This window comes from Tamandua tetradactyla, chromosome 26 (genome assembly GCF_023851605.1).
Source record: "Tamandua tetradactyla isolate mTamTet1 chromosome 26, mTamTet1.pri, whole genome shotgun sequence".
NCBI lineage: Eukaryota > Metazoa > Chordata > Mammalia > Pilosa > Myrmecophagidae > Tamandua > Tamandua tetradactyla.
The window spans coordinates 342,646-414,734 of NC_135352.1; the positions used below are offsets into that span (position 1 = coordinate 342,646).

General features: G+C 38.8%; 1 long non-coding RNA gene and 2 pseudogenes across 2 annotated transcripts; 2 read left to right on the forward strand and 1 right to left on the reverse strand.

Moving 5' to 3' along the window:
* Positions 1-445: 445 nt before the first annotated feature.
* LOC143669553 (uncharacterized) lies at positions 446-48,342 on the reverse strand. 2 transcript variants are annotated; one of them, XR_013168944.1, is made up of 3 exons: positions 48,194-48,342; positions 3,810-3,955; positions 446-1,480 (listed from the first exon to the last, which is right to left on the reverse strand). It is a non-coding gene; the product is annotated as an uncharacterized LOC143669553 (long non-coding RNA). The 2 variants fall into 2 exon arrangements; XR_013168943.1 differs by lacking the exon at positions 48,194-48,342 and adding an exon at positions 20,259-20,577.
* A 97-nt stretch (positions 48,343-48,439) lies between these two features.
* LOC143669552 (nuclear pore complex protein Nup153 pseudogene) lies at positions 48,440-51,054 on the forward strand (annotated as a pseudogene).
* Positions 50,700-52,073, forward strand: LOC143669591 (nuclear pore complex protein Nup153 pseudogene; annotated as a pseudogene).
* Positions 52,074-72,089: the final 20,016 nt, after the last annotated feature.

The window sequence follows — 72,089 nt, forward strand, 5'->3', positions numbered from 1 at the left end:
TATAACTCTGAGATGGGAAAGAGAATTAATATGGCAGGAGTAAGGACCATGGCATTTTGAAAATGTCCTCCCGTAACTAACTTGTGCTTTTAGGATCTCCTCAAGCCTTATCTCACATATACCATTCCCATGTTATGATGGAGTGCTGCTCTTTATGTTATGGCTTGGTAGGTCAGACAACACCCAGATCATGATAGGCACCTCAGGTCTCATTGTAAGTTGATGACCATGTTAAGCATACAGTCCTTACTAAGGCCCAGTGACAGGCTGAAACTGTTTCTCAAAAGTAGAGTAGTTATTTACAGGAAATAAATCATATAGCCTATATATGACATTCCTTCTGTTGGAAATTAAAAATCACATTGCCTTAATAATATCCCAAAATTATGAACAACAATAGATTATGTAGGCTATCAAGCCCTAGGCAATATATACAATTGTGTACTTTAAACAAACATAACCCAGGAATACTTTTTTGTAGTTCTAATGCACATTTTATTTACTTATAAATTTTCTCAAGTAGATTTCATTGTTAGTCCTATACCAATGATATTTATATTTCAAAAATGATTTGTTCACTATGCTTACCATTGCAAACTTAATATTAGAAAAATTTATGAACTGGGGCATTATTTCAGAGCAAGCATGGCTTTTTCTGCAACATTTCCTTATTACCTACAATTTCTAATCTCCATGCCCAATAAAGAGTATTCTAAACCAATGCCACTCTCCTCCATCTTTCTGCAGCAAATCTTCCCTCATAACTACCTTTGTTGGTTAGGCCTTGAGAACAGGAAATGGTGAGACAGAAAGAATCAATCCTGATTTGTTTAACATGTGCTATTGTTTATATATATATATATATAGTGTATGCATGAGCAAGCACCAGGAATCGAACCTGCGACTCTGGAATGGCAGGCAAGAATTCTGCCACTGAGCTATCATTGTTCTTCCCTAGTTTATATTTTTTAAATGCAATTTTTGTGGTATATATTTTATATTCACATGGTATGTGTGCTGGTTTGAAGCTATTATGTAACCCAGAATAAAAAAATGTTTTAATCCTGATCCAATCTTATGAGGGCAGACATTTCTATTAATCCTGATTCAATACTTTAGAGCAGAAAGTTTTTATTAGATTATATCCACGGAGACATGACATGTCCAATTTTGCACGTCGCCATTTGATTAGATACAGATGTGAGTCTGCCCATTCATCGTCAGTCTTGAGCACTTCCTGGAGTACTTTAAAAGGAGGAAAATCATAGATACCACAGAGCAGATGAGATGCTTGGAGAAAAGTTGCCTCAGAGCTAAAAGAACCAATGAGACCCAGATGTTTGGAGGGAGATGCAGGGCCAAGCTGATGTCATGATGTGTCTTCCCGCATGAAACTAAGCAAGCCAAAACACGTGTGTTCTGAAGGAACTGAGCGAAGGACCACTGATGCCAATTGAGAAACCCATGCAGGAAACAGAGGCTGAAAGCAATGGAACACATAAGTAATAGATCAGCTGTTACCAGCAATGTGCCTTCCCAGCTGAGGTGTTCTGGATGGCATTAGCCTATCTTGAGTGAAGTAACCTCTTACTCAACTTCCTCTGTAAAATCCATTCCATTTCTGGTATATTACATTCCAACAGCTTAACAAACTAAAACACTATACAATCATGCAAAGTGTACAACAGGTGGTTCACAATATTAATGTAGATCTGTGCATTCCTCAAAATTCATTACTCCATAAGAAAATAAAAGTAAAAATAACATTCAAAACAAGCAATACCTGATATCCTCTATTGTTTATTTATTTGGTGTTTATTGCTCATTTTTTCTTGTCTGCCCATACACTGGATAAAGGGATTGTCAGTCACTGGGTTTTCATAATCACATGATCACATATTAAAATTCTATAGTTATACAATCATCTTCAGAAATCAAAGCTATTTTATTATACTTCAACACTTTCAGGGATTTCCCTCTAGCAACTCAAATCCATGAAAAACTGTAAAGGGATAACTATACACTGCATAAGAATGACTTCTGGGACAATATTCTCAGTCTTATTTGAAATCTCCAAGCCACTGAGACTTTATTTAGTCTTATTTCTCCTCCCCCTCTCGGTCAAGAAAGATTTCACACCCTCATGAAGCTGAGGCCAAGCTGATCTCCCAGACTGTTGTCTCACATTGCTAGGGAGATTTACACCATTGGGAGATTTACACCTCATTTAAGGGTGAAGACAGTCAGTTAACCTGTGGTTTTGGCTTTAAGAGAAAGGCCACAAATGAGGATCTCTGGGGTGAACATTGAGCATAAAGTAGGTTTTTTCTTGTCCTTTGCAAAAATAAGTTTCATAAGTCAAAAATAATTTTCCCCAAGATCAAGGGAATGTCCCATTAATTTGGCAGTCCCCAGAGACTGTAAGAATATTTGGTCCTCCTCAGGTGGATGAACTTTAATATTTCCATGTTTTTTCTCAGTCACTCAAGGGGAATTTGTAAATATATATTTTAAATTTTTTATTGTGAAATATAGGATATACAAAAAAGCAACAAATTTCCAAGTACATTGAAACAAGTAGGTATAGAAGATATTTCATAATTTAGTATGGGTCACATTTCCACAATTTTAGGTTTTACCAACTAGTTGCTCCAGGATACTGGAGAGTAAAAGAAATACCAGTATAATGATTCCACAGTCATTCTCAGTTATTCAATCCTGTTTTCTCTGTTATAACTCCTCCTTCTCATTTGGTCCTCTTCCCAAATTAAGGGGTATTTAGGAAATGCCCATTCCAATGTTTTCATGTTGGGAAGGGCTGTTGACAACATGGGATAGTTGGATGCAACTTGTTGACCTTCTCAGAAAGAATGGCCACTCTGAGATGAAAGAAGTGTCTGACCTAGGAACTCCTTTGAAGTTTGTAGGACTCTGGAAAGTAGTCACCGTGTATGAAGCATTTATAGATTTTCAGATAGAGCCTCAGATGTTCTTTAGCATTGACAGAAATAGTTTTGGCTGGGATGTGACAAACCATGGTAAGCAGCAATATCTAGCTAAGGCTTGCATTAGATTAGCCTCCAGAATAGCCTCTTCATTCTTTTGATCACCCTCATCCACTGATATAGTATTTTGTTGTAATTATTTTCCCCCTTTTCATCAAGAAGGTATTGTTGATCCAATAGTTCCAGGGCCAGGCTTATCCTGGGATTCATGTCCTTTGTTGCCAGGCAGAATTTCACCCCTGGATGTTTTGTCTCGTGTGGGGGGAGGGTAAAATTTTTACTTGTAGAGTTCAATGTAAAGAGAGAGTGGCCACAGCTGAGCAACAAAAGAGGCCATCTAGAAGAAACTCTCTGGCACAACTATAGTTAGGCTTATGTTCTCTGCTACATAAATAAGTTTCAGAAGAACAAGGCTCAAGACCAAGCACATCACTTTTTGACTTGGTGGTCCCTATTATTTGAGATAGAATCAGGTATTTCCCTGATAATAAAACTTTAATAGTTCCATATTTTTTCTCCCATCCTTCAAGGGACTTTCCCAATGCTTTTAAATTATCTGCTCAATACAGTCTTGGATACATACAGGTATTACATTAAGGTCTACAGAATTACAAACCCTTATTCCCATTCTGATCTCCATGTCTTTGGGTTCTTTAAATGATCTATCCAGATAGGTTGAGTTAGATTATGTGTTACAGAAAATTTAGATTTTGCACAAGAGAAACATCTCTAACTTTGATCTCATACAGTAAGTGAAGTTCTAAAATATGACAGTGTCCTACTTAACCCCGTATTCTGACTTACCTCAGTCCCTATCAAATTGGCTTTTTTCTTATCTCTAGTTGAACACTGATGTCTTTTTTTTTGATTCCTTAATAACTGCTCTATGTGGCAATGCTGACTTTCAAAGATGCAGAACTCCTACTCTGGGTCCCAGGTGTCACACACTCCTAGTAGAAAATAAAAGGAAAGTTATTCAAAATTTAGAAATAGGAGGTAACTTCTTAAACTTTACACCCAAAGCACAAGCAACCAAAACTCCAGGCAAATAACAGTGTGCTGGTTTAAAAGGATGTATGCTTCCTAGAAAAGCCATGATTTAATCAAAATCCCATTCATAAAGGTAGAATAATCCCTATTCAATACTGTATATTTGAAACTGTAATCAGATCGTCTCCCTGGATTGTGTGATTTAATCAAGAGTGGTTGTTTAACTGGATTAGGTGATGACATGTCTCCACCCATTTGGGTGGGTCTTGATTGATTTACTGGATTGCTTTTCCTATAAAAGAGGAAACATTTTGGAGAATAAGAGATTTAGGGAGAGCAGAGAATGCTGCAACATGAAGCAGAGCCCACCAGCCAGCCACAATTGGAGATGAAGAAGGAAAACGCCTCCTAGGGAGCTTCACAAAACCAGAAGCCAGGAGAGAAAGTTAACAGATGATGCTGTGTTCACCATGTGCCCTTCCAGCCAAGAGAGAAGCCCTGACTATGTTTGCTATGTGCCTTCTCACTTGAGAGAGAAAATCTGAACTTCATCAGCCTTCTTGAACCAATGTATCTTTCCCTGGATGGGTGTCTTAGATTGAACATTTCTATAGACTTGCTATAATTGGGACATTTTCTCAGCCTGAACTATAAACCAGCAACTCATGAAATTCCCCCCTTTTAAAAGCCATTCCGCTTCTGGTATATTGCATTCCAGCAGCTAGCAAACTAGAACAACCAGGTCATATATATAGAGCACAATATCTCAAAATGTAAAAATACTAATTTTAGCTCTGGACTAGATGTAACTGATATAAAAGCCCACAATCTATGCCCCGATTTCTCATCAGTATTTTCTAATAGAGACCATATGATATTTGTCCTTTTGTTTCTGGCATATTTTGCTTCACATAGCCCCCCAGTTCATTCACATGGTTGCATGCCTCACAACTATGTTCCTTTCTGTAGATGCCCAAAATTTGATCTTATGTATTTACCACTGTTCTCCATTCTACTTCTCAGTCAATGTAATTTCCATCTATTGGGCATCATGTATTATGTACACTGCCAACAATCCATCTCCAAAATTATCCTCATTTAGTTGTACAATCATCAACACTCTCAAGTTTTGAAAAATTTTCAGTGATACAAAGAGAAAAACACACATTCACCTAACAGAAAATAAAAACCTCCCCTATATCTTGCCCTTCACCCCTACTTATCTACCCCTGGTCTTGCTGTTGTACTGTTGATGTCTTTCTGTGAAATGTAGAACATAGCATGCAATAATAGTTTTCCAACTGCATCTATTTTTACTCTTTGTACCATATTCAATCCTTTCAAGCAGTTCATGCAAGAATTTATTTATATTTGTAGTGTTAATTAGTGGGTTACAAGGCACTATAAAACCTCTTTCAATCATGTTTACCTTCAATATGGTGGCTGTGCTTGCAGGCCCACTAATGAACTGCTTTCACTTCTATCTATTCCCTTACATTTAAGTTCAACCTCACTAGCTAACGATTCATCCATCCCTAGTTCCTATGTAGCTCTACATCCCTTATAATCCTTAAAAGGATTATATACAATAATCCTCTGAGTTTACCTTTACCATGGTCATAATAAAAAAATCATACAGTATCTAGCCTTTAGTGTCTGACTTATTTCACTCAGCTTTAGTCCTGAAAGTTCATCCACGTTGCCATATGTTTCAGGACCTCATTTCATCTTACTTGGCTTGTTTCCATCTTTTTGCTATTGTGAATTATGCTTCCATGAACAACAGTATTCAAATATTTGTCTTTGTCATTGTTTTCATCTCTTCTGGGTGTATACCAGGTAGTGGTATTGCAAAGCCATTGGGCAACTTGATGTTTAATTTTCTAAGGGTCCACCAAACTGTCTTCCATATTGTCTGTGCAATTATACATTCCCATCAGCAATGTATAAGTGTTCCAATGTCTCCACATCTTCTCCAACATTTGTAGTTCTTTCTTTCTTTACTACCAGCTATTCCTATAGGTGTGAGGTGGAATCATATTGTAGTTTGGATCTGCATTTCCCTTATAGCTGACAAAAATGAGAATCTCTCCACATGCATTATAGCATCTGTATTTTCTTTTTGGAAAACATGTCAACTCATATCCTTAGCTTATTTTATAATTGGTGTTCTAGTTTGCTAGCTGCCAGAATGCAATATATCAGAAATGGAACAGCTTTTAAAAAGGGGAACTTAATAAGTTGCTAGTTTACAGTTTCAAGGCCATGAAAATGTCCCAATTAAAACAAGTCTATAGAAATATCCAATCTAAGGCATCCAGGGAAAGATACCTTGGTTCAAGAAGGCTGATGAAGTTCACGGTTTCACTCTCAAGTGAGAAGGCACATGGTGAACACAGTCAGGGTTCCTCTCTCATCTGGAAGGGTACATGATGAGCTAGCATCACCTGCTAGCTTCTCCTGGCTTTCTGTTTCATGAAGCTCCCTGGGAGACATTTTCCTTCTTCATCTCCAAAGGTCGCTGGCTGGTGGACTCTGCTTCTCATGGCTATGTCATTCTGCTCTGCTCTCTCTGAATTCACTGTCATTCTCCAAAATGTTTCCTCTTTTATAGGACTCCAGAAACTTATCAAGATCCACCCAAATGGGTGGAGTCATGTCATCACCTAATCCAGCTTAATAACCGCTCTTGATTAAATCACCTCTCCAAGGAGTTGATCTGATTAGTTTCAAACATACAGTATTGAATAGAGAATATTCTGCCTTTATGAAATGGGATTTAGATTAAAATATGACTTTTCTAGGGGACATACATCCTTTCAAACCAGCACAATTGAGTTGTTTGCTTTGTTGAATTGTATGATTTCTTTATGTATGCAGGATATCAAATCATTACAGAATTCCTGATTCCAAATATTTTGCTCCATGGTGTTGGCAGCCTCTTGATCTTTTAGGCAAAGACTTTTGAGGTACAAAAGCATTTGATTTTGATGTTCCCATTTGCATTTTTTTCTTTCTTTGCACTTTGAGTGTAAAGCTTAGGAAGCTATCTCCTATTACAAGGTCTTGAAGATGTTTCCACGTATTTTCTTCTAGGAGTTTTATGGTGCTGGCTCTTATATCTTTCATTCACTTATGTCTTTCATCCACTTTGAGTTAAGTTTTTCTTTCTCCTTTTTTTTTTTTTTTCATAGGCAGGCACTGGGAATTGAATCTGGTCCTCTGGCATGGCAGGCAAGAATTCTGTCACTGAGCCACCATCACACCACCCTGAACTAACTTTTCTAAAGGGTGTAAAGTAAGGTTGTCCTTCATTCTTTTGACTACTGATATCAAGTTATTCTACACCAATTTATTGAAAATAATATTCTGTCTCAGTTAAGTGGATTTGGGTAAACTGTTCAAGAGTAGCTAACCATAGATTTGGTGGTCTTTTTCTACACTCTCAATTATTTTCCATTTGCCAGTACTTCTATCTTTGTGCCAGTACCATGCTGATTTGACCCTTGTGTCTTGATAGTAAACATTAAAATCAGGAAGTGTTACTCCTCCTACTTCATTCTTTTTTGCGGGACTTTTAGCTGATGAAGATCTCTTTCCCTTCAATTAGCTTTTCCAAGTCTTCAAAATAGGTTGTTGGAATTCTTGTTATTTCATTGAAGCTGTAGATCAATTTTGGTAGAATCGACATCTTAACTACATTTAACCTTCCAATCTATCGATAGTGAATGTCTTTCAACCGATTTAAATCCTTTCTAATTTCTTTTAGAATATTAGGTAGTTTTATGTATACAGATCTTTTCAATATAGGGATAAGTTTATTCCTAGGTGCTTGATTATTTTAGTTGCTATTTAGAATGAAATTTTTTCCTTTATTGTCTCCTCAGGTCAAGACTTGTGTATAGAAACATCTGATTTTTGCACATTAATATTGCATCTTGCCACTTTTCTGAATTTGTTTACTAGCTCAAGAAGCATTGTCATAGATTTCTCAGAATTTTCCAAATATTAGCATCCTGTCATCTGAAAATAATGAAAGGTTTGCTTCTTCCTTTCTCACTTGGGTGGCTTTTATTTATTTTTCCTGCCTAATTGCTCTAAATAGAACTTCTAGTATAATGTTGAATAATGGTGCAGTGGGCATCTTTGTCTCATTCCCAATCTTAGGAAGAAGGATTTCAGTCTTTTATCTTTGATTATGATTCTGCTATGGGTTTTTTATATGTGCCCTTTATCTTACTGAGGAAGTTTCATTTGATTCCTAACTTTTGAAATGTTTTTATCAAAAAAAGATGGTGAATTCTGTCCAGTGATTCTTCAGCATCAATCTAGATGATTAAGTAAGTATTCCCTTTCAATTTATTGATATGCTGTTTTACATTAATTGATTTTCTTGTGTTGACCCAAACTCACATTCTGGTATAATTCTCACTTGATTGTGGTGTATAATTCTTTAAATGTGTCATTGGATTCAATTTGCTAATATTTGCTAAGTATATTGCATCTCTATTCTTTATGGAGATTGGCCTCTTATTTTCCTTTCTGATAGAATCTTTAAACAATTTTGGTATTAGAGTGATGTTATCTTCATTGTTTTGGAAGAGTTTGAGCAGGATTTGTTTTTGTTCTTTTTGGAATATTTGATAAAATTCCTCTGTGAAGCCTTTTGGCCTTGGGGTTTTCTTTGTAAGATTTTTGCTGACTGATTTAATCTCATTAATTATGCCCTTCATTTGTTGAGATCTATTTTTTTCTCAATCACTGTAACTTGTTCATGTGCATCAAGGAATTTAACCATTTCCTCTAAGTTGTCTAATTTGTTGGCTATTTGTTCATAGTATCCTCATGATTTTTATTTTACTTCTTCAGGGCCCATTGTAAGAGCCCTACATCATTTCTGATTTTGTTTATTTGCATCCTTTTGTTTTCTTTGTCAGCCTAGCTAAGGGCCTATTGATTTTATTGATTTTGTCAAAGGACCAATTTTTGGTTTCACGACTTCTTTGTATTCTGTTTTTTTCTCTCCAATTCATTTAATTCTTCTTCAATCTTTGTTACCTCTATTCCTCTATTTGTTTGGTGGTTGGGTTGCTGTTCTTTCTCTAGTTCCTCCAGTTGAGCAATTATATTCTTAAATTCCCTTTTTCTTTTTAAAAATGGGCATTTAGTGAAAACAATTTCCCTCTCAGCACTACCTTTGCTGTGTCCCATATGTTCTGATCTTGTTGTATTCTATTTACATTCATCTCCAGGTACTTGTCAATTTCTCTAGTATTTTTTTCTTTGGCCCACTAGTTATTTAAATGTGCATTATTTAATCTCATGTATTTGTGAAAGTTCTGCTTCTTTAGTGGTTATTGATTTCCTGCTTCACTCCACTTTAATCAGAGGAATAATTTCAATCTTTCTAAATTTTTAAACACCTGTTTTGTGTCAGTATATTATCTATCATAGAGAAGATTCCTGTATCAGTAGAGAAGAATGCATTTTCTGCTGTTTTGTCATGTAATGATCTACATGTTTCTTAGGTCTAATTACTTTATCAAGATGTTTAAATTCATGATTTTCTGGTTGATCCTATGTCTGATTGTTCTTTCTATAAAGGAGAGTGCTGTACTGACTTCTGCCACTAATATTCTTGAAAAGTCCATTACTCCCTTCAGTTTTTCCAATGTTTGCTTTGTGTACATTAGAGTTGCATAATTGTCTGCATAAATATTTATGATTGCTATTTCTTCTTGTTGAATTGGTCCTTTTTTAATATGTAGTGTCCTCTTTTGTGTCTTGTGATATCTTTACATTTAAAGTCTATGTGGTCTGATAGTAGTAAAAATGCTCCTGCCTTCTTTGGCCTACAACTTCCATGGAAAACTTTTTCCATCCTTTCACTTCATTCTGTTTGCTTCTCTGGGTCTAAGATTAGTCTCTTGTAAACAGTATATAGATGGGTCATATTCTTAATCCATTCATCTAATCTATACCTTATAATTGGTGAATTTAGTCTGTTAATATTCAAAGTCATTACTCTAAAGGTACTTATCATCTTATCCTTTGACTTATATTTGTCAAATCTTTATATTCTTTTCCCTCTTTCTCTTTTTATCCTTTAAGTTACCCTTACTGGTACTATTCAATTCTGTGCCCCTCTCCAGTCCTCCAACCCCCATCTTTATTTTCACCTTATGAAGTCCCTTTAGTATTTCTTCTAGGGCCATCTCTTGTCAAGAATTTCTCTCAGACTTTGTCATTGAAAATTTTGATCACTCCCTTACTTTTGTCAAGGACAATTTGGCTGGTTACAGAATTCTGGGATGGAAGTCTTTCTCTTTGCAGATGTTGAATGTATCAAAGACCCATCTTCTCACCTCCTTGTTTATTGTTGAAAGGTCCACACTCAATCTTTTGTGATTTCCCTTTTGTGTTGTGAGTTGCTTCCTTCTTGCTCCTTTTGGCATTTTCTCCTCCTCTTCAACATTTGACAGATTGATTAGTATGTGTCTGAGAGTAGGGCTATTTGGATTTATTCTATTTTGGTCCTGTTAATTTTCTTTGATTTGTATACTTATGTCTTTTATAAGGGTTGGGAATATTTCCCCCATTACATCCACAATCTTCTTAGCCCTTACTCTTCTCTTCTTCTTTTGTGACACTGATGATTCTATTATTTGTGCTGTACGTGTTGTTCATTATTTCTCTGAGATCCAATTCAAGTTTGTCCATCTGATTTGCCATTTTTCTTTTGTGCATTTAAATTCATTCTCTCTGTCCTTTACTTCTCTTATTCTTTCTTTTACCTCTTCAAATCTGCTGTTGTGCATCTCTAGTATATTTTAAATTTGGTCTACCATCTTTAATCTCTGTGATATCAGCTGTTTTTCCTACTCATTCTTTCAAATTCTTCTTTATGCCTTTCTAGTTTCCTCTTGTAGTTTCTCTTGATATCCTATATACCATTACCCAACCCACTGTATTTCTTTAGGAGAGCTGTATGAACATCATTATTAGTTGTTTAAAAGTCTGTGTCTCCTATGGTATTTCAATTTTGTCATTGGAAGATATTTGCCTGTATCTTCATAAGCTTGGTGATTTCCTGTTGATTTTGAGTCATTTAATTGTCCTGATAAAGTTATCATGGAAGTTGATTTCCCTCAGTAGTATGAGATTTTTCATTTGCTTGAATTTGTGTTGAAATTCTCCTTTAGCTTTTGGTTTATTAGTATTTCTTGGCCAAATCAAGTCCCAAACCTCAGGTAGGAGATGCCACTCTACTTGTGGATCTCTGAAGTGAGACAGTGTGCCAGAGTGCACTTTCTGTTTCCTATCAGCGGATGGTGCACTTGGGCCTCATCTTCCCCACAGGACTGCCTTTCCCCAATTACAGCATCTCTGTGAGACAGATGGAGACCCAGTGCAATTACAGCCAAGTCCCTTCATCCTGGTGTGAGCATTAAGCTACCAACCCAATAGCTGGTGGTTAGGCAGTGTGCACTTCATTGGAGATACTTCTTGTGGACCTGATTAGGCTGGTGTTTCCCAGATCCCTCCTTGTAATTACCTGGGGTTGGTGGACTGGTTATGGCAGCCGCTAGTGTACACGGTCAATCAAAAAGTTACACTGGCTAGGCTTGTCAATGATACAAACTTTCTGGCCCAGTGGGCAGGAAATGAAGGCACAGGAACTTGGGCTGTGGTTTAGTTGTGGCACAGTGTGTGGGTGTGAGTGTGAGGGTCATGGGACAATGTGGCATGAGTGGGGTGTAATGCATGATTTGTGGGGGTGTGGGTCATGGGGTAGGGTTTGGGTGGGCATATGGTGGTGTGCAGGGCATGGGGTGGGGTCCAGCCACAAGATGTGCCCTAGGGCTATACATAGTGAGGGTTGGTGAGCATTTGTCTTGGTGTATGGGATGTTGGCCAGAGAGTCAGGGGTTGTTGGATGAAGTGCATATAGGGCTCAGGGATTGTGGGCAGTGTGTGGCATTTTGGATGTAGAAGGATGGCATTGCAGGAGATAGGCTGCAAGGGCAGCATACATATTTGTGAGTATGTGGCAACAGGGTGGGTGAGGCTTGAGTGTGTTGGTCACAGGAGGCCAGAATTCAGGTGTGCAGTTATGCATATGCTACAGTGTGCACTGGTGTAGGCATAGGCAGTGTATTAGTTTGAAAGCTGTTGGAATGCAGTATACCAGAAATGAAATGGCTTTTTCAAAGAAGATTTAATAAATTACATGTTTACAATTCTAAGAAAGTAAAAGTGTCCAAATTAAGGCACCAACAAGAAGTTACCTTCACTCAAGAAGGCTAATGGGTCTAGAACATCTCTGTCAGCTGAGAAGTCCTGTGACTGACATCTTCTGATCCCTTGCTTTTGGGCTCTGTTGTTTTAGCCTCTGTTCCTTTGGGGGTTCCTCACTTTTCTTCTCTGGGGCTGGCTTTCATAACTTGGCTTCCCTCAGTCTCTCCTGAGGGAAGAGATGTGTGCTGAGCTTAATATATGTCCAAACATCTGTGTCTCTGTTCTCCAAATGTCTGCTTCTGTGTCAGTTCTGCTCTGAAGTTTCTGTTGGCTCTCTCTCTGAAGGCTCTGACTCTCTCCAAAATGTTTACTCTTTTAAAGGATTCCAGTAAACTAATCAAGACCCACCAGAAATAGGTGGAGTTAAATCTCTAATCAAAAAGTTACACCACATTACTTCCCTAACCACAGGGAATCAGTCTATCTCTCTCTCCAAATTTTCTCCAGCACTTGTATCTCTCAGTTCATTTTTCAGCAGTTTTATTCACACAACATAGAACACAACCTAAGGTTGAATCAAGATTACAACATGGGTTTTCTGGGGTAAATAATTCCTTCAAACTAACAGAGCTGGGTTGAGTGCATTGGTGGTGCAGTGTTGAGGTTGGGGTGCAGGACATGGGGTGTCAGTTTTGGGCCATCTCCATCCATTACAAAACGTGAATATTGCCATGATAAACACAAATGTGTATATGTCCACTCATGTCCATGCTCTTAGGCCCTCAAAGTATACATCTAATTACAGGGTTGCAGGCATGGCAACTCACACCTAGTTTCCTGTGGAGTCACTGCTCTCTAAATTGGTTGCACCACAATACTTTCCTAACCACAGGGAATAGGTCCATCTCTCTCTCCAAATTTTCTCCAGCATTTGCATCTCTTAGTTCACTTTTAACCAGTTTTATTCACACATCATACAACACAAAAGCAGATTGGCTGTTCCTAAGGAAGCAAAGTATAGAATTGTTCTATGATCCAGCAATCCCATTCCACATTTTCGCACCGATGTTTTATGTTGTTTAGCCTTCATATATTTATGAATGTCCAGGGATTCCACCTGTTAATGATTTTCAACTTCATTCCATTATCATCTGAGAAAGTGTTTCTCATAATTTCAATCTTTTGAAATTTATTGAAACTTATTTTAAGACCTAACTTGTGATTCTAGCCTGAAGAATGATCCATGAGCATTTGAGAGAAATATGTATCCTTCTGTTGTGAGGTATAATGTTATGTAAATGTTTCTTATTTAGGTCACTTATTGTATTATTCAAAATCACTGATTCCTTGTTTTCAGTCTAGACATTCTATCCATTCATGAGAGCAGTTTATTGAAAATACCAACTATTTTGTAAAAGGGCTTACTTCTCCCTTCAATATTATCAGTGCATGCCTCATGTATTTGGCTTCACTCTGATTCAGTGCATAGATATTTATAATTTTTATCATGAATTCTTGATGAATTGTTCCTATTATCAATGCACAGTGTCTTTCTTTGCCCCTTTTAATTATTTTTCATTTGAAGACTAATATATAATATATTAAATTAGTTATCTGTGCTCTTTACTGGTTTTTGATTGGGTGAAATATCTTTTTTCACTCTTTCACTTTCAATCCCTTTCTGTCCTTGGGTCTAAACTGACTCCCTTGTAGATAGCATATAGTTTGGTCCTGTTTTGCAATCCATTCTTATAGTCTATGTCTTTTGATTGGGGACTTTAATCCATTAACATTTAATGTTATTACAGTAAAGCCAGTACTTTCTGCTAACATTTTGTCTTTGGGATTTTAGGGGTCATAAGTTTTTTTTTCTCTTTTTGCCCTTACTGATAGACTTCATTCTAAACTCTTCTCCTGACATGTCTCTCCTATATTTTCCTAACTGCTTATAATGCTATGTTTAGTATTTCTCATAGCACTGGTCCTTAAGCCACAACCCCTTCAAGTAACTATTTGTCTGAAAATATTTTAAATTCTTCATCAATTTTGAATGACATTTTTGTTGGGAATGGAATTCTGGTTGGCAGTTTTTCTCTTTCATAATCTTAAATAGATCATATCATTGCCATCTTATCTGCATGGCTTCTACTGAGATACCTGCACATAATCTCATCATGCTTACCCGGTATACAATGGATCAGTTTTCTCTTCCTACTTTCAGATTCTCTGTTTGTCTTTTACTTTTGACAATCTAATTAGTAAGTGTCCCTATGGAGATCTATGTGGATATATTCTTTTAGGGTATGCTGCCTTCTTGGATCTGTAATTTTATGTCTTTCATAAGAGATGAAGTTTTCAGTGACACATATATTCCTGTCCTTCATGTTGTCACTTAATTGAAAACAAAATGAAATGCAATAATTAACAATTAAAGAGTAAATATACATTTATTATACCTATATCACACACCAATTTACAGGTAATCAGGCTTCATAAACTTAATGTCATTAAATTAATGAAATTAGTTTAATTTAATAAAAATTTTTGGATTGCTTATTTTCTAGAAGTATAATCAAAAGGCAAATTGAAGTTAGGCCTCGAAACACATCCATAGCAGTACTCAAAAACAGAAAGTTAAAGAGGTCATGCCAAAAGCAAGGTAATTTTTAAAGCTGGATCCATGTCTCATTCCCAGCTCCAGGGGAGTCAAAATTCTATTCTGATTTCCTGATCCAATTTTACTGAATGACCCACTCAGCCTGTCTGATTTCCAAACTTGGAATTGGAAACATTTTCTCTATTTGTATCTTATTAAGGCACCAATGTTCTTGTTTGTGGGCAAACAGAGAAAACGTTTGGTTGCAAAGCTTCTAGACTAAAAGAGTCTACCAGCCACAAGCTTTATTACAATGCTCACTCATCATAGTAGTGTTCCAGAACTTTGGGCATTTAGATGTCCTCTCCTCTTAGGAATTTTTTGGGGTTTCCAAATTGATACCAGTGAAGTTGTGCCTAATTTGTTCAAATGGTCAAACCCTTCTTGAGATCGGCAGTATTTCAGAAGAGAAAGAACTTATTGCCAGGCATGTAACAGGAGATCAGATGACCTATAAGTCTAAAAATACATGTCCCTGAACATCAATACTTCTGATCACTGTATAGTACTAAATCATGGGCTAGTTTTATGATAGCAAAGTGACTCAAGATGTCAAGTTTAGTGGTGGTCTAATTATTGAGTATGAACAAGTTGATTACATGCATGGTCACAGAAATTGTGTAAGAAAATTGTCACCTTGATATTATGACCGGCATGATTTTTAGTATTATAATGAGGTATAGGTCACTTATAGGTAAAATTGAAGCTACTATACGTGTCAGGTGGGCCAATTTTGCTTAGATCCAGCTTCATCTACCAAGATAGTTTTGGAATTGTATTGGGTTATATTTGGGCAGTCAAGGCCCTTCAGTGATAAATATTAAGGGATACCTTCAGTGATCATAAGATTCTAAAATTGAAAAACAAGATAAATGGGCACAAGTGAGTATCAGCCACACAGTTTTTACAACCAGAATATAAAGGCAATACTGTTATACAATCATTATAAAAGTCCAGGCAGCTATATTACAGTTCACATATTTCAGGTATTTCCCTCTGACTATCTTAATACAGTAGAAAGTTAAAAGAAATATCTATTAATGTCACAGTTATCATAATCATTTGTTAATTCCTGACTCTTTTGTTACACCACCTAGGTAGCTTTTTATATTGATGAGCACTCCTACCTATTATTTTAAGTTTGCCCAATTATTTTATCTATTTGCTTAATGCTGTGATCCAGACAATTGAAAATTTCTTTACCATTTCCCAAGTTAGCCTTCAGGGCAATGCAGAGGGTGGTTTCTTTCCAATACCAAGGCTTTTTCACAGTAATTACAAATACTAGGGTCTTGAAACCTGGTGCTTAGAGGTCCTTTCCCCAGAAAAATATATACAATTTACATTTTTGTTTATATGTATAGAAATTAGTACACATGCACATATACATACACGTGTGTGTGTACCTATTTCTCTTTAAACAATTTTAATAGAGCTCTTTAAGAATTATTTTTATTAATTTGCTATTATCATCTGGAAGTATGAAAATTTATATTGAACAAGGAAACAAATAGAAAGTTAGCTGCACACAAAAAAACAGAAACAGAGAAATACATTTGTGAAAGGGACAATGAAATGTTTGAATATTCTTCATCCCATTTCTGCTGTCTTTTGCAGAACAATTCTAACTGTAATACATTGTTCCTTTCTATAGAACTATTTTCAGGGCATTTCTTTCTTGAACCTAAATTATATTGAGACTGGATTGAGTTACAGAATAAACTATTTTAGGTTGTTTTTCTTCATAAGCTTATAACTAAAATCTTTCCAGTTTTTTCAAAATATAGTGCAAAAGATTATATTCAGGAATGCTATTACAATTAGAATTTCACATTTTAAAGAATTTCCATTATCTGTAACCAATAAGGAACAATTTAAAAATGAAAATGCAGTAACATATCAACTAACAAATGTAAATGCTTAACACATACTATATATTTAAGTAATACACCAATTAATAGCTACAGTAGATATGTTGAAAAACAATTAAAAAGTTGTTCCAATTTGCTAGCTGCTCGAATGCAATATACCAGAAAAAGAATGGCTTTTTAAAAGGGGAATTTAATAAGTTGCTAGTTTACAGTTCTAAGGCTGAGAAAATGGCCCAATTAAAACCAGTCTATGGAAATGTCCAATCAAAGGCATTTGGAGAAAGATACCTTGGTTCAAGAAGGCCGATGAAGTTCAGGGTTTCTCTCTCAAGTGGAAGGGCACATGGTGAACAGTCAGGGCTTCTTTCTCAGTTGGAAGGGCATGCAGCAAACACAGCATCATCTGCTAGCTTTCTCTCCTGACTTCCAGTTTCATGAAGCTCCCCAGGAGACACTTTCCTTCTTCATCTCCAAAGGTTGCTGCCTGGTGGACTCTCTGCTTCATGGTGCTACAGCATCTGTGCTCTCTCTGAATCTCACACTCTCCAAAATGTTTCCCCTTTTATAGGATTTCAGTAAACCAATCAAGGCCCACCCAAATGGGTGGAGACATGTCATCACCTAATCCGGTTTAACAGCCAATCTTGACTAAATCACATCATCCAGGGAGATGATCTGATTACACTTTCAAACATACAGCATTGAATAGGGATTATTCTACTTCTATGAAATGGGATTTTGATTAAAACATGGCTTTTCTAGGGTGCATACATCCTTTCAAACCAGCACACACATATTGTTCACTTGCTATTCCTAAGTAACACACTAATTAAAGCTAAACATGTATAACATCACTTGTTTTATAAGAATCAACTTAAATTTTTAAATTTTAAAAATAATTATTAAATATCTATATTCCATTATTACTCTTCAGTAGACTTCAAAAAACTTGTAATATTAAATGAATCCGAATTTTTATGAATGCTTTGACATTTTCATGTCCAGTGAAAATTCAAGTTATTTATTTCCTATCAACAGATTCTACAATTTGAAGAATATGGTTTAATTCGCATTTATCTTCACCATCAAAAAACTGTCTCCTATTTGTGATTTTATGAGACCATCAAGATTTTTGTATCCTTATTACAGCTCCCAGTTATGCTCTTCTAATTTTATTTTTGAAATAATTATGAGAATGTATATGTTGGGATTTTATTTTTATATTTTTTGTTTAGTCAAAGATTTTTATCAGCTCAAGGAGCTAAGAGTTGTGTAACATAATTAATTCCTTTTCTACTTTAAAAATAATATATTCGTAACAGCCTTTAATTTATGACAAGAATATACTTTTAATAGGTGTCACCAGTCACTTATCATATGATCACTGTCATGGTCAGTTTCATGTGTCAACTTAGCCAAGTGGTGGTACCTGTTTGGTTGGGCAAGTGCTGGCCTGTCTTTTGCCATGAGGACATTTCATAGACTTAAGTTATGATCACATCGGTTACATCCACAGCTGATTCCATTTTTAATCAGCCAAGGGGAGTGTCTTCTTTAATGAGTGATGCTTAATCTAATCACTGGAAGCCTTTTAAGAGGATTCAGAAGAGACAGGTGCTCTTCCTGCTTTGGCTGGTGAGCCTCTCCTGTGGAGTTTGTCCAGACCCTCCATCAGAATCATCAGCTTCACAGTCTGCCCAATGGATTTTGGGCTGTATGTTCCCATGGTTACGTGAGACACTTATATGAATAAAAATTCATATAAAATTTTTATGAATATTTCCTTTTGCTTCTGTTTCTCTAGAGAACCCTAACTAATACAATGACTTTTTTTTTGCATGGGCAGGCACTGGGAATCAAACCCAGGTCTCCAGCATGGCAGGTGAGAACTCTGCTGCTGAGCCATAGTGGTCCACCCGATATGATGACAATTTTAAGATTAATGATAATGCAAGGCAAATGGCACTCACTATACAGAGCAAGTTGAGAAATAAGAATTTATTAAGGTCACATGCAAAGAAACATCAATATTATCAGAGGTCATGTTTCATTTAATCTCTACATTTTGTATTTTTAATTTTAGTTTTACAGAAATGTATTTACATGCATTTCTTCTTAGAGCTATATGGGATGCTTTCAATTTTACCTGTTATTCTAATAGCATTAATTTTATTTCTTCTCAATTTAAATTTATTTCTGAATTTTAAGTCATTTTGAGTAGGACACAATTACATTTTTATTTATTCTTGTACCTTTCCTTCCTTCCACTGTCATTCCTTTCAATTTTCTTCCCTTTCTTTTTCCTATTCTCTAACAAATCTATTTCCTTCTCTCTTCCTTTTCTCTTTTACAGTTCTTTATTTTCTTTCATAAAAAAGATATATGTTTTTCCAGGTTCCACATCAATTTTAACACATATTCTTGATTGTTTACTTCTCTTTCTACTTATGATTCCTTATCTCCAGGATTCACTTTTCTTTTTCTGTTCTTCTGGAAACATTGGAAATGGAGGACAAGAACATGTCTTGTATTGAGAACAATGATCTTGTTAGTTATGTTGATGAATTTATGCTTGGTGTCTAATTTCTTCACTTGGATATAGTCAATATCCCTTCATAATAGAAATCCTGTAAGACATCTAATATTGGATTTCCATTTGAATATTTGTGCACTTAAAGAATAATGAGCATTTACCAAGTCACACATTTGGTAACTGATAGAGCTGGGCACAGTTACCATGTACTCCTGACTAGGATGTTCTTTATGCTTTCTAAATAAACATTTGGATATTATCTTCATATAAGCAGTCATAAGATGGGTATTCTTTTGTGGGTTATTGCATTTCTTTTTATAATATTTGTATATAACTATAAAACAACCATTATCTGAACCCAGTAGCAATCACAAATTTATTGTTTCATTTATTGATAAATAAAATGAAGTCCTTTCTTATGATTAAATACTACACATCAATTAAATAAATGATCTATTGATTTGAGCAATAATTTGGGACAAACACAGGATGAAATATGCAATTTTGTGGCATCATCAACATGGAAACATAAACAGTTACTGAATATCTCTTCACAGAGTTTCAATGTTTAAAAAAATAATTCCAATTTGTTCAGAAATCTGGAGGAGAATATGGACTAATGAGAGAACCTACAAATCCTGATTGAAGTAGAAGAATATAAAGTAGGAGATTTCTGTCCTGGACACCGGTCCTCTCTCCTCCTCATCACTCAGTCATACAGTTTGGATAGGCAGAGGAACTACAACTGGGACCACTCCCTCTGGGAACACAGAATATGTGCTCTCTCACAGCAGTATGATAGATCCTCACCTATTGGAGAGCTGGGATCATGAGAGAGAATTTCAAGTCCCAGATCAGTGAGAGACAGACAGTCTGAGAAAATGTGTACAGAAGCTGCATTTTCAGTCCTAGGTCTGAATGTCCTCACCCCACTCTTGTGAGAAGCAGCAGTAAGAGATCTGTACCTTGAATGGGGGAAGGCTGAAGACTGGGACACCTGAGGGTATACTCCAACACATATAAATTAGAGGACACATACCCATATTGAGGCAGATTTTTGCTGAAAAAAAGAGAAAAATGATACCTGCAGTCATCCTGACCTGATAAGGTACAACCTGTGCTCTGAAGGCACACAGCTATGAGGATGGTAATGTCACTGAATAGGGAGGTACAAGGGTAGTTTAGTGGTAGAATTCTCACCTGCCATTTGGGAGACCAGGGTTTAATTCCTACCCCATGCACTTTCCCCAAAAGAAACAAACAAGCAAACAAATGAAAAATCAAACAAAAAAATTCAACAAATGGTGCTGCAATAAGGGGATACTCACATGGGAAAAGAATGAAACGTGACCCTGCCATACAGCATATAAAGAAAAAAAGTTATTGAACAATGCCATCCACTGAGCAGGCATAAAATGCAAAAGAATTGAATGAATGTTTGAAAGACTACTCCCAACATTATTTCATACTGACTGGAACAGGTCTGTACCCACTGCATGGGAACCCAATACTGAATGGGAGAAAGCAGGCTTCTTTTTCCCACAGAGACATTACTGTAGTACTCAGTGTCTGCTCCCATCCCTGAGGCCAAACACTGTACATGCTGATTCTGGAGGTGACTGTGTAGAAGAACAAAACTGAAACTGGCTGGTGAGAGAGATGAACAGATGGAGATCAAACCTGACCAATAGGAAAATCTCAAACAAAAAGAAATAAAATGATCTCTATAATAAACTAAACATGAAAATCAGACACATTGACACCAGCAAAAAGTCACAACTTATAGCAGTAAAAATGAAGATCTGTCCCAACCAAAGGAAAAAGCTAACCCCTCAACTGAGATTCATGAATTGAAATAAATATTTAATGATACTAGAACGTATCTTCTAAATCAATTCAATGGGTTGAAGGAAAATATGGAAAAAACATGAAGGTTATAAAGAAAACACAAGATGTCTATACTGAAGAACCTGAGTGCTTGAAAAAACTGATGGCAGAATTTATGGGAATGAAAGAAAACATATAAGTGATTAAAAGCAAAATGAAGACAGATTTTAAGAGGCAGAACAAAGGAATAGTGAACCAGAAGACAGGATATCTGAAATTGTACACACAAAATAAGATATGGAAAAATGGAAAAATTTGAGCAGTCTCTTAGGAAACAGAATGACAATATGAAATGCATGAATATACATGCTATGAATATTTCATAAGAAGAAGAGAGAGGAAAGTGGGCAGAAAGAAAAATGGAGGAGATAATCAATGAAATTTTCCCAACTCTTACAATTGATATAATACTACTGGTCCAAGAAGTGCAGCACACCCTAAACAGAATAGATTTAAATAGAGCTATGCCTAGACACTTAATAATCAGATGGATAAAAGTAAAGACAGAGAATTCTGAAAACAGCAGGAGAAAAGTGCATACATTTTCCCTTTCACATACAAGAAAATCTTGGTACGACTAAGTGCGGCTCTCTCAGCAGAAAGCATGGAGGTAAAAAGGCAATGGGACAATATATTTAATACACTGAAAGAGAAAAAGTATCAATCAAGAGTTATATATCTGGTCTACACTTTTATATCATTTATATGACTTGCTGAAGAGGTTGAAATTACAGAATTGATCTGTCATTACTGGAGGTAAGAGCTGATGAGAGTTTGACATCTCTCAGTAGCAGCATCAAGGAATTATTTGGAGTGATGGAACTTTTCTGTATTCTGATTTTTGTGGTAGTATTTGGTGAATATTCATGGAAATGTGCACAAAAATGAACAATTTTACTTTGTTAGGAGTAGTCCAGAAATAATGGAACAAAACCAATAAAGTTGTAGCTGTTTCAAATATTTTTCATGCTCTCTTGCCTCTTGGTAAACTTTAACTTACCTTCAATCTTTATGAATTTCTTATTCTTAAAAATGGACATTTCATAAAAATGGAATCATACAATAATAGTTCTTTTGTTTCTGGCTTATTTTACTCATCAAAATGTTTCAACATACCCTGTTCTGGCATCAAAATGCAGTTTTGATATTTTGTACAACAAGGATAAACCTCAAAACATCCATAAAATTTGAAATAAAATTAATTAATTAATAATAATATGGTGATAAGGTATAATAATATCAGAAATATCTACCATAAAAATAATCCAAAATACATGCTAAGAACAGATTATTTTTATTTTATAAATATCAAAATATCTGCTTGCCCTGCATGTGTGATAAAACATGTTTTGTGTTGGCTTGAAACTGTTGTGCACTCAAAATATCCATGTGCTTTAACCCTCACTCAATACTGGTGGGTGGAATTATTTAGTTAGATTGTTTCCATTGAACTGTGACCCATCCAGTAAGGGTGGAACCTTTTATTTAGGTATTTTCCATGGAAATGTATCTCTACCCTTTCAAGGTGTGATTACATACTGGAGTCTGCTAAGAGGGAAGTATTTTGGAGAGAGCTTCAGAACCCACACACTCAGAGACCTTTTGAAATGGAGAAAGAAAACAACCTCAAGTAACAGGTTTGAAATGAGAAGCCACAGACCCAAGTTGATGTTAGCCACAGGCCTTTTAACCTGACACAGATGTAGCAGATCCATTGGCCGTTCCTAAATCAAGGTAACTTTCTCTGGATGCTTCAGTTTGGATATTTTTAGAGCATTAGAACTGTAAACTTGCTACTCAATTTCCTTTTTAAATTGTTTATACATTCCATTTCTCATATATTGCATTCCAACAGCTTTAACAGGCTAAAACAGATTTGGCACTAGAGAAGTGGTGGCACTACTGCACCTTACAAATAACAAACATTAAAAAAAATTTTTTAATGGATAAGAAAAATATTCCCAAAGAATTGTGAACAGTTTGAAAGAGAGGGCCTATAATGCCTCTTCTAGTTTGCTAGCTGCTGGAATGTAACATACCAGAGATAGATTGGCTTTTAATAAAAGGGACTTTATTTTGTTAGTTCTTCAGAGGAAAGGCAGTTAACTTTCCACTGAGATTCTTTCTTATGTGGGAAGGGACACGTTGGTCTCTGCTGGCCTTCCCTCCAGGCCTTTGGGTTCTAACAACTTTCCCCAAGGTGATTTCTTTCTGCATCTCCCAAGGCCTGGGCTGAGCAGTGATTGCTGAGATGAGGTATGCTGAGATGTTGGGGTGTGCTACGTTAGGCTCTCTCATTTAAGCACCAGGAAATTAAGTAAAACATCATTCATTGCAGCAGGCATGCCTCCTAACCAACTGCAGATGTAAACCAGCAACAGATGATGTTCATATACCATTGGTTCATGTCCACAGCAACAGAACTAGGTGCCTTCACCTGGCCAAGTTGACAAATGAATCTAACTACCACAATGCCTTAAAGAGAATGCTGGTAGAATTGTGGACTCTAAGGATGATTCTGATAAGACCTTGTCATGGTTAGGGACATGTGTCGACTTGGCCAAGTTGTGGTAGCTGTTTATCTGATTGGGCAAGTACTGGCCTGTCTGTTGCAATGAGGACATTTCATAGGATTAGGTCATGATCACGTCAGCTGCATCCACAGCTGATTCCATTTGTAATCAGCCAAAGGGGAGTGTCTTCTACAATTAGTGATGCTAAATCTAATCATGGGAAGCCTTTTAAGGAGGACTCAGAGGAGACAGACCCCATTCCTGCTTCAGCTGGTGAGCATCTCCTGCGGAGTTCATCCAGACCCTCCATCGGAGTCATCGGCTTCAGAGCCTACCCTCTGGATTTGGACTCTGCATTCCTGTGGTCATGTGAGACACTTTTATAAATTTTATATTTGCAAGTGTTCCCTGTTGATTTTGTTTCTCTAGAGAACCCTAACCAATACAGACCTTAAACAGAAATGATGCTTGTGTTATTGCAAACTTGAAGGAAGGTGTTCCTTGTTCTAAAGTGGCAGATAATTAAGCCAAATTGTTTCCTGATTTGGGCTAGAAGTTAAAATTTAAAATTGGCAAGCTGTGGTACTTATTGGAAGATATTTCCAAACTAAATGTGGAAAATGCTGCCTGGTTCCTCGTAGAAGTGTCCCACATGAGGATTTAACCAAACTTGGAAACAGTCAGCCATTTCAGAGAAAGCCAGAATTGGAGATGGAGTTATCCAGGAAGGATTTCTGCAGAGTCCTATAATCTTATGGTTTTGATGCTTACATACTAAATAGAAAACCAAGAAGAGTGTTGTAGTATCAGTATATTCAGAAACAATGCCAGGATGGACAGAAAGTGACAGAAAATGACAAACTGAAGGAAAATTGAGTTCAGGAGCAGAACCATGGAAGTTAAAATCTGAAGCAAAGAAACCTTGGTCCAGAAGAGTGGAGAGGCTGAATTTGCCCCAAAGGCAGAAGCAGGCCTTCTGCCTCCAAGAGTTTTGGTGACTCAGGCTTGTGAGAGGGTGGAGCACATTCTCTGAGAATTAGCAAGAGCCCTGTTGCTGTCCCACTGATTTGAGGGGTTGAGCATTTGCCTAGGGGAGGACAGAGAGCTGGGGTGCTGCCCTGATAATTGGTGATGGTAAAGCTAAGATAAAGTTAGTCTCTCCAGTGTCCCACAAGGTTGCGTAGCACATTCCAGGGCTTGGAGTGAGAAAGGCTTCTGCATAGTCTTTTGGGAAGCGTGAAACTGATACTTCCTAGAGCCCTGAGGATAATTGACTCTCAGTCTTTGAAACCTAACAGAGTTTGCCCTGCAGATTTTTGAAACTGTTTGGGACCTGTGTCTACTGTGTTCTTTCCAATATCTCCCTATGGAAATGGGAATATGCACCTTATGACTATCCCTCCTTTATAAATTGGCAGCAGAAAATTTCTGAGTTTTACAGGTCCAGAGTTAGAGGAGAATTTTGCCTTGGTACAATTCATGCCTATAACTAACCTTGATGTTTTTAAATTGCCATTCAATAATGCTCATTGGGATCTTTTGAATAAGTTTCTTCCATTGACATCTGACACAGGGTAGGACCTTTTAAATAGGTGGTTTCCATAGAGATGTGTCTCCACCCATTCAAGTTTGGGTTGCCTACTGGAGGCCTCTAAGAGGGAAGAATCTGGAGAAAGCTTCAGAAACCCTTGCAGTCAGAGACCTTTGGAGGTGAGGAAAGAAAACAACCTTAGGGAAGATGCTTGAAGTTAGAAGCTGAAGACTCCACAAGATGCCAGTCACATGACTTCCCAGCTGACAGAGGTGTTCCAGACCCATTAGCCTTTCTTGAATCAAGGTAATGTTCACTGGATGCCTTAGTTTGGACATTTTTATAGCCTTAGATCTGTAAATTTTCAACCTAATAAATTTTCATTATAAATTTTCAACTTAACAAATTTCCTTTTTAAAAGCCATTCCATTTCTTGTATATTGCATTCTTTCAGATTTGACAAACTAAAACAGGGTGTTTTACATAACTCTTACAAATTTTATTTTGGATTCATTTATACAGATAAAAATTGTGTTTGCTTTGCCTTATTTACCTTTTTTGTGGAATGAATTAGGTCCCACACAAAGATGTTCATGTTCTAAACTTTGTCCTTTGAAAGAGAACTCATTTGTAATTAAAATCTTCAAAGATCCTATTACTTAAAGTGAGGGCAAGTTAAATGTGTGTATTTAAGGCAATATTACTAGAGGTCTTATAAGCAAAATAAATTTTGTTAGAAGGGGAAATAGAGATAGAGAAGTATTCATATGGCAAAGGCAGAATTTGAGTCATATAATGCTGGAATTCCACAGCAATTATTAAGAGCTTTAAGAGAAAGTGTGAGGCTGCCAGCATTTTAATTATGGACTTATAGCTTCCAAACATATACTGCTTTGTATTTTATTTTTAAATGCCTAAAATTTTTAATTTTTGCATTTTTAAATATTAATAATCATTTATATTTTTGATTGAATGCATGCCTCTATTATGATTTTACTACCTAAAATAAAACAGCATTTGAATTAGACAGATATGTTGAAAAATATGTTAAACACTTTACATAAGTACTATGAAATCCTTCATAGTATTTCAAATCCTTTGTGTAAATAATGAAATTGCCATCATTTTGAAAAGTTAATAAAATGTTATATTTATGTCAATATTTTGATTTACATTTATTTTATCTCAATTACCTAGGATTTTGCTGAATTGTGATTTTATCTTTTTGATTTATTGAATGATTTCATTTTTTCTATTTTTATAAATGGATAAGAAATTTCAGGTTAGCTACTTTATGCATTCCCAATATATATTTAGAACTGTACACAAACAAATACAAAAAACAGGTTTCTTTATATGCCAGAAGTCTATATAATAAATACATAATAAAATTGCTATAATTTGAATTAAGACTTTGTGCCACATACTTAAAAATTCTTTTAGCAAATGAAAAATGTGAAAACACTGTGTTAAAAATGTTTTAACAAAAAAAAAATGTAGGGATGATAATTGGCCACACAGGTTTGAAAGACAAATATGTGGAACTTGAATAAATTGAAGCAGTTTATTGATTAAACAAACGACTAAAAAATGAAGATACAAGATAGAAGATGAAAATGTAAATGGACCTGAAAAACACTAAATATTGCACAGAGAAATAAATGAAATTTCATACACATACACACTTACACACATGTGCAAAATTTGACATATAGCAAGTTAATTATTATAGAGAATAAAGAATAAAAGAAGAAAAATGGCTGAGATTGCCTTAAAACTACAAAAAATGTGGATCCATGTGTTCAGAAACAGAAAAACATTTCAATTAGTAGATAGAAAAAGGAATAAATATCTGGTGTGTAGACATTTTTTTTTACCCCTTCAAAGCTACCTTTTGTCTTTCTCAATTCTTCTTTGTTACCTGGAGTCTAAACAAATTGGAGTGCATCAAAGAGCTTTCTGCTTTTGGTTTTGTTGAATATGGCCAAGAGGTAGTACTGATTTGAAACTGTAATGTACAGAAGAGAAGCCATGTTCTTCTAATCATGATTCAGTCTTGCAAGGGCAGACCTATTGTTTAGAGTGGAAACCTTGGTTAGGTTGTTTCTCTGGAGATGTAATTCGCTCAGTTGTGACTGTGAGCTTTTGATTAGATTATTTCCATGGGGTTGTGACTCCACACATGCAATGTGGAGCTTACTTTACTAGAATCCTCAAAAGAGCCAACACAAGGAAACATTTTTGGAGGAAGACCAGACACAAACATTTGGAGATGCTGGGAGTGCTGACGCAGATGCTTGGAAAGTCATTAGAAACCAGATCCCAACAAACATTGCCAGGGGCCTTCCCTGAGATGCTAAGCAACTCAGAACTTGGAGAAAGCCAACACTGGGAATGTAAGAGAGAGCCTCCAGATGCTTGGAGAGGAAGCCACTGAAATCAGAAGCACAATGCAATGAACCATGAGCAAGGACCTCAGGAACCAGCCACCTCATTTCCTAGTGGACAGAGAAATCCTAGACACCATTTGGCTTTTCTTCAGGTCAAGGTATCTATCTCTGGATGCCTTAGTTTGGACATTTTTATGGCCTTAGTACTGTAAACTTGTAACTTAATAAATCCCCTTTATAAAAGCCAGTCCATTTCCTGTATATTTCATTCCATCAGCATTAACAAAGTGGAACAAGGGGACTTTCACAGAATCAGACGACAGGAGATTAGTGTTTTCAAAAGAGTTTATTCTCAGTTCTTATTTTGTGGATGACCCTGAGGCCGGTAGACTTTTAACTGAAGCTCACTGCTCTTTTCAGGCAGCCCCTCAATTTAGCTCTCACCTCTTATCTCCTTTTTACTTCTTTTTCCTTCCATTCACCATTCTATATTGATGGATATTCTACAAAATAAATAGCCTACACTCTTCAAAATGTCTTCAAAGAATAAAGACTCTGCCTTTTCAAGACTAAAAGGATATATTCATTTAATGATTGCTTATTGGATATTAAAATGCAGGTATAGACATATTCATAGATAAAGAAGAAAATTTAAATATAGATATAAATTGTTATTGAGATATTTTGCAACATTCACATAAGGTATGGAAATGTATAATAGTGATGAATCCAGTGTTTATCTCTTTATGTTATTACTTGCTTTTCAATCTATTGCTATTAATTTATACTTATTCAATCTAGGTTATATATTTTCAATCTGATCATGGTCACATTTCATGTTTTTTCCATGTGAGTATCCTGTTATTGCAGCACCATTTGTTGAATTTTTGTTTGTTTTTTATTTCTTTGTTTGCTTTTTTGTTTTAGGAAGTGCATGGGTAGGGAATTGAACGTGGGTCTCCTGAATGCTAGGCAAGAAATCTACCACTGAATTATACTTGCACCCATTTCAATCTAGGTTTTATTTAAGGTTAATTTAATTTTACTGCTTTCCTATCATGCTCAAACACTGTTACTTTAAGTAATAAGGAATGTTTTCAACCATTTTCATGCTTTTTGCTATTAATTCCATTTGTTGATATTAATATTTGTCAATACGCATCTTGGAGTGGGAGAGTTCTGTAACTACTGGAAGGCTGGCCTCTGTTCTGAAACCTTCAAAGTAGGACAACAATTTATCATTGCCTTCACAGTCCAAAAATTTGCATCATATTTTCTATTATTTTTTCAGGACTCATAGTATGTGTTCTCTGTCTCAAATCCATTGCCTGAAAATAAATTTCTCCTATTTTTATTCATTACAAATTTTGCAAAATGACATACATATTTGGAGAGATAGTACTATGATAATGTTTATGTTGCTATGTCTAGATGTGCAAGTCCTTACTTTGTTTTAATATAAAATATAATGTTTTGCACATTAGACAAGAAAAATACAAATGAAATTAAACAAAATATATTTCTTGTTACAATGATATGTAAAACACATTTATCTCTACTTTTTCCCTTAAAGCAATAAAATGAGAATGAAATTAAGAGAAAATTTGTCCCTACTAAGCCAAAGTAAAAGAGGAAAGAAGCCACTACAATGTGGAAATAGTGGGTGTTTTGTATAAGAGAATTCATACAAAAGGGGATAAACTACACCTCTGATCTCCACTTCAAGATTGAAGAAATGACTATCTCCCAACAGAATTGGTGGAATGTAGGGGCTGCAAAGGCTGAAGTAGAAAAGCATCAAACTGGAAAATAAAAGACACTGCAAAAGTTGGAGGTGGACTCTCCAGCCAACACGATGAGCAGTCTCACCACCCTCCCCCTCTCTGCATGGGACATGACTCCCAGGGGTATGGAACTTCCTGGCAACGTGGGAGAGAGATCCTGGAATGAGCTGAGACTCAGCATGAAGGGACTGAGAAAAACCCTAGAATGAGCTGAGAATTAACATCAAGGGATTGAGAGAAACTTCTCGACCAAAAGGGGGAAGAGTAAAATGAGACAAAGTGTCAATGGCTGAGAGATTCCAAACAGAGTCGAGAGGTTATCCTGGAGGTTATTCTTATGCATTAAGTAGATATCACCTTGTTGTTCAAGATGTAGCAGAGAGGCTGGAGGGAACTGCCTAAAAATGTAGAGCCGTGTTCCAGTAGCCATGTTTCCTGGTGATGATTGAACAATGATATAGCTTTCACAATGAGACTCTGTGAATGTGAAAACCTTATGTCTGATGCTCCTTTTAGCTACTATTTCAACAGAAGAGTAGAACATATGGAATAAAAATAATAATAGGGGGAACGAATGTTAAAATAAATTCAGTTTGAAATAGTGGTAAATGAAAGTGAGGGGTAAGGGGTATGGTATGTATAGTTTTTTTTTCTCTATTATCATTTTATTTCTTTTTCTGTTGTCTTTTTATTTCTTTTTCTAAATCAATGCAAATGTACTAAGAAATGATGAATAGGCAAATATGTGATGATATTAAGAATTACTGATTGTATATATAGAATGGAATGATATCTAAATGTTTTGTTTGTTAATTTTTTTAATTAATAAAGAAAAGTTTAAAAAGTTGGAGGTGGAAATGAGAGCTATTCATTTCTAAGGGTATTCAGATATTTAATAATGTGGTGCATTAATTTCTTCTAAAGATTTTTCAAATTCTGGTGATGAGCCCTCCACAGGCAGAACCTTGAACAATCTCTTTTTGGAGAAAATGACTATTTGGAATAATTGATGTTTAAAACCCTTAAAATCTCTGCAGCACTGGTCAAAGAACTTGAGCTGTTTACAAGCCCAGATAATCCTCATTCTACCACAAATAAATGACCTCCTCCTAATTATTAACCAACACTTTAGGGTCATTATATGCTTGGGAAAAGTATCTAATTAAAAGGCAGGAACATAACAAAAATATTATTGACAGAATTAAAAATGAAGGTGAAACAACCATTCCAGATAATAGAAAAAAAACTAAAACCCATATTAAATGTTATCATAGGGGAAATTTATTAAATTATTCCTCTAATGACATAAAGTAGCTCAGTAAGCTAGAGCTAGTTTTAAATATGTGAAAATTCTATCTCAGAAATAAAAGTATCCTTTTTAATGCTGTAAAAAGTGTTGCTGCACATTCCTAGATGTTGTTATATAATAGAGAAATTGAAAATTTAAGAGAATAGTTTTGACAATAATATCAACAATGAAATCCAACTAATAAAATTCCAAAATGAGGGAAAAGAAAGGAAAGAGAAGAAAACTATCAAAAAATAAAATAAAAAAGATCATTATTCAGAATAAATTCATGCATTTTTAAAAAAGGATGTAAAAACCCAGAGCCACAAATTCAAATAGAAATAAAATTACTATACCATGACATATCCTTGTAAAATTCCAAAGTACTGTAAATAAAGAGACACTTCTAAGATAATCAAATAAAAATATATAATATAAGTCAGTGAATTTATGTAATAAGACTTGTCTGGGTGGAGGGGAGAGGAGAAACTTGCAAATTTATAGAAAAAAAGCAGTTATTTGTATAACCAAAGAAGCAATCTATGAGGAGTTGGAATGCTTGCATATTTGGATGGTGTGTTTGTTGATTGTTTTGCCCCTCTAAATGTAATATTATGATTGTAGAATTATAGGTATAAAATGAATTACTTTCAATAATGAAAGCTAAAAAAAATCTTAATCTGAATAGTTAACCCAAGATTTTATGGTAGACTAAGTAAATAAATAAACAATAAATGACTTTTAATGATGAAAAGTATTTTATGCTACATAATGAAATATATGCCCAGAAACATTACTCCTATCCCACTTTTCTAATAACTTACAACCTCACAACAAGAGTACTGCAATAGTTTTCTGTTCTCCATGCCAATATGTTCCCTGAACAGTTTGTTTTTGTCAGACAGTGATCAAGTCCAATATAAGTGTGATCATATCACTTCTCTGCTCATGGTATGTGTAGTTTCCTCTCTCACTTAATAAAAATTGAAAACACATCCCATAAATGGCAGTGTCCATGATGTTATCATCTTTCCTCATTTCCTCTCTTGTTCTTCTCCTTACCCACCCCCATGGGGCTGCAGTGCCCTCTGCTGATCACCTGGATCCTACCTACCTTGGGGATGGGCTTTTTATGAACCTTCTGCCAGTCAAATTCTCCCCAGGTAGGCTCCCAATCTACGCATCTCAAACCTCTGGCACCAACCAAAGCTAAATCTGGTGGTGAGAGCAATGATATTTCCAATTACATCTGGGGTTTGACTCACTACATTAATTCTACTGAAGTGGGGCCATGGAAGGTACTCAAGAAGACTAATCGCAAGTTATAATTATTTATAATTCTAACTATAAATATGCAAACACTGACCAAAAAAAGACATACTGAACCCCTAAATACTCAGAAAGATTTTATTATTGACTGATACCAATTAAAACAGACCATGGAGACAAAGTAGCTTATTTATTTTTAGACTAAATTTTACATCATCGTCAAAAGTAGTTAAAATCGTTATATAAGCAGTTGTGAACATAACAAAACAAAGAATTAATATTCAAATCATATTATTGTCTGGTTTCGAATTATTCAAGCTAACAGAACCAGATTTTCCTAAGGATGAAATTCAGTAGTTACGAATGTTAAATTAGTCTTTTTCTTAGTTTAGGTATTCTAAGAAAGATTATGTTTTTTAATATTCCTGGCATATTTATAGAATGTTGTCTCAGAAATGTATGAGTAAAGTGCATGTCATTTAGCTCAATAAGCTGAAAGTGTACACATTTATAAGAAGGTATAATGTTGTTAAGATGCTATTTCTATCCAAACTTATCTATATGATACCAATTAAAATTCCAACAATCTGTTTTGGAGCCTTCGAAAAGCTAGTTTTCACATTTATTTGCAAGGGAAAGAAACTTTGAATAGCTAAAGATACCCTAAAAAAAGAAGATCAAATGGGAAGGACTAACCCATTCTGACTTTGAAGCCTATTATAAAGCCACAGTCATCAAAAATAGCATGGTATTAGAAAAAAGATGGAAGGTTTGACCAATTGAATTGAATCAAGAGTGCATTGATTGATCATCAAATCTGGGGTCAATTAATTTGTCTCTTTCATAAATGGGCATGTGAGAATTGGATACTGATAGCCAAAGGAGTGAAAGAAGACTCTTTCCTTACACATGATACAAAAATTAATTCAAAATACATCAAAGACCTAAATGTAAGATCTAGTAACATAAAATTCCTAGAAGAAAATATCAGGAAACATCTTTATGACCCAAAGCACAAGAAATCAGAAAAAATACACAAGTGGGATCTCCTTGGAATCAAAAGCTTCTGTGCATCAATCTCCCTGTATCAGACATTGCTTTGTCTACTATGTGGATTCCATGCCAATGGTATGTAGCTGTTGGTTTGGTGGAGGTGTTCTTTTCTCTTCCAATTAGAAATGAGTAGCATAAGTGGTTCACATTCACTTGGGATGAATTTGCAGTTTTCCCTGGGTCACATTAACTTCCTGCCCTCTGCTACAACACAGGTGGGAGAAAGCTGTATATATTCAGCTTTGTTAAAAAGATGAAGAGGCAGCCATCACAATGGGAGAAAATATTTGGTAACTATATATTGGATACAAATTTGATATCTTGAACAACAAAAGAATAAACAACCCAATTATAAAATGGGCAAAAGATATGAATAGACATTTTTCTAAAGACAACTACAAATGGCTAAAAAACATATAAATAAATGCTCATTTTCAGTAACTCTAAGGGAAATGCAACTCAAAAGATTATCATCTCCTACCTATAATAATGGCTGCTGTTAAACAAACAGGAAACTATCAATGTTGGAGAGGATGTGAAGAAATTGGGACACGTATTCACTGCTGGTGGGAAAGTGTAATGGTATAGCCACTGTAGAAGACAGTTTAGCAGTTTCTCAGAAAACTAAATATTTTGTTGTCCTGTGACATGGCAACAACAAAAAATGGTATATACCCATAAGAGCCAAAAGCAGTGACATGAACAGACATTTGCATACCAATGTTCATAACAGCACTATTCACAATTGCCAAAATATGGAAACAATCCTAGTGCCCATCCAAAGATGAGTGGTTAAACAAAACGTGGTATATGCATACAATGGAATGTTGTGCAGTGATAAGAAGAAATGAGGTCCTGAAGCATATGAAAATGTATATGAATCTAGAGGCTATAATGCTGAAAGAAATCAGCCAGACACAGAAGGAAAAATATACTATGATTTCACTATTATGATCCTGGTAAGAAGAGCAAACTCCAAGTTCTATGGCTCAGGAAATCTGTACTCATATATAGCAAGGAACTAGATTTTGCATCTCAGCAGCTAGAGTATGCAAATGACTTTGCAAGCCAAGGCTTCCAAATGTTTCATGTTTTTAACACGGGCCATTCATGATAAAGATTTTATAAAAGAGAAAAATGCATCCCCCATTGCACACTTCCTGCACAATGCACATCGATTCCCTCCCCAATACACATCCACACACTCACACACAAACGTAGCCAAACCCCCTGACATCAACCTAATTTTTTTCAAAACTGGATGTTGTTCTGTATTTATTGAGATGATCATATGGATTTTGTTGTTAATTTGCTAATATGGTGGATTAACGATTTTCAAATGGCAAAATAATCTTGCATTTATGGGGTACAGTCAACTTATAAACCATGTACCATTCATTCTATATCAAGTTGGATTCAATTTGCTATTTTTTTCCATCTCTGTTTATGAGGGTCATTGATTTGTAGTCTCATTTTATCACATCTTTGGAATTATCACGAGGCTGGTCTCCTAGATGAGTTTAGAACTATTCTCTTCAATTATCTGGAAGAGTTCTTATAGAATTTCTGTTGTTCTATTCCTTAAATGTTTGGGAAACTTCAACAGTAAAGACATCATGACCTGGAGATTTTATGAGAGGTTTTGACCTAATATGGAGGTCAAGTCTTTAATACATGTCCAGCTAGTCAGGTTTTCTGTTTCTTCTTGAGAGAATTTGATAATGTCTTTCATTCCTTTATGTTGCTAAATAGTATTCAATTATGGGCATATACCACTTTTTTTAATCCATTAATCAATTGATAGACACTTGGGATATTTCCTCATTTTGACTATTATGAATAATGCTGCTATGAACATTTGCATACAAGTTTTTAGGTGAATATATGTTTCCTTTCTGTTAGGTGTATGCCTAAGAATGAAATTGCTTGGTCACAGGATAAGTTGCTTTTTAACTTTCTGAGAAACTGTAACTCTTTTCCAAAGTGCTCACATTATTTACATTCCATGAACAGTGCTATTATGAGAGTTCCAATTTCTCCACATAATTGCTTCATTTGTTATCTATCCTTTTGTACAGTCATCTTAATAAGTCAGATTTGTATCTCCTGGTGGTTTTGATCTGCTTAATGGCTAATGATATTGAACATTTTTACATGTGTCTGTTGGTCATTTGTATATCTTTTGGGAGAAATGTCCATTTAAAGCCTACACCCATTTTTAAATTGGGGTTATTTGTCTTTTAACTGTTGAGTTGTAAAAGCTTTCATATAATCTGGATACAAGTACCTTATCAGATATATATTTTGCAACTATTCTCTACCATTCTATTGATTATTTTTTCACTTTCTTGATGGTGTCTTTTGAAGCAAAAAAGGTTTTAATTGTAATGAAATCAAGCTGGCTTATTTTTTCTGTAGTTGCTTATATTTTTAGTGTCACATTTTAAGAATCCACTGCTGAATCCAAGATCATAAATATTTGCCTTTGTTTTCTCCTAAAAATGTTATAGTATTAACTCTATATTTAGGTCTATGTTATCTTTTGAGTTAATTTTTGTATATGATATAAGGAAGGTCACATGTATGTATTGAGGAGTTCTAACAACAACTGTGAAGACTCTCCTTCAAGTTGGACTACTTTTTACTGTTATTGAAGTTAAATTGACTATAAATGTAATAGATACTGATTAACTAGTAACTTAATGATTGGATTCTCAATTCCATTTGATTTATCTAGGTGTATATTTATATGCCTGTACCATAATCTCTTGATTACTGTAGCTTTGTAATTATGTTTTAAAACATGGAATGTAAGTCCTCCAACTTTGTTCTTGAGAATTGCTTTGCTATTCTGACTGCCTTGAATTTCCTTCTGACTTTTTGGATAAAAAAAGGAAGGTAGAACTTTGGAAGGGATGGCATTGTGATGTGTGACCATCATAACAATATTAAGACTCACAATTCATATTATGATGTGGATTTCCATTTATTTGAGCCTTAATTAATTCCTTTCAATCATGTTTTATAGTTTCATGGTACAGCCTTTCAATGTGTTTTGCTAAATTTGTTCACACATATTTTATTATTTTATGCTATTATAAATGGAATTTTTTATTAATTTTATTATTTTAATATTATTTACTGCTACTGTGTAGAAATGCAACTGATATTTGTATAATACTCTTACATCTTATAACCTTGCTGAACCCACTAATTCTGTCCAATGGCATTAAATTAGTTAGGATTTTCTACTTATAAGATCATGCCACCTGTGAATGGAAACAGATTTATTTCTTCCTTCCAATCAGAATGCCTTCATTTCTCTATCTTCTATGGTTGGCCAAGTGACAACCTCAAGCACAATGTTTGTTAGAAGTCAAGAGAGAGGATATCATTTCTTGTCCTTCGTCTTGGGGGAAAGCACTTAATATTTCACCATCAAGTGTGATATTCACTTTGAGTTTTGCACAGATGCTCCTCCCTACCCCCAGTCCTTGTTGTTGAATTTTTCCTTCACAAATGAGTGCTGCATTCCCTGTAAGGTTTCTTCTGTGTCTGCACAGTAGATCATGTATCACTTGCTCTTCATTCTACTGAGATGATGTATTATATTAATTGCATTTTTAAACAGCTGCATGGAGATATAAGCCAAATATTGTGGAATTTATCCTGTAAAGCACACAATTCAATGGTTTATGATGGATTAAGAGATGTACAACCATTACTTCAGTCAACTCAAAACATTTCATCACCTAAAAAATACCCCCTTTAGCCTACATCCTCTTTTCACTCCATCCACTCAACACTAAGAAGCTAGTAAGCTATATTCCATCTCTATACTAAGCATTTCACATAAATGGAATCATAGAGTCAGTAGTACTTTATTACCAGCTTCTTTCACTTAGCACAATGTTTTCAAGGTTCATATTCCAGAATTTCATTACTTTTTATGGTTGAAAATAATAATAATAATAAAACTTTAGTAAGGACATGCCAAATATTACTTATCCAATTCACCAATTGCCAGGCATTTGGGCTTTTCAACATTTTTGATATTATGAATAAAGCAGTTATGAAGACTAACGTACAAGCTTTTGCATGAGAATGTGTTTTTATTTCTCTTAGGTACATACATACGTGTGGAAATTACGTCATATGGTAACTCTATACTTACTGATTTAAGTAACTGTCAGGCTGTTTTCCAAAATGGCTGCAGTATGCTACATTCCTACTAGCAGGGTGTGAGTTTCTCTTTTTCCAATCAACATTGTTTTTACTTGACAATTTTGTTATAGGAATACTATTATGTTAGAAGTGGTATTTCTTTGTGATTTTGTTTTGCCAAATGGCTAATGATATTGAACATCTTGTCATGTGCTTATTAACCATTTGTAAATTTCTTTGGAGTAGAGTCTATTTAGATCCTTTGTCCATTTTTATTTGTGCTATTGCTTTTTACTGTTGTGTGATACAGTTCTTTATATATTCCTGATACAAGTCCTTTATCTGATATGATTTGAAAATATTTCTCTCATTTATTGGTTGTCTCTTTACTTTGTTGACAGGGTCCTGTGAAGCACAAAAAGTTTTAAATTTTGATTAAGTCCCAAAAATTATTGTTTTATTGTGTTACTTGTGTTTTTGGTGTTAACTAAGATTCCATCTCCAAATCCAAGGCCATGAAGATTTACCCCTATACTTCCTTCTAAGTGTCTTATAGTTTCACCTCCTGTATTTAGTTCACTGATCCATTTTGAGTTAATGTTTATACATGGTGTGAAGTAAAGTTCCAACTTAAATCTTCTGCATGTAGATATCCAATTATCTCAGCACCATAAGTAGAAGAAGAGTTCATTCCCTTCATTTTTATAGGGAATTGATAAACTCTTGACTTTCTATAAATGATGTCTACAAGGCAAAAATTGTCAGCTAAGCCAATATTTCACTTTTATAAGCCACATAATTGATTCATCATAATAGTTTTTGACTGCTGGGTTTGGAAACAACTTCTTAGCTGCTTTTCAGAATTCTATATAAAAGACTTCTTTAGCATTTATGGAGACTTCTCTTTTTAATTGCAATTTTTTGAGATTTATTCACGTGCATTCAATCCATTGAAACTATACATATACAATTAATCATTTGCACTGTCTTCACATTGTTGTACATTCATGACCATGCTCAATTTTAGAATGTTTGCTTTACTCCAGAAAAAGAAATAAAAATGAAGTCTGATATCTCCAATCCCCCATCTTATTAACCCTTAGTATTATACTCGACACAACTTAAGATTTACAATAAAGGTAGGTTAACTAAGGAAGTTTAGTATTTTCAGAGTTACATACATAGATCCATAAAAAGAATAGACCATCCAGAAGTAGATCTATACAAACTTGAGCAACTGACTTTTTTTGTGTGTATTTATACAATCATTATCAAAGAGCATGCTACTTTACTATAAGTTCAAATTTTTACAGTATATCATTCTAGCTATTCTAATACATTAGAAACTAAAAAAAGAAATATCTATATGATTCAGTAGTCATAACCATTGTTTAAATTCCAATTCAAATTACATCACCTCCCTTTCATTTGAACTTTCTCTTTTTCTTCAGAGATATATGAGAAATAACTGTTTTAAACACATCATGCTGGAAAGAGTTGACTTTTTATGGTGTATGGTGTATGGGAATGAAATTTGTTGATATTCTTGAAGATCCTAGTACCTCTGGGATTCAGAATCTTTGGGGCATAGGTACAATCTGGAGGTCTTATTTTCTGAAAAAAAAATAACTTACATAAGAAAAACTTTTATGGAATATTAGATAGAACCTAGAATATCTTTAGGGTTTTTAAAGAATGCTATTGGTTGGGATTTGATATACTGTGGCAATTTTAAATATCTGGGTGAAGCTTGCTTAAGAGTAACCTCCAGGATGACCTCCCACCTCTATGTGAAATCTCTTAGCCCTTAAACTTTGTTTTGTTCCATTTCTTTTCCCTTTTTGATCAGGAAGGCATTCTTAATCCTATGATACCAGGGCCAGTTCTTGGAGTTATATTCCATATTGTCAGGGAAATTTACAGCCCTGGGAGCTATGTCTCAAACAGGAGGGATTTAGTGAGCTTATTTGCAGAGTTAGCTTAGAGAGCAAAGTCACATCTAAGCAACAGAAGAAGTTCTCAGGGGTTGAATATAAGGAACACCTATAAATAGGCTTAGCTTTGCCATTGCAGAGATGAGTTTCAAAAGGGCATACCTGAAGACTAAGGGCTTAGCTTATTGTATTGGTAGTTCCTAATACTTGAAAGAATATCAGGAATCATTCAGGTAGGGAAGTTTAATAGTACCACATTTTTACCCAGTCCCTCAAAGTGTCTTTGCAAATCCTTGTTTTATTTTCTGCCCAAAATACTACAGGAGGTATTGGAGTATTACATTAACCTATACAGAATAATAAGATTACATTCTTTATTCTAGTTCCCTGTAATTGGGTTGTTTAAATAAATGACCAGAGAGGTTAAATTGGATAATGTGCTTCAGAAAATTTTAAACTTTTGGACCAAATAAATGCTCTCATGAAGACTACCTGATATCCTTCATGCACCTACAGGCAACAATTCAGGAACCTGTGGTTTATCCTGATAGAAACCTCAGGGAAAAGGATCCTCTAGACATTCTGCAGTAGAAATTCTGGTTTGTCATTTCATTTTCAGATTCGGTTGTAGCATACTCCTTCAAGTGTTGAGCACACATCATAAAGCAGTAACCAACTCCAAGGAGTCCTCTCTTCATTTTAAAAGATGATATCAATGGTAATCACTTTCTTTTAAACCACATGAGTATAAACTTCACCATGATTTGCAAAAAACTTGGAGTCCTTTATGGTTATTATCTCCTGCATTCTATATCTGAGAATTGAGAATCATTCCTTAAATATTCTTGGGCTAACAGTACACCTAAATGCTGATATTTTTCTTGGGCGCCAACTGGAGAACAAGGGTACAGCCTGGAAAATGTACCATTACCTGTCTCTCCCCATCTGACAGCTCAGCTTGAAGTGCTCATCTTGTTGTATGTGCTTCCTTAAAGTGAACCATCCTTCTATTATAGAAGGTGTCTTGTCTTTTAAAGCATAAACTTCCCAGATCTAATGCTTTATTGCAGTAGAAATTGGCATTTGATGAACTTTTCTATGGACTGCTCTGAAGCTTCTCAGTGGTAGGAGAAGTCATTAAGTGCCATCATTCTAATTGCACACATTTTCCTTTCCAACTGTTTGAAGTTCCTTCTCTGGTCAGTCGCTCAGATATGATCTCTTGGCCATCAATTTTTTCCCCCAGGAATGGCCAGCTGTGGTAGAAACTACATATCCTGCTATTGTAGAGATTTCCTGCAATTAGGAAGAACAGTTGCCATTGTATGAGCAGCATGTCAGGTATGTTTTCATGTTTCATTTAGGACCACTAGGGATAAAGCATCATCAAAGGTACCATGAATTAAAAAGTTTCCAATTCTTCAATGTTCTGAAATGTACAACATTCTAATTGTAGAACAAATAAGTGCAAAGGGGACAGAATTTATTGTGTAGAATTTGCATGACTAGTTGGGGCAGAGCCAATCCTCACAGACACACAAGGGCTCAAATTTAGATTGTGTTCTTGTCTCCACATGAGACTGTAGGTGTTAAATTGTGTGTGTTGATAGCTTATTTCTAAAGTGTAAACATTTACAATATGCCACAACATTATCCTCCTTTTAGGCATTGCTTTATTGATTTGTTTGTTTACTGCATCAGGTGCTATAAAGGATATATTTTTACATAGTCCCAACCTGTCCAATCCTCTTGGAAACCCTGCTCAGAAAAAGGGCAACTGGTAGGTTAAGAGTTTAGGAACAGGTGATTTCAGGGAAGTTTCCAGATCTTCTGTAACTGAAGTCCAGCAATCTATTCAGGGCTCACTCAGAGTCAACGCCCAGGAGTAGGCTGGACCATGGAAAGAGCCCAATAGTAAGCACACAAACCTTCCCCTTCAGGGCGTCCATGGGAAAAAGACTGGTGGCAAGGCAGAGACTCAAGAGAGAGGACGCTGAGGTGTGGTATTTGCATCCAGGGGAAAATCCTGTCAGGCAGGGATGTGGGTCTGTCTTGTGCCTGGGACATTGTCCAACCTCAGACAGACACTGAGTTTTAGAGGCTACCCACTCCAACTGCTCCTGTACAAGGCAGTGTTGCCACAGTGTTTCCAGTCTGCCCATTCTGATGCCTCAGAGAACCAGTAGAGATGATGTGGGAAGGGCTATGTGTGCCTCCATTTTTCCTTTCTTCTTTCTCTTCTCTCATTTCATCCCAAAAATGTCAGTTGCAAGGACACAGTGAACTTTAGGTCACCCAATTTCTTCCCAACACATGTAGAGTCACAAGAGTGCCCACCTGAACCTGGGCACAAACTAAAGAGTGTGGGGTATACCTCTGTGAACATAAACCATAAAGGTAAATAGTGTTTACCACTATGAAGTTGGTTCCATTGAGGAAGGAGAAGCACTCTGTGGGGCAGGGAAATTCCAGACAGAAAGTCATAAGGAACACATTGTTCCTCACAAGAGGACTTCCCCTTGCACCTGTATCTCCTTGGAACATTATTTGCAGGACTTGATGCTGGATTTAAGCCTCTCTGAACTCTGAATGCCCACCTGGGAACAGACTCATGGGAGGGTCATTTTCCCAACAAGGTAAGTACTTTACATGCTGATTTTTGCATCTCTCATCTGTATCCCTGACTGACACTGGGCATTTCTGCATTGGCTGCAAGACACAGCTCAGCCTCCTGAAGCACTCTGGATCCAGGCAGTGTGAAGAGCAGGAGACCCATTGCCTCTTGTGGGTTTCTGGCCTTTGCAATGCTGTACTGCATAGAGCTTCAGGATGTGAAGTAGTCCAGGGAGGTGCCAGGTGTGTAGCTTGTAAGCAGGATGGATGCCTCTGCTGCCTATGTCCCCCTTCACCCTCTAAAGCTGAAGATGTGACTTGGGGGCCTTTAGAGGAGCCTGACCTACTGAAAGGTTTGAAACTGACCTCACCTGGACTCACAGTGAGGGAATTTCTATGCAAGTTAAAAATAGTCTAAATCATTGCATGTATGCATTTGTGTGTGTTGAAAAGTTGAAAAATAGATACTTGTGGGGAGGAACTCTGTGAGGAAAGATTGTTTCCCTTTTTGAGTTCTTTCATGTTAAATCCAATCAGTTGATTTTGGGGGACCTGCTATTGGCAACAGAACACTGGACCAGGCATCATAGGCCTGGCTTGGTTTCCTGTCATGTATGTGGCCTGGACAAGTTACTCATTTATAAAGCTGAGGTTTCTTCAATGCAAATGTGGGGATTAACAATGCCTGATTTTTCATGGAGTTTTGCTTGTTTTTTATTAATCATAATCCAAATAATATAAATTTCCCTGCAGGTGAACAATCACCTGCCTTGTCCATCGATGTAACCCCATTGCTCATAGCAGTGCCTGACATGTCATGGGCCCTCAAGATACAGCAACTGACAGAACAGTGCATTATAAAGGTAAATAAAAATACTTAGAATGGTAGATAATAAAAAATATGTTTATACCTAAAAAATAACAAATGTAGTTTACAGCTAGATATAAATATTTCCTGAAGCTGTGAGTAGATAGTTGCATAGATACTATGCTATATGAGAAAGGTAGCCAAACTCTCTGTGATATTTTGAGTGACTTTCCAGTAGAGGGTCTTTTGAGCAACAAAGCATAAGACAGAATTAGTCATGAAAGTAAAGTCTCCATTTATTATTGAGGAGAGGTTTTATGTGATTTAGGTATTAAACAGAAATGTATGTTATATTTAGGTGACAATGTGCTAAAGGTTTTTATTCAGATTATTCATTACACTTTAATTTCCAAATAATTACCAGAAATAGTGTTTTTCCTTTCATAAGCATGAAACCACCCTAGAAGTTTTCTGTTTTCCAGAGCAGTCTGGTATTCTTTACAGTACATTAATTCAGGAGGAAATGCATTCACATCAGATGCCAGCCTTGCAGAAAGATACTGTAGAGTTTCTCCAGGAGGTATCAGGGACATGACTGGGCCTATTGCAAGAGTGTAACTCCCCCTGTGGGTGAACCACCTTTATAAATAGTAAAAGGGAACCCAAATCAAGGGAAAATGGGTACTGGTGGTCTTTGTCATATCACTGGTGATAATATTTCATATGTTTTCTTTTCTTAAATGAAACCTCATCTTTCATGTAAAAACCACTGGATATAGCTTTTGGTTGGTAGACACAGTTCTCTTGGGGCCCAGCTCTGAGGGAAGCTACTATTTCAACCTGCACTGGAGAAAGGTGGTAGCAGTCAGTGTTTCACTTCCACACTGGAAAAATTGCTGCCAACCATTATTTCGAACATCTGAAGTTAGGGGCTGAGGTGATGGAGAATTAAAACTGCAGCAGGCTTTGGGGTAAATTAGTTGAATGGGCTCTATTTGCTGGGCAGGCCAGGATAACTCACTTTTGTGGACCCATTGGAGATTATTTTGGCACCCTTCCTGATCATCCCTTTAGGGAAGCTTGGAGCCAGTCTGCTCCTCTTTTTTGTGGGTCCCTGGCCCTGCTTTGGTTAGGGTGACACTTCCTGCAGAATTTTTTCTCCAGGAAAAAGCAGCTAGAGACAATGGGAAAAGTATAACAATTTGTAGAGACAGAGAACCTAGGACTAAGGACTGCTGGCTTCAAACACCTGGGAAAGGGAGACCCATCTGTTGTGAAAGAGAGGGACAAGCCAAGTCCTGTAAACTGGGTACACCAAACAACTAGTAAAGAAAAGCTTAGGACCAAAAAGATAGAAAAACCATGCACACTGCATGTGTCTTGGGCAGACCTTCCAGAGAGAAGGGTTGAAGCTCACGAAAATCTCTGATTTACCATTGACTTTCTTGTTACAAAACAAGAAACAAACATCTCAGGGAATAAACTCTAGAATTACAACTTTAAAATATACAATGTGTCAAAAAAAGCTCAAGACAAACAGAGAAATGAGGAATGGCTTATCCAAAGGAAAAAGATAAAATTGGAGACAGCACAAATGAAGATGAGCAGTAGACATACTAAACAGAGGCTTTTAATAAATGGTCATAAAAATGTTCAAGAAGATGAAGGAAAATACAGAGAAAGAAGTAAAAGAAATCAGGAAAACAATGAACAATCAATGTGAGTATCTACGTAAAAAAGAGAAAAATTTTAAAAAGGAGCCAAACAGAACTAGTGGGGTTGAAGATCACAATAACTGAAATGAAAATTGCCTAGGAAGCTTTTAAGAGCATATTGTAGCTGGCAGAGGAATTAGTGAACTTAAGTCAAGACACTTGAAATGAGTCAGGCTGAGGACCAGAAAGAAATATATATATATATAATTTCTTTATATATATAATTTCTGTTTCTTTGTATATATATATATATATAATATATATATATATATATATATATATATATATTCTTTCAGCTATGGGACAACATCAAGCACATCAATGCATTATGGGAGAAGCAGAAAGAAAAGAAAGAGGGAAAGAGGCAGAAGGAATCATAGAAAAAATGACAGAAAAATTGCCAAATTTAGCAAAAGACATGAATATGTACATCAAAACAGCTCAAAGACTCACAAACAGGGTGAATAAAAAAGCAAAATATACCTAGTTATATATGAATTCAATGTCAAATGCATAGGACAAGGAGAGATCTGAAAGCACCAAAGGAAAAGCAATGTGTTATGTACAAGAGAGTCCCAAATATATAGTGTGCCAATTTCTCATCAGAAACTATGCAGTGGATTGAAGTACAAAAAGTGGTGAAAGAAAACAAATGCCAGCCAAATATATAGTGTGCCAATTTCTCATCAGAAACTATACAGTGGATTGAAGTACAAAAAGTGGTGAAAGAAAACAAATGCCAGCCAAAAATTTTATATATGATGAGACTCTCTTTCAAAATTGAGGGGGACAATAAGATATCACCATGTTAAAAAGAAAAGAGCAGAACTGAGGAAATAATAAGGAAGTATAAGACTTAAATCATACATAAACTAGCTAGACCTAACAGATTTATATAAAACACTGCACTGAACAAAAACAGAGCACACATTCTTCTCAAGTGTAAATGGATCATTCTTCAAGATAGATTAAAGGCTGGGTCACAAAACAAGTCTCAATAAATTTAAAAAATATGGAAATCATGCAATGCATATTCTCTGACCACAGTCGAATGAAGATAGAAATCAATAACTGAGGGAGGAATTGAAAGTTCACAAACATGGAAATTTAAAAATATACTCTTAAACTACCAATGGGTTAAAAAGGATTTCACAAGGAAAATTAGAAATTATCTTGAGGTGAATAGAAAGGAAAGCAGAACATACCAAATATATAGGTGCAGCAAAGAGAGTGATGAGAGGGAAATTTATAGCTCTAAATGCTTACATTAAAAAAGACTTCAAATCACAGCTTTAATTTCAAAACTGGAACTACTAAAAAAGAAGAACAAAGTAAACCCAAAACAAGCATAAGGAAGGGTATAACAAGATTACAGTGGAGATAAAAGAAACAGAATACAAAGAAACAAAAGAGAGAATAAACACCAAAAGATGGTTCTTGAAAAGATCAGTAAAGTTGACAAAACTGTAGCTACTCTGACAAAGGAAAAAAAGAGGATAAAAATAACAAAAAAATCAGAAAGGAAAACGGGGCATTGCTACCAATTCCACTGAAATAAAAATGATTATAAGAAAATAATATGAATGATTATAGATCTACCTACATGACTCAAGAACAAGTAAAAGACCTAAAGAAAGCAATTCCCAGTAAAGAGACCGAATTAGTCATCAAGAAGTGAGATTTGTACCTGGTATGCAAGGTTGGTTGAACAAAGGAAAATCAATTAATATAATATACCACATTAACAGTGAAGGACACAAACTGCTTGATCTCCTCAATTGATGCAGAACAGTCATTTGACAGAATACAGAACCCTTTCTTAATAACACCACTTAGCACACTAGGAGTAGATGGAAACTTCCTCAGCATGATAAGGGGTGTGTATGAAAACCCTATATCCTAAGTAATGTTGCAAGATTGAAAGCCTTCCTACTAAGATCAGGAACAAGACAAGAATACCCACTGTCACCAATGTTATTCAACATTATGCTAGAAGATCTTGCCAGAGCAATTAATCAAGAAAAATAAATAAATGCATCCAAATTGGAAAGGAAGAAATAAAACTTTATACTTCCTATATATTGATGATATGATCCCATATACATGCAGAATCCATAACAAAGCTACAAGGGAAAATAAATGAATTCAGCATACTGGCAGGGTACAAACACAACATCCCCAAATTGGTAGTATATCTATATACAGTGTACAATTTGAAGAAAAAATCCAGAAAAAGAACCACTCACAATAGCAACTAAGGGAATCCAAAGGTCTAGCAATAAATATAAGCAAGGTTGTAATGGACTCCTACATAGAAAACTACAAAAGTTGCTAAAAGAACTTTTGAAATCCTAAATAAATGGAAGGACATTCCATGCTCATGCATTGGAAGATTAAATATCATTAGAATGGCAATACTACTAAAACAATGTGTAGATTCACTGCAACCTCCATCAGAGTTCCTACTGCCTTCTGTGCAGGAATGGAAAAACCAGCCGCCAAATTTATATGCAGCAGCAAGGGACCCTAAGTAACTAAAGTCATCTTGAAAAAGGAAAATGATGTTGGATGAATCACAATTCTCCATCTTAAAACTTATCACAAAGCAACAGTGATGAAAACAGCACCGCTGCCCCTGGAGAGCCGCTGGCCCTAGGTCCATGGCCCACAGGGCAGCAACCACTGTCTGGCCTGGGCGCCCCACGCCGCAGCGCACTTGTAGGTGAGTCCGGAGGTCGAGGACTGGGAAGTCGGCCCTCAGCCCCTAGCTGCAGCTCTGCAGGCAGCCAGCCCCTCCCCATGCTCCTCCCTCCAGGCGGGGCTGCCCTGCCCCCACATCGCGTGCCTGCCTGGATGTTCTACCCCAGCTGCAGCTGCCACCCAGGGGCAGCCTCAGCACTATAGGTCGCCCCATCTGGAGCAGCCATCTCTGGTCCCAGTCCACCCATGGCAGCTCCCAGCTCCACCAGCAGTAATAGCAGCAGCAGCAGGAGCATCTCAGTGTGGGATCAGCACAGTAAATGAATATCCGAGGACTGCCTGGCAGCACCACGGCCAAGGCCTGGGGAAGGTGTGTCAGCCTTATGAAAAAACAGTCTCCACAAAGGCAATTCTGAAGAAAAGGAACACATGCAAAGGGTGGGCTCATAAAGTGTCTGCCCTGAAAGCTAGTGGGGTTCAAGCTCAAAGGGCAAAGCAACAGGATTATCACACATGCTCATCTCCTCCACTTTGCCATAATTTTCCATTTATGTAAAAATCTCCTTAAAAAATTCACTGTAGTTCCTGCATCTCCACGTCCCTCAGTGCTGTACAAACCATCAGCAGACTGGGAAGAGCTTTGAGGGTTACCGTGAATGTTCAAGAGGGCAGCGGTCTGGCTAAATGTCGACCGAAGTGCATGGAGAGCATCTGTCTTCAGAGGCCATGCTCCAATTTTGAAATAAAATAAATAATTCACTTTGTCAGTCTCAGTGCCGAAGATGAAAGACAAGTACTCTGCCTTTTCCCTCCTGCCACTGCCACTGACGCCGCCGCTAACAGTGAACTTTTGCTTCCAGATAGTGTGAAGAAAGCATCACACCTTATATTTCCATTGCACTACCATAGTACCAAAATCATCAGTGTAGGACACAAAGAAACCTAATAAATTAGCTAAATTTGGGGAAGAGTGGCTGAGAGAAAAATATCACAGTTCCTGAAAATCTCTTAGCCTTCATTTACTCATCCCTCCCTCCCTCCCCCCAAACCGCTAGGCAGCCCCTAATCTTTATCCAGGCAGGTCCCAGATATTGAGGCTTTAGTTCCAGACTACTGCAATTCAGCAAGCTTTGCAATAAACTGAGTTCCACGTTGTTTTTGGTTTCCCAGTGCATATAAAAGCTATGTTCACAATATGCTGTAGTATATTAAGTGCTCAAGAGAATTATGTTATAAAAAACGTGGACATACCTTAATTAAAAACAACAGAATAGGCACAGTTGCGCTGTCCACCGCAGCGGGGCGGGCACTGTGCTCAAGGGGAAGGCAGGCGGCACTGGGGGCCTCAGGTGCAGCAGCGATCGCCCGGGCAACGGGAAAGAATCCCCACCGGCTGTGGGTCCAGCTGGACCTCTGCAGGGTGCGTGGCACCCGGGGCTTTCTCTGCGGGGCATCTCCATAGAGACCATGACGTCACAGACGCGGGGTTCCGCAGGGGGGTGCTACCGGACCTAAGCAAGTTTCTTGGTCTCTTTGTTGCCAAGCCCCCTCTCTGCCAGTACTCACTGTTGCTCTACTGTTCTCTCAACCTCGCCATCCCGGGGGTGCCTGTGCCCCCATCCGGTAGACATCTGGGCCAGATCTCCGCAGGTACTGTCCCAAGGTCCCGCCTCCGCCTCTTCTACCCCCTTACTTGCCCCATTACCCGCTCTGTTCCAGGCCCCGACAAGGAGCCGCAGAGCCTCACCATGGCCTCCGGAGCCAGGGGACTAGGAGGGGGCGGTGGCAAGATCCGGACCCGGCATGGCCACCAGGGGCCAGTTAATCCTTACATGCAGGGGCGACAGCAGCATTGGGGTATCCTTAGCAGACTTACCAAATGGATTAGGAATATTATGCCAGGATGGCTGCAGAGATACTTCAATAGGAATGAAGATGTACACAGGTGCTCAGCAGACACAGGGGAGGTACCACATGGGCAGGAAAATAGAGAAGATGAGCATCTCACACAGGCCACTGAGGAGAGCTCCAATACTAGTGATGGGAGGATCACTCCTGCACCAAATGTTGATAATACAGAAGAACCCTCAACAACTAGAGCTGCATCAAATTTTGCAATAAGTCCTATTCATCAGCACCATCCAAACTTCTCCATGTTGGAATCCCCTGCCTTATAGCACCAGTCTTCCACATCATCTACATTGCCAATTGGCAGTTCTAGATTTTCCCTTGTAAAGGAATTTAAAGATTCTACCCTCAGCATGATGATAGCAGCTCAACTAACAGCGGTTTTCTTTCAAGAGCTTCTGATAAAGATATAGCTGCTCCAAAGACTATTTCAGTACCACGTCTGTGGTCCACAGAGGCTGAGCCCTCTCATGCACTCTCACAGCACACTGCCACCAGCTCAAAGAAACCAGCATTCAACTTAGCTGTCTTTAGAACACTTTCCTCTTCACTTGGGAATTCTTCAAGCCTTAAAAGTATCAGCTTGGAGATTCTCTTTTTTACCCTGGAAAAACAACATATGGTGGGGTAGCAGCTGCTGCAGGATGGTCTAAACTACGAGGTACACCTTACCAGGCACCAGTTAGAAGAGAGATGAAAACTAAGCAACTCAATGCACAATCTCCTGGTGTGACTAGTTTTACAGCTTGGCGAATATTACAATCCTTAGAGAAGATGTCTAGCCCTCTACAGGATGCAAAAAAACATTCCTTTAGTTGTTTCTTCTCCTGTGAATTCTCTTGATAGAAGTGGTATAGATTCCACAGATTTTCATGCAAAAAGGGTTAAGGTGAGCTCTCAGTATCCCCCTGTTCAGAGACACTTGATCCCAAAGCCAGTTTCCATAGCAACAAATCTCACTGTGTATTTGAAACCATCCCTGACCCTATCTCATGAATTGAGAAAGACTAATCAAAGAAAAGTTAATAAGTATGACACACAATGTGAAAAAAGTGAGACACCAGAACAAAATAGAGAACAAGAAAGTGGTTTTCCAGATCCAGATTTCAGTCTGCCTTCAGGCAATGGATTATCTTCTGGAATAGGGAATGGAGGCTGCGAAATAAGAGGAGAGAGAATGCACTTCAATGAATCTAAATTGTCAGTGGAGCAGGACATGGAAGTACAGGTATTACCAAAAATCTCTCCACCAATCACCAGTTCTTCACTGACTGCCTGCAGTTTTAGTTCCTCTGTGATCACACCTTCCTCCTCATCACCTATCAGGAATTCACAATCATTAATCAATAAGGTATAAATGACTTCTCCAAGCAGCAGTGACAGTTCTGTGTTTACATTTTCATCTCCAATTATAAAATTTACTGAGACATAGATACTAACTCCATCATCTGCTGGATTTCCATTTAATGTGCCTATTGAAAAAACCAGAACTTTCTTACACCAGTTGTTCTTCAGACCCAATGGTAAGTACTTCAGCTCAAGATATCATTGCTGTGAATAGTCCAAGCTGTAAGAAGAAACCAGATGAAGATACTGAGGGCACTTTTTGACATGCAATATCTCTGAAATAAGGAAGTGTCCTAGATGTTCTGAAAACACCTGATTTCATATCAGTAAAGGAAGATTCTTTTGCTGCTTAGCCTACTATGACAAGCCAGGTAGTTTATACAAAATCAGCAATAAGTAGCTTTACTTTTAGTGTAATTGGACTTGGGGGAAGTTTAAAAGCTCAATCTCATGGCAGTGTGATACATGTCTACTCCAGAACAATGTTAGAGATGAGAAGTGCATGCCTTTTCAAGCTGCAAAGTTGCCACCAAGAAGTGCTGCTAAACAGACTGGAATTGACACACCAAATATAAATGGCAAACCAACTGTCTCTGCATCAGGGACAGGCCTTGGACACAAATTGAAGCCAGCAGTAGGACCTGGGATTGTGAGACCAGCTTTGGCATGGACGTTGTTAACCCTGATCCTGCTGCTGTTGTTACCGCAGTGACATCTGAGAACAAGAGCAGCTTCAGCTTTGGAACCATAGGAATTAAAATGCCAAGCAATGTTTTCCTTTGGAAATTTAGAGTAAATCAAAGACGGGAAATCTTCAAAGTTAACATTTAATTTCAACATTACGAAACCATCTAAGACAGAATCAGAATAGTCAACAAAGGCTGCTTTTGCTTATGGAGTTCAAACCAATACTATGGCTGATCAAAGGAAAGCAAAGCCAGTTTTTAATTTCTTAAACGACAGTTCCTCTAGTTCATGTACACCAGCCACTTCAGCTGGTTGTGACATTTTGGTAGAACCATCTCTTTGTCCAATCCTCCTGTGGCCACCTTTGTGTTTGGACAGGTCAGCCATCCTGTGAGCATCTCTGCTTTTGGGAACTCTGCTGAATCCAGCACATGTTAGTCTTCACTATTTTCTCAAGATAGCTAACCAGCAACCACATCTAGCATTGGCAGAGCTGTCACCCCACTTGTCTTTGATCTGGGAGCCAGTAGTAATTATACTTCAATCTCTGGTTTCAACTTTGGAGCTACAACCACATCTAGCTCTTCAGGATCCTTTGTATTTGGTACTGGACCTTCAACACTATCTGACAGTCCAGCATTGGGTGTTAAAATGACTCCAACATTTGGATAAAGTCAAAGTGCCAACCAGCCTTATTCCCCAGGCTTTAGAACTGTATCATCTTCACTAATATTATTTTTCAACTGGTTCTCAGGTTGAACCCCAACCTACTTTTGATACAGTGTCAAGCAGTAACCAACCTCCTGTGTTTGCATAACAGCCTAGTTGGTCTGCATTTGGCTCTGGAAATACTTCTAATTCCAGCTTGGTTTTCCAACTTAACAGCAGAACAACAAATTTCAACTTAACAAACAATAATCCATCAGGCATGTTCACATTTGGTGCAAATCCTGCCACACATGTAGTTCCAGCCCAGCCTTCAGTCTCAGGAGGATTTCAATTTAACCAGTCTCCAGCAACATTTACAGTGTGGTCAAATGGGAAACATAGGTTTTCTTCTTCTGGAACATCAGTTTCTGCTCACAAGATAAACTGCTGTTAGATGCAGGAAATAAAGTCACAATGGTTTATACCCAATAGTTTTATTAACAAAAGCTGGTTCCCTTCATCCAGACAAGGAATTGTACTGTGTGCTGAAGTTATCTCAAGTCAGATCTGCCTAAGGACACCTTTAACTTTGGAATTTTCTTCCTTGCTCTTTCTTTATAGAAAACTCCAACACCACCCCTCCCCTTTAATAAAAGCTGGACTGATGACTGATTCTTCACAAAAATAATATATGATGCAGCAAATTATTCACTGATTTTACCTGGTCTGGCTAAGTAACAGCATCAGTAAATTTAAAAAATATTATGTGTCACTGAAAAGAAGTGATACCTGTAATATAGTTGGAGAAATCCTGACTTTGCTCAGCCCTCGATTTATGCTCCTGAGTAGCAAAGAAATCTCTCTCTTTTTTTTTTATTACATGGGCAGGCACAGGGAATTGAACCCAAGTCTCTGGCATGGCAGGCAAGAACTGTGCCTGCTGAGCCACCGTGGCCCACCCAGTAATCTTAATTTAAAATATAAATCCAAGTCTTCCCCTACTCAATGGCTTCCCTATGCTCCTAGTAAAAGGCCCAAAATAGCTATTCCGAGAAACCTGTGCTCACCAGGTCCCTAGCTCCTTCCCAGCCCTGTCCTCTCACCTGGCTTCAGGCACTCCCTCTACCTTGCCATTGTCCATGTTTCCTGTCCTAGTTTGCTAGCTGCCAGAATGCAATATACCAGGAATGGGATGGCTTTTTAAAAGGGGAATTTAATAAGTTGCAAGTTGACAGTTCTAAGGCCAAGAAAATGTCTCAATTAAAACAAGTCTATAGACATGTCCAACCAAAGGCATCCAGGGAAAGATACCTTGGCTCAAGAAGGCTGATGAAGTTCTAGGTTTCTATCTTAAGTGGAAGGGTACATGGTGAACAGAGCATCATCTGTGAGCTATCTCTCCTGGCTTCCTGTTTCATGAAGCTCCCTGGGAGGCATTTTCCTTCTTCATCTCCAAAGGTTGCTGGCTGGTGGACTCTGTTTCTCATGGCTATGTCATTCTGCTCTGCTCTCTCTGAATCTCCTTCATTCTCCAATATGTTTCCTCTTTTATAGGACTTCAGAAACTTATCAAGACCCACCCAATTGGGTGGAGACATGTCATCATCTAATCCAGTTTAACAACCACTCTTGATTAAATCGCATCTCCAGGGAGATGATCTGATTACAGTTTCAAATATATAGCATTGAATAGGGATTATTCTGCCTTTATGAAATGGGATTTTGATTAAAACATGGCTTTTCTAGGGTCCATACATCCTTTCAAACCAGCACACTGCCCCAGGGCTGACCCTTCTCTCTGGACCCCTTTCTCTGGGCCAGTTAAGGTCTCCTTGACCTTCAGCCCTTAACCAACCCTGAACCATCAGATACCTCCTGCCCTCATGATTCCCTGGATAGCCAGGTGTTTCCATTAACTCCCAAGTAATGCTTTGCACAGTTCATTTCACACTGCATCGCAACCTGTATCCATGTATTTGTCTGGTCTTTACATGCTATCTTTCCCCTCCACTGGATCATAAACCTTCTGAGGGCAGAGACTATCCCCAGGGCCTAACACTGAAGATTTTTTTTGAATGAACAAATGGAGAGATGGAAGGATGTGCCTATTTTACAGATGGCAAACTAGAGAATTTTCCGTAACTCGACTAATCAGAGCAGTTTTAGATCTCGAGTCTCGATTTATTTCTCCAGCCTCTCCTACATGTCTCACTTTATGCACACACCTAAAAGCCATCTGGGCAAACAATCCAAGAGTAGAGCAGCACCGGGGGTCCTTGCTGTCCTCAGCCATGGCACGCCAGAGCCCAAGGTCCGAAATCAGCTCCTGCTGAGAAATGTCGGGGACAACTGGGAGCAGGTTAGTTCCAGCTAATGGAATAAAAACAATAAATGAAATGAGAAGGAAACAAAACAAAAATTTTAGCAAAATTTGCTCACAATCATCCATGACAATCAGCCTCTGATTAGCCACCTCATTAAAATATAAACTAATTTGATTCAATCATTTAAGCAACAACCCACATCAGCATAGTCATATTATCAAAGATGCTATCACATTCATTTTTCACAAAATGTGTCAATTTGGCATTTTGATTAAGAATATGAATTTCCAGCTGGTGCAGGGAAGAAAATCTCCTGGCAGCTGCTGCTTTCCAATAGTTCTTCCAGACCACTAGCATCATTTCCCAAACAAAGCAATTAAGTGAAAAGACCACCCAAACACACCGAGACTGTGAGGATGTGGGTATAAAGAACTCCTAAGGAGGGTTTTCTTATGAGATCAGCAGTAAATTTGCAAGCTTTGAGCCTGAAGCTTGCAAATCTGTATGTAGGCAGCTCCCAGTAGGGTCAGGATTCCCCAGGGCAGGTGGAAGAGTTCAATGTCACCACTTTCCATTTGAGGACCTAGACCGGTGCCTCTGCAGTCCCCTACTCTGCACGGCCAGACTCTTCCCTGTGCTATGATATGAGCTCATTCTTTCATGTGCTGCCTCAAAGGCTGTGAAAGGCCTTCCCTGGCTCTGCAGCCTGCCTGGCCTGCTCCCTCCTGGGTACAGTGGGAGCTTTTCAGTGAGAGCTTTTCCTCACTCAACCTGAAGCCAGGGTCAAGGTTCCTGCAGCTGAACTAATGCAGGGCCAAGACAGGTCACCAATGAGTGTGGCCATGCAGACATGGGAAGAGCCACCTGAGGGAGGCTCAGGTCCCCTAGGCTGCAGGTTCTCCAGAGCTGCCGAGCACTGGGAAGGTTCATAAGCAGTAGGAATTCTGAGCTTTTAAATGAACTGTTTCAATTCTGGCCACTAAATGAATTTAAAAACAAATCTATAAGTGAAAGAAACAGGTTTACAGCCCAAACCAAAACCCAGACCACCGTTTTCACTCGCTATGCCATGGGCTTTTGCCCACAATGTACTTCTACCCATTGGAATCTCTGCCTCTTTCTTTGGGGCCCCAGCAACACCCTTGTTCTGACCTCAGGGGCAGAGTCAGGAATGTAGTGAAATGAGCACTTTCACTGTGCATGAGATTTAACGGCTCACCAAACACTCAGCCATCAAGATAACATTTTAATGCAGTATTCTTTTTAATCAAAATTAAAGCAAAAATGTCCACTAGGAACAAAATATCAACAATTTAAATACAGAAAGCTCAGTACAGTCCCTGGGAAGCAGACTCAGTTTCTCCCCAAGGTGAATGCTTCACTCACCTCACCCTCATCATGGCCCTGCTCCTGAGATGATCCCTCGTCTTACCCATCCACGTGCTTTTTTCCAGGGATGTCCATCCAACACCTGATGAATGCAGCACATGTTGCAGAGCTAGCAGCTGAAAAGACGCAGCATGCATTTGGGTGGGGTTGTGCAGTCTACATAAAGGCAGGCCCTTTGAAGGCCCACATGACAGTGAGCAGCAGTCTCACCCCACTACAAAGTGAGCTAGAAAGCACCCCCATGCTGGTGTGAAACTGTTATGGGCCCCAGAAAAGTCAGATTCTCTTAATTCTGATCCAATCTGTGGGGACAAAACTATGGTACAGTGGGACTTTTTATTAGATTTTTTTCCACGGGGATATGCCCCACCCATTCAAGGTGGGTCTTATTTAGTTGAGTGGAGTCCTTAAAACAGCTCATGAGAGAGAGCTCAGAGCCAACACAGAGGGCAGAGGCAGATGTGTGACGAAGCATGGAGGCAGGCTGAAGCTCAGAGGAGACCACTGGAACCAGGAGCTGAAAATAATGAGACCCAGGAGCAAGGGGCCAGCAGATGCGCTGTACCTTCCCAGCTGACTGGGGCCCTGAATGCAAGCAGCCTTTCCTCAGAGAAGGTATCCTTCTGCTCATGTCTCAATCTGGACATTTTCATGGCTGCAGAACTATAACTAAATAATTCTCCCTAATAATAACTAAATAAATCGAACCTAATAAATCTCTCATGTAAAAGCTGATGTATTTCTGGTACAATGTATTCCAGAAGATTTAGCAAACTGAAACAGGGACAGACTCCAAGCCACAGGAGGGCCAAGAGTTGGGCCCAGTGATGGGGATTTCCTCAACTCGTGGTCCAGTGCTGGGCCTGTCAAGGGTGCCGATCAAGATGTGCTGGATGAATAAATCCGCAGAGAACGACCAGGACAACAAGCAGCCAGAGGCGTGTGGTCAAGTGGGGGTTGTCTGTACAGAAGATAAATGAATGCCCCCAACATTGCATTATAATGGATAAGGATGGTAAGGATTCTTATGCTGAAGTTTCACGGAATGCAGTCGTAGGAAGAACACCCTGGAAAGCTCATCTGGCATCCCTCCCTCCGCTTCTTTATCTGTGACTCTCTGAAAGGTGCCTTCTGTGCCCACTCACTCACATGCAGGGCACTCTTCCTGCCTGCTCTAGGGAGGTGCCCCTTCCATGTGACATAAAGCCTCAGGCTCCCTCCATGTTGGAGCATGTCCACCGCAGGCCTTGTTGTCCCCTGGATCCAGTCTACAGATAAGGGACAAGGACATGAGGAAGGCCCAGGGACCCAGGCCAGTTGTGACACAGCACTTGCACTCACAGTGTCCTCGATATGGGCCTAGTGTCTGGAGCTGCAGCAGCCATTTTGTAACCACAAGGTGGTCACAGAAGCTAATCCAAAGCTTTGCTGTGGTTGAGCTGTTCATCTCAGGCTACCCACTTGCAGATGTACTGCTCCATAAGAAAAGAAAACCACTCTTTGATTAAGCCACTGGGATTGGGAATTGCACCACATGCAGCAAAAGCATTCCTAACTGATACACATAATCTGAGGCAGCCATCTTCCTCTCTCTTCTTTGGCTTAGACACATCTGAACCTGTGGACATTTTTGTTCACAAATACAAATGTAGGGACTTCTGTAAGTTTCTAAATAAAATTAAAACTAAAAAATATATAAAACAAGAACAGGTAAGGGGGTTAGCATTTGCTTTCTTTCTGCAGGGAGAGCTACAATGTATGGCAAGGGCCTTTAGTGTTTTAACTTTAGCACAACTTTTAGTTTTTAACATAAATATTTAGTTTTTATATAACATACTACACACAATCCTGGAAAAAAACAGAAAGAAATCCACCCAATTCAGGGGAAACAATGTGTGTTTAAACAGGGAAAAGATAGCCCTAGAGTCAAGTTTCTGCAGGGTTCTTTCAGCCCTTCTCTGATCTGCTGATGCTCCACCATCATCTGCTCTAAATTCCACCTGTTCCAGTCTTCCTCTGTGCATTGTCATTGATCCTAAATTTTGCACTTTTGGGATTTTACAATGCAAGAGAGAGTCCTCAGGGGCTCCCAGTGAGTGACACCTTCACTTGAGAAGCTTCATCTCTCCATGGGAGCCATGCAGCCTCCTATGTGTTGGGCAGTGAGGGGGCTGCAGGAACAAGGGGGACAGGAGAGGACCTGATGCCTGGGACCCATCAAAAGAGGTCATATCTCATTCCCAAGGTAGGGAATGGTGCCCAGAAAACCATCACTCATTGGCAATGGGAAGCCTCTGTGGAGCGTTACACAAAGGACTCAACATTTTATGATTTATGTTCTATAAAAATCACTCCTGCTGCCTTGAGGAAGCCTCTAAGAGTGACCAGGGAGGCTTGCTTACTCAGGTGGAGAAGGCATGTTTGTCTCCCATTCCTACTGGCTTCCTTTTTGTGGGAGAGCAATGGCAGCAGGGGTGTCTGGGCAATGAGTGAAAGTCCTGCAGGACTTATGTGGTTTGAGGGGAAAGGAGAGACCCACAAGGACATATCAAGGGCAAGGCCAGATTTACAAGACAGGGGCTTGGAGAGAGCTTATAAACACACATCACCCATAAAAGGACAACACACAGAATCCTTATTGTGCAACTGCCTGCCTCTCCGTGGTTTCTATACTCCAGTCCTGTCATCTCTCTGTCCCTTCAATATGCCAGGCTTGCCCTACCTCAGGGCCTTTGCATTGACTGTCCCCACTACCTGGGACACAATTCCTTCAGATTTTCCCATGGTGGATTCCCCACACCCCTCATCATTCAGATTCTGCTCAAATATAATCTGACAGGAAGAATAACTCAACTGAAAACGACCAAACCAACACTTTCCATAATAGCACATATTTAATGCCCTTCAATACAGCTACTGGTATCTGAAATAATCTGATGTACTTTTTGGCTTATTCCTTGCCCACTACCCATGGGATGGGAGCTCCAGACAGAAAGGACCCTTGGATTGTCTTACTCACAGGCAGGCCAAAAGGACACTGAGCACAGAGTAGGTGCTCAATAACACCCTGTTAGGTAATAAACAAGCCTTACCTAATTATCATGGGTACTTTGCTTCTGAATAAACCACTGTGCTGAGTTTTACTTTTATAAACATATTTACAAAGGAGTAGCTCTTTTCCCAGAGCATCCGGGAGGGAAGACTGCAGAATGAAGAAGCCTCCTGCCACTTGCTGAACACACAGCACAGGCACTAACCACTTGAGAGTGGATTGCATTTGCCCTTTGATGGAGCATTTAAGAGGCTGCAAAAACTACCTTAGTGCCGAATGCGGTGTCATTCAAACAGCAGGTGAACGACCTGCCTGAGCAGCATTTTTATGTGTGGGTCCTGAGCCAGGAACTACACTAAATCGAAGGAAGATGTTTAGAAAGATGAGGCTCAGGAAATTCAGCAGAGTAAAGGAGGAAACTTCTTCTGGGGGCTCTTGTGGGGAGTGACGAGCCATCAGAACACAGCATCTTTCAGTAGGTTACAAAAAAAAGGATCTTCCTGGGACAGACAACATCTCCAGGGGCTCCCAGATTTCTGTCCCATCAACCCCACAGAGGAGCAGTGAGCCTCCTGAACTACTGTGCCCGGCAGTCCTGCACTGAGAGCAAGCATCCCTGAAATGAATTTCAACGAAGACTTGGCTCCACTTTTCAGGGGTCTCAAATTCGCAGTCTCAGCTCAAATTTTATTCCCAGGTGTTAATCTGGACATATATGATCTAAACAGTGACCTATATAGTTCTAAAATAATTCAAAGTGCTTTAAGACATCCTTCAAGAGGGCACCTGTTAGCTTCTCAATCGTCCCTGGTTCCCACTTTTCCTCTTAGGTAATTATCACTCCCCCTAGAGCACAACCCTATTTTCCTCGTCTACTTACTTGTGTCACCTGACTGATGAGAATCAGAACAGGCAGGAAAAGATTTTAAAATGCCAACTGGCTCTTTTCCCTCCTCCTACTCAACAGCTGCTATGAGGAAACCTTCTGAAGGGAAAGTTACACACAGAGAAGATAAATGGATTTTTTAATTTGGGTCACTTGCAAGGTACTGGGTCACTGGTAGACCTGTGTTATTCTTAATTTTTTTTTCAAATATGCCTTCATTAACTCTCTTTAAAAATATATAGTACAAAGCAGTCCCAGACTTTTGATGACCAGGCTTGCTCTCCTTAGGTAGTCAGTTTCAAATTAAGTAATCACCACAGGCTAGAGCCTTCAGATACCTGCAACCATCCCTGGCCTGCTGCTCATTTTTTCTGGTAAAGTCTCCATCAAATGTGCCTCCCAGAGAGTTGCTAGGCAGCAAAAAGCTCCAGTTGCAAGAACCCAGACTTCCTGATGACAGAATACACCCAGAATGGGGTCAGGGTAGCTGCCCTGATCAAGGAAGGGGCAGGTTAAAAACAGCAGTTCCTCCCCTGGAAATTCAGTTGAGTTGGCAGTTCCTGCTGCTTTGGCTGGCTCACCACTTGTTCTCTCCTGTGCTGGTGATGATGAGTATGCTGTTTTGGGCAGCCATCTCCTCCTGTGCCCTGGAAGTAGGCACATGACTCAAGCCAGGCCAAGAAGCTGCAATGCATAAATTCATTCAGGGACAGCCATGTGAGCCAATGTGGACCCAGGACTTTGGTTCCAACAACTGGACTAGCCAAGCTGCAAAGATACTGATCTGGGTTTCCTAGCACCACCTTTCTCCCTTATTTGGAGGGGGTGCCTGAGAAAGAAACCTCCAGAGAGGACGGTGGGGGAAAAGATGAACATAAAGATCGCTAGCATCCCACTGACATGGTGTTTGGTGCTGGATCTAGCCATGTCTGAAGTGTGATCCACCTTTGAACTTCTTAGCTACATGAGCCACTGATGCCCTTTTATTTTTTCTTTCAGCCAACTGAATTTGTGCTTCCATCACTTAAAACTGAGAGACTCCTGACTATTTTTAGACCCCCAAGCAATTCTCTGTGATCAGAATTCACTGGGAAATCCTGATTCAGTGACCTACCAATTTGTTGACAATTAATATGGATCCTGATGCTTACTGAATCTCCACTCCAGACTCCATTTTTAACATCTGCCATTTGACACTTAAGTGTGCCATGGTCTCTCAAATTCAAAGCTTAGAACAGAATTCTTCACCTTTCCCTTAAAACCTGGTCTTTCATCCAGTTTTCTTATTTCAATTCATGATACCACCATCACCTAGGTCAGAAATTTAAGAGTCTCTTCCCCTCCACTCTTTAACCTTACCTTCCTATGATCTCCACTCAGAAGGTCCACTTTCTAAATCTCTCAAACCCAGGCCCTCCTCTCTAGCCCAGCTGCAGTGACCTAGCTCAGGCAGTGACAATGCCTCTTCAGGAATGTCAGCCTCCTAAACAGCCTCCCCTCCACCCCTCCTCCACACTGCTGCTGGGGCTTACCTGCCAGAAATTCCATTTTAATCATGGCACGCCCTTGCTTTAAACCTCTGCACCACAGACATCTCACAGAATCATCTTCCATTTCTTCTATACTCATTATACTCCTAATTATACTCCTAATTTTTATTTGGGCACATGGTTGTTAGAATGAATGTGGACCAAAGACTGCATTTCCCAGCCCCCTGCAGTGAGGTGGGGCCATGGGTCCACCTTCTGGCCAGTGAGACATGAGCAGATGCGGTAAGTGGAATTTCCAGTGGAGCTCTTAGCACAGCAGCATGTGGGGCTGCTCAGACTTGCTTACCCTGCACCATCTCCTCCCAAGTCCACACCCCATAATGTGAAGTTGGTGGCCTGAAACTGGCCATGGAGCAGGTATTTACACCATGAAAATTAGCAAGAGAGTGGTCAGCTTTTACCCCCTGAGAGCCAGTCCTTAAGCATCCCCCAGCACGTCACTGCTTTGAAGTAAGGGGTGGGCCCTAACTCTCCCCACTTCTCCTCCCCACTGGTTGGAATTAGGGTACAGTGGTAGCCACTGATGATAAATAATAATAGTGAAAGACTATATTTTTAAAAACCTGCACTTCTGAGTTCCCAGGAAACAAGAAGATTTGGCAACTCCCACTCTTGCGTGGGCATTAATCCTAAACAAGGATTCTGGTCTACACTCCGAATTCAGATCCTATCTATCCATGTGACCTGGGAAGAATACTAACATCCTCTGGGTTCGGGTCCCTGCAGCTGGGAAATGGGGAGACTGGTGGAATCCACAGAATGCCCCCCTCAGTCCCACTGCTCCCCGTTTCCTTTATACTTGACACTCCTCTCTTACTTTAAGGCTCCCTGTCTGGTCCTTAAAAACTGTTTTGACCTTGTGCTGCCCTTGACCAGGCAGGCCTCTGTCTCCACTGGTGAAGTGGGGTGACCTCCCTTTGGGTGCAGTTGCTGCACTGTGTAGTAATGGGCAATTTTCTCACCCTCCTCATTACCAGGCTGGACTGCCCTTGGGAGGGCCGGCGTCCTGTTCTAGAGATTTTCCTGGCATCGTCACAGGATGCGGAACGGAGTGGGCCTCATGCGGTGCCGGCTCTGCACCCCACAGACTGCTTGGTTCTTCCTCTTAACACACAAATGATGGTGGCAACAGAACTGCTTGTACATTAAATAGGAACCATCCTCTAGCTCCCTCCATGCTATCAGTCAAACCCCTGCTCACCCCTCAATGGAGGAATGTAACCTCTGCATCTCAGCTGCCATGATAGGAAGTGTGGAGCCATTTCTTAGACTTGTGGCAAAAGTTAAATAAACTTAACTCTTTTAATTTAATTACCCACTACCACTAACCATAAGTACACCACTACCCATAAGTAGTAAGGCCAAAATAAAATGACTAACAATGGCATGTTTTGGTGGGAATGGAAAGCAATCAGAATGCTCACACCTTGCTGGCAGGAGTATAAACTGGGTAACCACTTTGGAAAATTCATCTGGCAGTTTCTTAAAAAGCTAAATATAGATTTACCCCATGACCCAGCAGTTCCACTCCCAGAGAAATGAAGACATACAGCTAAACAAAAATGTGCATATGAATACTCATAGCAGCTTTCCTCCTAACAGCACAGCCCAGTGGCAACCCCAACGCCCCTCTGCAGATGGGCGGATGAACGAATCGTGGTACGCTCCTTCCACAGATTACAGCAGAGCAACTGGAAAGCATGAAACCCTAACTCAGGCATTGACACATGCTTCTCAAAAACATGCTGAGCTAAAGAAGTCAGATCAAATAGTACATCATTTGTTTTCCCATCTACATGATGTTAAAGAACAGGCAAAACTAAACTATGGTGAGAATTAAACTATGGGTACAGAAATGAGAACAGTGGTTACTTTGGTCTGGGGGCAGCAAGGGGACTGGGAAGGAATACAAGGAATCTCTCCGGGGTGAGGAAACTTCCATATCTTGAGAGAGGTGTTGGTTACATGAGTATTTACACTTGTCAAAAGTAATCAAACCATGTAGCTCAGATCTGTGCATATTAGCACATGTAAATTGTAAATTATGCATATGTAAAAATATAAAAGAAACTATGAACCAAAAATTTACAAGAATATCTGTTGATTTCAGGAAGAATAAGAAGGAACAAGAAAAGGGATTGAGGGGGTAAAAAGGAAAGAAAAAAATTCTATGCAAATCAAACATGTCTGGAGACTTGATTGGACCTGACATTTGTGGCTTTGGGGTCATCTGGCCTGTGTGTGCTGCCAAGATTCCAGCGTTACCTGAACCCAAGAGAGCTGTTCTCTGAAATGGTGCATGTGACATGTAGTCTGCTGCTCTCCTTCTCTCCCTCACCTGACATAAACCGCCAATGCACTCTCTTCCCCTGTACAAGGACTTCAGACCTCAGAATCCTTCTCAACACATCATTCAGGGCACTCATTGCAAACAGATCAAGGCTGACATATTTGTCATGTGGATCAGAAACATGAGCTTCCCGAGTACAAGGCAGATCATCTCATCATGTTGGCTGAACTGGTACTGAGACACACATCCTTGCCCTGATGCTGTGGCCAGAGTAGGAGCCGAGGAGGGTGGCCTGCTTTCTGCAGCCCCCCACCACCCAAGAGTCAGTGCCTACTGCCAGACCTCAGCCTCTGCTGATGAGATCTTTGTCTCCTTAGCTTGCATCATCCAGGGCTGTGATTGCAACCCGATAATTATAAGCACCAATAAAATGGAGGTCATGTTTACTCATTAACCTCAGAGAAAGATCTTTTATTTCTACTTTGCCAATTAAAATGACATGATGATGGAAAATGTGTTTCACCTAGCAATGTAATTAAGCAGCACAGTTTCATGTAAAAGTTGACATTCACAAACCTATCTCAAAGCCAGAATATTGTTTCTCCTGCAATGAATGACATATCTGTTCTGAGCTTTCTGATGGTCCCATTTTCTGGTTCCCTGGTAATTCTGAGGCACCAAAGCATAACATCCATAGGAAATAGCACAGCAGCTTCCCCATCCTGAACCTACTGTTAACATGACCTAAGTGGAGGTGGCTGAACCACAAAGGTTCTGCTTCTTTGCTTCCCTTGCTTCTTGTATTAACTGCCTCCACCCTGCATTGAGTATCTGGGCCTGGGGAGAAGCTGCACCGGCGGCATGCCTTGTCACTGTAGATGTGCCTAATTGGATTTGACAGCCATGATTCATCTACTGTGCAGCTCTTCCCTTCAAGCCGTATGTACACCTAAGACTCATCTTGCCTCAGGCTTCCATGGAGTACCAAAAATGAAGATTTACCTGGCACTCTATAGTTATCAGAGAGCAGCGTGGATGGAAAGAAAGAAACCAAAAAACACTTTTTTTTTTAAAGCACATAAGTCAAGCATGCATCAGAAGCTGGGGTGCATTCGATTGTCTGTTTACATACAAGTCTCTTCTTGACTATATCTGGCAATTGTTGGTTTTATTATTCTGTTTGGGGTTAGGTTGGGCATAAGATAGGAAGGGAAAGACAAAGTTTCAAAACTCACTTGGGCCATTTTCCCTTAAGGAAAAGCCATAAAGTTCTCATTTTCCCTCCTTTTCTCTTAACCAACACTGCAATGTCAGCACAGGATGTGCGAACTTAAAAACACACTCCACTGACACTCATTGGAAAACTTTTTCTGTAAAGAGACAGATACAGAGTATTTCACCCTTTGCAGATCAAGAAGCAAAATTGAGACTATTTCGTTGGTACCTCTAGATCCACGTAAATAAGAAAGAAACCAAGGTCCGCACAGTTTTTATGGCTCTGTCAAGTCGTGGCCCAGGCGGCACAGTTGGCAAGACCGAGCAGCTGAAGACCCCTCACGACCCCTCCCTCCGCTAAAGCCACTTCAGAAAACATGGGACAGAATGGGTATGGTGGGTTCCAGAACGAGTGCATCTAAGGGCACTGAAATGTGAATTTTATATAATTATCAAGTGTCTTGAAGCAATCTTCTTCTGTTTTGTTTTTACCCAACCGGTAAGAGTATACAGCCCATGCCCCAGCGGGCCTCGCAGAAAGACGGATGGAAATCAAGCTCCGGGATTTCCACTTTCACCTCCACGAGGGTTGCCCCAAGGATGCATGCAGGACATCTTCGTGTGGCTGGTTATTTAAGCTTCCATTACAGAGAATTCCGTTCAATGCGCCATTTACCTTGATATTCCTCCACGCTGCACCGGAAGTCAGGCGGGAAGAGCTCCAGGTTGCACCAGAAGCTGGGCGGAAGGAGGCCCAGACTGTGCTGGAAGCAGCGTGGGAAGCAGGCAGAAGGAGGCCCAGGCTGCACCGGAATCCAGACGGAGGGAGGCCCACCTCCATCCTTAGGGAGCTCATGGCCCAGGGCAAGGGTGGTCGTGAAGCTTGCACTAAGGTTCCTGGAAGGGGACCCTGCTTTGCAAGGTGCACCTAGTCCAGCTCAGAAGTCACTTCCGCACAAACCATTCCAGTGAACCACCCCATACAGGAAAGGAGAGCCCGAGTGCCAGAACAGGTGCAGTGATCAGGAGGGCCCGAGATGAAGGTGCGGCTGAATGGGGCCATCAGGGGACAGCACGCACCGACCGAGCAGTCTGGGGAGGCTATTCGGAGAGGATGCCCGTGTTTGGAGTGCCTTTGCAATTGTGGGGTGTCACCCTTCCCTCCTCCCCAGCTATTGCACAGTGCCCCCACTCTCACACAGCCTTCCACTGACAGGTGAACGCACCCCTTGCTGATGGAGCAGCCAGCCTGGGTATCTCGTGGTGCAAAAAGGCTTTATTTTACAAGCTGGCATTCCTAAGCATGAACAAGTAACTAAACACCAAGAACCAGAGAGGAACCATCAGGTCTGACCACCACGCGGGGTTCCCCTTCCTGTCAATATGTGTGGAGAATCTTACAAGTTTTATTTATTTATTTTGATTTAGATTTCATTTAGACCAAGTGCACTACCTACTTTTTGTGAATTATACAAATGTCAGAAGGTGGAACAAAAACTCTGGGTTTTCCCTTTTACATTAATTACAGACCACATTTTAAATAGAGAACAGTTTTCCTTTAATTGCCGTGACCCATCGAAAATATATATTTTCCAGAAATATCATTTAATCCTATGGAGACATGCCTGAAAAACTGTTATTACCCAAATCTATAAGGTTTTATATCCAAAAAGCTCACTTTCTACAAAGAACATGGATAAGTATGAAAAGGACTTGTGGGCATTTTAAAACATCAAAGCAGAACAGAAAAGAGGGAAGATGGAAAGATAAACAGAAATGGATTTGGAAGAAGGAAGAAAAAGAAGACAGAATTACAATATTTCCATAGTGAAAAGAATATAGTATTTTCAAATAACAGCCTTCCCCTTATACAAAGTCCACAAATGTGAGGTAGGTAGAATTAGCCCTGAGACTGGGAGGCCAGTAACCAAGTCCTGCTCAGAGACCCCCAACCAAGGAGACCAAAGCACTCAGTAAGACTCAATTGACCTTCTTTTCTCCTTCACTAATGTCAGAGGATTTTAACTATTCAAGTATGTTCACCAAGATGATTGTGACATATCCAATGCAACCTAGTTTGAAATGTATTACCTCAAAAGACTCCTAGCATGATGGCTTCAGAGTTGGTCATTCCAGAAGCTTAGTGAATTATCAAGAACTCTGGCCCCTGCCATTGCCCCCCATGGGCTTCCATCTTCGAGCTGGTGAAAAAAATGGCTACTGAATTCCAGGTGTCAGCCAGACACGTCAACATCTACAGGACATTCTCTCAAGTGAGCAAATTAAGACCCATGTTTGTTCCTGAATCAATTGGTAGTGAAGGGAATGGGGTTATCTTTAGACCACCAGTGGCAGTTTTAAGACAGGGCCACAAATTCTCTGACATTTTCCTTATCAAAAGAGGATTGCATACCCTCCCAATGAAACTGGGTGGGCTTGTAACTGCTTCAACCAATAGTGTGGTAGAAAGGATGTGTGCGAAGTCCAAGGTGAGTGCATCAAAGGATGTCTTGGAATGCTTGCTCTGTGGGAAATCTGCTTTCCTGTGAGAAGTCTGACCACCTTGAGGCCTCCATGTTGGAGGGCCACATGAAGGGCTGCTACCAACAATCCCAAATGAGCTCCCAGAGGACAGGGAGCACCAACTCTCAGCCATGGGAGTGCCCCATCTTGGATGGCAGGCCCAGGCAGCTTTCACATACCTTGAGCTCCTGCCATCATCTCTGCAACCTCAGGAGAGAACCCAAGTGAGAACTGCCCAGATGGGCCCCTCCACACAAGACCACAAGCAAAGCAAAAAGCAATGTTTTAGGCTTCCAAGGGTCTGGGCAGTTTGTGAACAGCAGGGCAGTGTAACCAGTGCACTGGTCATTTCAGCTTCCAGAGCTGGGGATGGATCGACTTCCCAGCAGGCTTGCAGATGGGTAAGGAGGGATGAACATATGAACCTGAACTGAACCAGGAAGAGTTAAGGAGGAGAAAATGGACAAATTCAAAGTGTAAACCTCCCATGACTTAGTATGTGTGAAGCATTAACATAGTGGCTAGAAAATAGTGAGGACTTGATAAACAGCAGTTACTACTGTTATGATTCCACATGTAAATGTATTTAAGGATTTCTCATGTACCTTCTCAAGCAGTTCACAAGGAAAATTTGGTTATTTTAATTCCTTGCTGACCTACATGGGAAAAATATGGACAGGCAAAGACAAATAAACCTTCCTTGCAACCGAAAAGGACCCCCTTAGCTATATTCTTATGAAATATTTATTCTCTCTTCTTCCACCTCCTGATCCATGGTCTCCAAAGTTTTCTCTCATTTATCATAGAAACTTTTCCTCATATTGGGAATTTTGTCAAACATAAGCATTCAGATGTCAAATCTTACCATGTCAACCTTCCCATTTCTCTTGGCTCTCTACAGATGTCCAAAGCATCTCCAACCTTTCCTTCTTCTTACCCTAAAACAACGCCTAACCACTGTTACACCCACACGTGCACACAGACATGGCCCAAATCACCTGCTTTTCTCCTTTGACTTTCTAACTTTCTTGGTTTCCATTTGCTTTCAGTTCCAGAGGCCACGTTGTTACAGGTTCTTACCAAGAATGGTTGCAACCAGCATTCCGACCCCTCAAGTCCCTTTATAATGTGGTTTTGTCACTTTACCTATCAAAGGATGGCCAGATGTTCTGTCCCTTGATTCTGGGCTGCCCCCGTGATGACTTGGCACTCAACAGCTTCTACCTCGGTTCTTCAGGAGCCCAGAACTGCTGTTGAAGGAAGCCTGACCACAATGCTAGGGAGACCACATGAAGAGAGAGATGCCCTAGAGGGTGAAAGGCTGCCAGGAGGGAGAAGCCCCAGCAGTCCAGCCACTCCAGTTGAGACACCAGACACACAGGTGGGTCTCTTAATCCTGCAGCCTACATCACAGCTGCACAACAAGGCCCAGCCCAGGGGGAAGCAGAGAAAAGAGTCCCAACTGAGCCCTGACTGCCCAGCCCTGGGATTCCTGCACAAAATGAAATGGTTATTTGTTTAAGCTGCAAAATCTTGTAGTGAGTGGTAGGCTATGGAAAAGTAGAAAACAGACATATAAACTACCTCAATAGAGACTCTTGGTCACACTTCAACAATAAAGTACCTACAAGTTCTTGTCTTTGTTTCTTTCTTTCCAGAAGTTGGGTATTACCAACTGCCTGGAAGTCATATGAGCATCCAGGTCACAAGTTCTCAGATCCACACAACCATGTCCATCATTTACTCAATGTCTGTATTTACAGTTTGCCTTCTTTTCTTATACATTTACTGAAAAAGGAAACTATATATTATCATAAACAGAAAACATGTATCAGTAGATAAAAAATGGAAGGTAATCATAACATTAAAGTGATTATAACAAATTGAAAATAATGACTCACGGACACCAGTAACACACAGACCACACCCTGGGAAACTTCACCTTAGCTCTGCTTGTGAAAACTTAGTTTCTAAGTCACTTCTGGACATCTGTCTTGCTAAAGAATATTTTAGAAGTTTCATATTTGCTTATGTTTCTCCCTTAGCACTTACCACTGTATTTTTAAGTTACTATGATACATTGTATTGCCTTATTTTTTCCTGCCTTCCCATAAACTGTACACTCCAGTGGGGCCCGTTTTGGTCTCCTTTGCTCACTCGTGAATCCCCAGGACCATAGGGGGTTGATCTTAGAAGGTGCTTAATAAATATCTGTTGACAACTGAATGAACAGATTAATGATTTAGGGATCAAAGCCCCTAGCTCACTCCACCAATCAGGAGTAAACATGTTCGATTATAAAAACTCCCCTGGGAATTTCTTTTTCATAAGATCAATACTGTTTGCACAAACCCAAAGAGAAATGCTCACTTCCTTTCTTACTATAGTCAGTATCGCAATGTATTTTTGATGGTTATTTATTTTCTGCCAGATAACAATAGGTCTCAGGAAAAATGGGCAGCCCTGAATTGCTATAATGTGCAAGGAAGAATAATGCATTGATTAATCAACCTCACAAAGTATGCAGCACTCTTTCCTGCAGAGGTAGAAATGATGAGAGGATCAGTTCTCTCAGGCCCAGAAAAGAAAGGGCACATGAAAGAAATCAGAGGCACGTTTTTAGCCTTAGATGTCTATTTCTTCTTTTCTTCTCACCATTAGGAAAACCAGAAAAACCAACTTCACCTGGAAGGGCAGTGTGCCCCGAATAGTTAAAAATATCCTGAGAAAGAAAAACAAAGTCGGGGGTCTCAGACTACCTGGCTTTAAAGCATTTTATGAAGCTACAGTGGTCAAAACAGCATGGTACTGGCATAAAGGTAGATATACTGACCAATGGAATTGAATAGAGTGTTCAGATATAGACCCTCTCATCTATGGACAACTGATCTTTGATAAGGTGCTCAAGCCAACTCACCTGGGACAGAACAGTTTCTTCAATAAGTGGTGCTTGGAGAACTGGATATCCACATGCAAAAGAAGGAAAGAGGATCCATATCTCATACCCTATACAAAAATTAACTATAAATGGATCAAAGACCTAAACATTAGATCTAAGACCATAAAGCTTTTAGAAGAAAATGCAGGGAAATATCTTATAAATCTTATAATAGGAGGTGGTTTCCTAGATCTTGCACCCGAAGCACCAGCATTGAAGAAAGAAATAGATCAATGGGAAATAACTCCTCAAAATTAAACATTTTTGTGCATCAAAGAACTTTGACAAGAAAGTAAAAAGACAGCCTACACAATGGGAGACAATATTTGGAAACAATATATCAGCTAAGGGTCTAGTATCCAGAATATATAAAGAGATTATTCAAATCAACAACAAAAAGACAAACAACCCAATTACAAAATGGGCAAAAGACATGAATAGATACTTCTCAGAAGAGGAAATACAAATGGCCAAAAGGCACATGAAATGATGCTCAACTTCCCTGGCTATTAGGGAAATGCAAGTCAAAACCACCATGAGATATCATCTCACACCCACCAGAACAGCAATTATTAATAAAACAGAAAACGACAAGTGTTGGAGAGGATATGGAGAAAGAAGCACACTTATCCACTATTGGTGGGAATGTAAAATGGTACAACCACTCTGGAAGGCAGTTTGGTCGTTCCTCAGGAAGCTAAGTATAGAATTGCCATATGATCTGGCAATACCACTGCTAGGTATCTATGCAGAGAACATAAGGGCAAGGATAGAAACAGATATTTGCACACCAATGTTTATAGCAGCATTATTTACAATTGCCAAGAGATAGAAACAGCCTAAATTTCCATCATCATATGAGTGGCTAAACAAGCTGTTGTATATACATATGATGGAATATTATGCAGCTGTAAGACAGAATAAAGTTATGAAGTATGTAACAACATGGGTGGACCTTGAGGACATTATGCTGAGTGAGATTAGCCAGAAACAAAAGGACAATACTGTATGGTCTCACTTATATGAACTAATATTAATGAATGAACTTGGAGAATTTCAATTAGGAATGGAGACCATCAGGAGATAGAAATAGGGTAGGTATCAGGTAATTGGAGCTGAGGAGATACAGATTGTGCAACAGGACTGATTGTAAAAATTCAGAAATGGATAGCACAATACTACCTAACTGTAATACAATAACGAAAGTACCCTGAATGAAGCTGAATGCTAGAATGATAGAGAGAGGAGGGCTGGGGGCACAAATGAAATCAGAAGGAAAGATAGATGATAAAGACTGAGATGGTATAATCTAGAAATGCCTAGAGTGTACAAGGATAGTGATTAAATGAGGAAGAACAAAGGAATGCCAAATTGCAAGGTGCTGAAAACAGATGGTAATTCATATTTTAAAACTTTAATTTTATGTGTGAGACTAAAGCAAAAAATGTTTATTTGCTACAAAATTTATATTTTGACTAGTGCTTCTCCTAAAATAACTTATATGGACAGTTCAATTGAACACCATAAGTACATGGAACATTGAGTAGGGCATTAGATTTTGTAGGTTTGTCCAAAGTGATGCCCTGATAAATCCCAGAGTGATTTGAACAGTGAATAAAAAAGTATTTGCAAAGTCCCCTTGGGGGAATGCTGAGAAAGAGGGAAAATTCAACTTTCCCGTATGGAGAAGGCCTCATATTGTTGTATGCAGTGAGGTCAACAGAATCAATAGGCTGAACCATCAATTCTCGGGTTTTTTCATGTGAAACATATCCCCACAAAGGATAGGCTAAGCCTACTTAAAATTAGGCCTAAGAGTCACCCACAATAGAACCTATTTTTTTGCTCACATGTGGCCTCTGTCTCTGCCAACATGACAAGCAAACTCACTGCCCTCCCCCTCTTTACACGGGACATGACTCCCAGGGCGTGTGGACCTTCCTGGCAACATAGGACAGAAATCCTAGAATGAGCTGGGACTCAGCATCAAGGGATTGAGAAAACCTTCTCAACCAAAAGGGGGAAGAGAGAAATGAGACAAAATAAACTGTCAGTGGCTGAGAAATTTCAAGTAGAGTCAAGAGGTTATCCTGGAGGTTTTTCTTATGTGTTATATAAACAATTTTTAGTTTAAGGTGTATTAGAGATGGTAGCGGGAAGTGCCTGAAACTGCAGAGCTGTGTTCCAGTAGCCATGTGTCTTTAAGATGATTATGTAATGACATAGCTTTTGCAAGTAACTGTGTGATTGTGAAAACGTTGTTCTGATGCTCCTTTTATCTATAGTATAAGGACAGATGAGTAAAAACTATGGATTAGAAATAAATACATAATAGGGGGAATAAATATTAAAATAAATTGGGTAGAGGGAAATACTAGTGGTCAATGAGA